At 43.4% G+C, this 72089-nt stretch overlaps 2 protein-coding genes across 2 annotated transcripts; both read right to left on the bottom strand.

The window, feature by feature from the left end:
* Nucleotides 1–19736: 19736 nt before the first annotated feature.
* LOC146691465 (hatching enzyme 1.2-like) lies at nt 19737–20697 on the bottom strand. The gene has a single exon (XM_085431251.1). It carries the CDS (start codon nt 20565–20567, stop codon nt 19776–19778), a length of 792 nt encoding a protein of 263 aa, XP_085287377.1. The 5' UTR covers nt 20568–20697; the 3' UTR covers nt 19737–19775.
* Nucleotides 20698–23900: 3203 nt separating this feature from the next.
* snap25a (synaptosome associated protein 25a) lies at nt 23901–60480 on the bottom strand. The gene is made up of 8 exons (XM_085431250.1): nt 60304–60480; nt 42101–42244; nt 39692–39733; nt 35972–36020; nt 32399–32516; nt 28683–28802; nt 26210–26354; nt 23901–25474 (listed from the first exon to the last, which is right to left on the bottom strand). The coding sequence occupies exons 2-8, from the start codon at nt 42170–42172 to the stop codon at nt 25406–25408; spliced, it is 615 nt and encodes a 204-aa protein (XP_085287376.1). The 5' UTR covers nt 42173–42244; nt 60304–60480; the 3' UTR covers nt 23901–25405.
* Between the last annotated feature and the right edge of the window lie 11609 nt (nt 60481–72089).

Genomic DNA, 72089 nt, shown 5'->3' with positions numbered 1-72089 from the left:
TTATAACTGAAATAATCCTAAAAAATAAAAGTTTAAAAAGTTTGCTAACTTTGCCACAAAACAAGTCTTTGTCCCTGGAATTTCTGGTACCATGTTTCCCGTTTGCCACAGATCATTCACAATTTAAATGAGATTAAAAACGAGAGTGGGTGGATGGAGCTGGCAGCTCTGAAGTGGAAAAGGAGAATGGTGGTCGGGACAGAGGATGTACCCGTGGAGGTACAGGTGAGAGGGGAGTGAGTTTAACACAGTTTTGAAGGGTGAGAGGATTCCTGATGAATCGACAGGAAGTGTTCTGGGACAGATTTTCAGGAAAAAAGCTGAATTGGCTGGCTGAACGGGTGCAGCCATAAAGGACTCAAATTTGATTCTCTGCACATACAAAAACCTGGGCTGGATGAGCTGCTCGATCACTGATGTTCTACTTTTAAAATAGAAAAATGATAAAGCTTAATTTGAATCCTGGTTCAGTTCTTAATTCCCAGTTGAACCCAAATTCCTAATTAATTTGTCCTAATTTAATTAAATGTTATCCTGAAGGTTTTTAGTCAGCTAGTTGACAGCTGAGTTCGTCCTCTCTGGGAGGAAACCCTGTACACGAAATATATACACAACCTATTGTACTGATCAACCCTCAGACTGTAAAAGCTCAGACGTGTTTTTAGAGGATTTCTTTCTGTAGACTGAGTGCACACACGCACTGTAGGATGATTTTTAGGAATCATCCACATCTCAAATGTATCTTTGAGGCCTCCTAACGACACGAAGGGCAGGTGGAAATGCTGATTTGATTTGTTTACTCCATTTGGTGGTTGGCTGCAGTAACACACACAGCAAAAATACATAAAAATAAGCATAACAGTGTAGAAGAGATAAAGATTTAAAAAGTGAACTTCAGTGCCAATTAAAACTAAAATATCCATCAAAATCATTGTCTCAACTCAGGCCATAAAACACGAGCTTTTGCAGCCTAAAATAACAGCGTTCAAGTCCTTTTTATGGCCTCAAATACAGCCAGTGAGAGCTGATCCTTCAGGTTTTATTGGAAGTGATGAAGGAGGAAGGAGCTGCAAATTTGAATGCCATTTCTCCAAATTCACTCCAAGTCTTTTTTGGCTTAGATACCCCCCCCCCCCCTCCCAAAAAAAAAAAAAAAACTGGCCATGGACTATTTTTAGCATCCTCAAGCCTGCATGTATGCTTCATAACGAGCTGGTCTGTGCATGCTCAGCATGTGCACACAAAAAGCTGAACTGTTAGCACAGAAGAGTCAACCAGGGCCTCACCCTACCATCATCAATACGACACTGAGCCTTCACCCAGCTGAACAAGGACGATTTATGGACGCTCACAAAGGCCAAGCGGCTAAAGCTACAGCTAGCCAGAGCTCAGAGCCTCGGTATGAGCGAAGGGTCAAAGCAGTTAAAGAAAAACTGAAAAGAGAAATGGGTGAAGTTATAAACAGCCTGGAAAACGATGTAATCAGTCTGTTGCACCTGCGTATGTTTGGTATGCCAGGTAAAGGTGAGTGTCCAACAACTGGCTGTCATTGAAGAAAATTACAATGCTACATTTCAGAAAAGCCCCCCCCCCCCCCACACACACACACACACTTGAGTTAAAGCTCAAAAAAATCTGTTTCAGCAGGTCACACTTAGAAAAATGACAGTTGGTGCAAAAGTACGATGTGACGGGCTTTTTCATCCGTAGTTTGCAAACTGGTGCAGGAGCCTGTTTGAGTACGCGGCATCTCTGCAGGCTGTAGCAGAAGCCCCCCCGTGCTGTACCTGCTGTAACTAGGTCAGCCTTTTCAGCAGCTGTCGCTGTTTCGATCACAGCCAGAGACACAGGCCTTAATGAAACTATCTCATTATGTTGTTTAGACCTCCATCTACTCTGAGTGGAATATGATGAGTCATCTGTAGGGCTTCATCACTTCCCACTGCTCATTACTCCCTTTGACACCTCATCTCTCCTTCTTCCTCCAGTTCTGTCTCTCTTCCTTCTTTTCCTCCCCTAATATGATTTTGTATTTCTTCAGAAATGCCTTCCTACTTTTCCTCTCTCCTCTCCCACCTGCCTCTCCTTCCTTAAATCGCCTTTCTTTCATGTCCTATCTCTCTTCATGTCTTGCTCAGTGTACCACTTTCCCTTCATATGTAACTTCCCTATCACTTGCACCAGTTATCTGCATCTGCTCATCTTTCCCCCCACAGCGACCCTTAAGTTTCCTTTCTTATCATCTACATACCTCTTTGCTTCCGTACTCCAACCCTGTTTCCTCCACAGATCTAGGACAGTGCTTATGGCGAGCTCAGCAGCTTCTTCTCAGTACTCAAGCTCCTCTGTAAGAGCTTACATTGTGGTTCATGGTCATCCTCATCCTGGGCAGGAAACTCTTCCTTGTGGAACCTAAACCAGCCTCCCAGTGTCTGCTGTGGCATTTGCTGTCCACAGCACGTAATCTCTGGTCCTTTGGTGGGAGATGATTTGATGCAGCTAATGCTTAGAGAGGTAAGATGGTAATGCTAAATTAAAAACATGGATGAATGTGACGGGTGTGTGTGTGTGTGTGTGTGTGTGTAGCTGAAGAGCGATGCTGTTTGTGTTATATACAGGGTGGGCCGTTTGTATGGATCCACCGTAATAACATGGGAATGGTTGGTGATATTAAAGTCCTGTTTGTGGCACATTAGTATATGTGAGGGGGCAAACTCCTCAAGATGGGTGGTGACCATAGTGGCCATGTAGAAGTCGGCAACTTTTGTTTTGTCATTAGGAAGAGGGCCATGTGACACATCAAACTTCTTGGTAATGTCACAAGAAAAACAATGGTGTGCTTGGTTTCAACGTAACTTTCTACACAGTGCTCCAAATTAATATGCAAATTGTGTTTAAGTGTCATAAAGATTAAATAAGTTGTTTTTCAATTACATCCATGGATGGAATTGTGTCTCAGGACTCTTTGTATCACTGAAATCAATCTCGGACACCTGTGATCATTTGTTTGCCAGGTGAGCCCTTAATTAAAGTTAAAACCACCATTTTCAAGCAATATAGGAATGAAAAATGATCTCTGCTGCTGAGAAGCGTGAAATAGTTGAATGTCTTGGACATGTAATGAAAACCTTAGATATTTCATGAAAACTTAAGTGTGATCACCATAATGTTAAGAGATTTGTAGCTGAGTCACAGCACACACGGGTTCGTGCAGATAAAGGCGCAAAGGAGCAGCTGCTAAAAGACCATAACAAAGCAGCAAACACATATTTGAAGCTGCTGGTGACTCTTGGTGGCGCTGTCACTTGGTGTTCACTTCCTGTTCCTGCTCAAACACAGTGGTGTTTCTGAGTAGCTTATCTGCTTAGCAATTTAATTAAAAACTGTAAGATAACTTCTTTTCTCATAGTATAATCTTCACGTGCTTCATCCGAAGCACACTCTCTGTGTACTCACTACCTAACTTATAGCCAGTTCGGGGATGACTTCAAACACATGGGTCCTCTGTCGGACTATAGGAAAACCTGGACATTTTCATCAATCTCGAAAGTCCCCCCGGACGCCCCCCGGACATGTCCACTTTTTAAAGTGGACATGTCCGGGGAAAAGAGGACGGTTGGTCACCCTAGTATTGTTAGGAGAGACGGCATCCATCCCACTTTGGATGGAGCAGCTCTCATTTCTAGAAATATGGACAAATTTATTAAACCCCCCAAAATATGACTATCCAGAGTTGGAACCAGCAACAGTCTTACACGCCTCTCTGCAGCTTCTCTCCTCCTGCTACCCCCCAAAACCCCATCTCCATAGAGATAGATTTCTCAGACTTTTTATCTGATTTATAAAATAATTATTGTGGGTGATTTTAACATCCATGTAGATGCTAAAAGTGACAGCCTCAACATGGCATTTAATCTGTTATTAGACTCAATTGGTTTCTCTCAAACTGTAAAAGAACCCACCCACCACTTTAATCACACTCTAGATCTTGTTTTAACATATGGCATAGAAACTGAACATTTAACAGTGTTTCCTGAAAACCCTCTCCTGTCTGATCATTTCCTGATAACATTTACATTTACAATAATTGATTACACAGCGGTGGAGAGTAGACGTTTATCAAAGTAGATGTCTTTCTGAAAGCGCTGTAACTAAGTTTAAGAATATAATCCACCCACTGTTATCATCTTCAATGCCCTGTACCAACACAGAGCAGAGCAGCTATCTGAACGCTGCTCCAACAGAGGTCGATTATCTTGTTAATAATTTCACCTCCTCACTATGTACGACTCTGGATACTGTAGCTCCTGTGAAAACTAAGGTCTCTAATCAGAAGTACCTGACTCCGTGGTATAATTCTCAAACACGTACCCTAAAGCAGATGACTCGTAATCTGGAGAGGAAATGGCGTGTCACAAATTTAGAGGATCATCATTTAGCCTGGAGAAATAGTTTGCTGCTTTATAAGAAAGCCCTCTGCAAAGCCAGAACATCTTACTATTCATCACTGATTGAAGAAAATAAGAACAACCCTAGGTTTCTCTTCAGCACTGTAGCCAGGCTGACAAAAAGTCAGAGCTCTGTTGAGCCAACCATCCCTTTAACGTTAACTAGTAATGACTTCATGAACTTCTTCACAAATAAAATTTTTATCATTAGAGAAAAAATTACCAGTAATCATCCCACAGATGTAATATTATCTACAGCTACTCTTAGTACCATTGATGTTAAGTTAGACTCTTTTTCTCTAATTGATCTTTCTGAGTTAGCTTCAATAATTACTTCCTCCAAACCATCAACGTGTCTTTTAGACCCCATTCCTACAAAACTGCTCAAAGAAGTCCTGCCATTAATTAATTCTTCGATCTTAAATATGATCAACCTATCTCTAATGATCGGCTATGTACCACAGGCCTTCAAGCTGGCTGTAGTTAAACCTTTACTCAAAAAGCATCTCTAGACCCAGCAGTCTTAGCTAATTGTAGGCCAATCTCCAACCTTCCTTTCAGATCAAAAATCCTTGAAAGAGTAGTTGTCAAACAGCTAACAGATCATCTGCAGAGGTTTATTTGAAGAGTTTCAGTCAGGTTTCAGAGCTCATCACAGCACAGAAACAGCTTTAGTGAAGGTTACAAATGATCTTCTTATGGCCTCTGACAGTGGACTCATCTCTGTGCTTGTCCTGCTAGACCTCAGTGCAGCGTTCGATACTGTCGACTATAATATCCTATTAGAGCGATTAGAACATGCTGTAGGTATTACAGGTACTGTGCTGCAGTGGTTTGTATCATATCTATCTAATAGACTCCAGTTTGTGCATGTAAATGGAGAGTCCTCTTCACACACTGAGGTTAATTATGGAGTTCCACAGGGTTCAGTGCTAGGACCAATTCTGTTTACATTATACATGCTTCCCTTAGGCAGCATCATTAGAAGACATAGCATACATTTACACTGCTATGCAGATGACACCCAGCTCTATCTGTGCATGAAGCCAGATAACACACACCAATGAGTTAAACTGCAGGAATGTCTTAAAGACATAAAGACCTGGATGGCCGCTAACTTTCTGCTTCTTAATTCAGATCAAACTGAGGTTATTGTACTCGGCCCTGAAAATCTTAGAAATATGGTATCTAACCAGATTCTTACTCTGGATGGCATTACCTTGGCCTCCAGTAACGCTGTGAGAAACCTTGGAGTCATTTTTGACCAGGACATGTCCTTCAACGCACATATTAAACAAATATGTAAGACTGCTTTCTTCCATTTGTGCAACATCTCTAAAGTTAGAAATATCCTGTCTCAGAGTGACGCTGAAAAACTAGTTCATGCATTTATTACTTCCAGGCTGGACGACTGTAATTCATTATTATCAGGAAGTCCTAAAAACTCACTGAAAAGCCTTCAGCTAATCCAAAATGCTGCAGCAAGAGTGCTGACAGGGACTAGAAAGAGAGAGCATATTTCTCCTGTTTTGGCTTCCCTTCATTGGCTTCCTGTTAAATCCAGAAATTTTCTAACAGTCCAGTTCACTGATGAGTGCAGTGCAACCCTGGATGGTCCAGATGGATGCAGTGGTGGATGGTTGGTGGACGGCCACCATGTCCCAACAAGGCTGCGTCGTCAGCAAGGAGGTGGTATAGTCATGTTTTGGGCCGGAATCACGGGGAGAGAGCTGGTCGGCCCCTTTAGGGTCCCTGAAGGTGTGAAAATGACCTCTGCAAAGTATGTGGAGTTTCTGACTGACCACTTTCTTCCATGGTAGAAAGAGAAGAACTGTGCCTTCCGCAACAAAACCATCTTCATGCAAGACAATGCACCATCTCATGCTACAATACCTCTGCATCATTGGCTGCTATCGGCATAAAAGGAGAGAAACTCATGGTGTGGTCCACATTTTTCCCTGACCTCAATCCTACTGAGAACCTTTGGAGGATCCTCAAGCAAAAAAATATGAGGGTGGGAGGCAGTTCACATCCAAACAGCAGCTCTGGGAGGCAGCTCTGACATCCTGCAAACACATGATAGGGCACATGGAGTGGGGGGGGGGGTGCTGTTGCAACTATAATAAATAAGCTTATATAATAAATACAGTTTAAAGAGTTAGGGATGTTGGTTGCATTAAAGTATACATAGAAAAACAGTTAAACTTTATACTTAAAATGTAATATCCATGGGTGTTGGCAGTGCAGTTATCCTCCAATCAGGGTGGAGGTAGGGCATGTTTGACAGCCTGCGGGTAAACACTTCTGTTGAGTCTGTTTGTCTTCGACGTGATGGCCCTGCAGCGTTTACCAGAGGGAGGTGAGTGTCCAGGGTGCGAGGGGCCCTTGATGATGATGCTGGCTTTCTGCTGAAGTGTGCCAGTATAAATGTCTCTGAGGGGGGTTAGTGAGGTGCCGATTGCCCGCTCTGCTGCCCTCACCACCTCTTGTCCTCCGCGGTGCAGCAGTTGAACCAGAGTGTGCGGCAGTAGGTCAGAAGGCTCTCGATGGTGGAGAGGTAGAAGTTTACTAGCAGTCTCTGGGGTATTTGGGCCTGACGTAGTTCCCTGAGGAAGTACAGCCTTTGTTGTGCTTTTCCTGCCTGGTGGGAAATGTTTGTGGACCAGGTAAGGCCGGCCGAGATGTGGACTCCGGGGAACTTAAAGCTTTCTACCATTTCTACCTCCTCCATCAATGTAGAGGGTAGAGTGCTCAGATCACTTTGTTCTAGGGCTGGGCGATATGACCCAAAAGTCATATCTCGATATTCTTTAGCTGGATGGCGATATACGATAAATATATCTCGACATTTTTTAAAGCCATAAAGTAAGAACAAAAAAAGAGTTCTTAGTCAAAGCTGTGTCCCAGATCTCACACAGGCACTTTTATTAACATACAGCGTAGATGTACATGAAACAATTTCTCAGAAATAAATTATCCGCATTCATTAAATAATAATGCTCCATAAATAAAATAAAACAATGTTGTTTTTGTGCATAACAAAAAGCTCACAATTGTGCAGTTAAAATGTAAACTAACAGACGCTGAGCATAATAACAAAGACTTCACAGCTGCTCTGTTCCCAACTTCTACTGCGTGACTGACAGCCTGGAGTTTGAAGTCCTCTTCGTAACCGTGTCTCTTACAGGTGCCATTTGTGGTCCTTATACGCACACAATACGGTAATATTGCAGCACTAAAATAGTAATCTCCAAATGCTTTCTTTTTACCGACCAGCTCCTCTTTGATAGCTGCCGTGTCCGTCCCGTCCTGAATATAAAAATATATCGATATATTTAAAAACTCGATATATCGCCCAGTCCTAGTTTGTTCTTCTGGAGTCGATTACCATCTCCTTGGTCTTGGCTGTGTTCAGATGCAGGTTGTTGTCGTCGCACCATCGCTTCAGATGCTGAACCTCCTCTCTGTAGCTGAATCATCGCTGTTGTCGATCAGTCCTATGACGGTGGGGTCGTCAGCAAATTATATAATGGTGTTACTGGTGTGGATTGGAGAACAGTCATGGGTGAAAAGTGAGTATAAGAGGGGACTGAGGACACACCCCTGTGGGACACCTAATTCAGAATGAGGGTGGAGGAGGTGTGCTCTCCCATTCTGATGTTCTGGGGTCTGTTGCTCAGGAAGTCCAGTATCCAGCTGCACTGTGAGCTGCTGAGTCATGGGTTGCTTAGTTTTTTAACCAGTCTGTGGGGTCTGTGGTCCACAAACAGCATTCTCACATAGGAGTTACTAATGTCCAGGTGTGTGAGGGTTGAGTGAAGAGCTGTTAATGTGGTGTCCTCTGTATGGCTTACTTTAATATTTAATATATTTAATATTTAATATAACTTACTTTAATATTTGATTTAATATTTGATTTGCACAGGCGACCGAAGAATTTTCTTGATGGTGGAGTGGATGTTTGTCAGAAACAGTTCTGTCATGATCCTGGGTCCTTTTGACCCAGCGTTTTGTGTTTTCTCTTCGCGATTTTGGTTCTGTTCTCTAATTGGTGTTTACCCTGTTCCCCCCCCGTGTGTTCCTGTTTTGTTGTGAAGGTCTGCGTCTTATGTGAGTGTTTTCAGTTTGCCTCCCTGGTCTCGTCATGTTAATCACTCCCAGCTGTGTCTCCCACCTGTGTGTAATCTCCCTGTGTTCTCTGAGTGTATTTAAGTTGTATTTTCTGTCTTGGTAATCGCTGGTTTGTCTGTGTTGTTTCCCCTCGCTCTCCCTGTATGTATTTCTCCGGACCTCCCTGCATCCTCATTCTGGTTTGTCTTATTAGTTTACCCAGTTTAGGTTTCCGGTTTCATGTTTTGTCGCCACCGCTGTTTGTACTCACACCCCTGTAAATAAACACTCATCTGCACCAGAGCTGCTGCATTTTGGGTCCTATTTCATATTCCACACGGCTTGCCCCGGCAAACCGTGACAAGTTCCTTTCTTCTCTTGGTGAAATGAACTCCGTTGGGTATAAAAATTCAGTTGTGGAAAAATCTCAAGCATGGATGTTAATCACAAAGCAGTCGACAGCCTTTCTAATGCTGGAGTTGACCATCTTCCCGTCCTTATTGATCGTCCCTGCGCTTCCATATCGCCACAATCGACTCTCGTTGACTGATAAATGTGCAGCTGTCATTGAGACTGTTATATGTCAACTCTGTGTGCTGTTGCATCAATTCCTTCTTAATGATTCCTTCTTTGAGGCGGATCATGTAGCAGTAGTTGCAGGTAGTTTGTAGTTGTTAGCTAACTACTAGCTGATTTTGCACTCCACCCCCTTGTCCAAGAATAGGTACTTCCTGGCTTCAAACAACTTTTGAGGTTAACAAAGAGTCCAAAATGAGTAGGTGAAATTATAGTCACTACATTCATGTTATCTCTACAGTCTATGGACATCTCCCAGTGGTTGGTGGAACTGTTGTGAAGCCTTAGGCTGAACTTTTTGGCCCTCACCATCTTGGTTTTTAGAAGAAAAAGTGATTTTATCCGGTTGTTCAGTGATGACGTGACGAATCTTACTTCCGGGCCTAAAGTAGTCTGCGTTTAATATGGCTTTTGTGTTGTTAACATGTTTAATGTTTTGTATTTTCTTCTATTTAATCTCAAAAAGCTCCTAAAACAGTCAGTGATCACTGTTGACATCCCTCGGCTTTTATTACCGCTAATCATTTATTTAAGCTCAGTTTTTAAAACCTTAGGATGTAACTACAGCCCAGCCCATGCAGCAGTATATGAATGACTAACCTCGTATTGTGGATGGATTATCTCAGTTGTTCTCCTGGCTGAAGTTTGGTCCTTTTACAGCATCCTGCCATGCGATTACATTTGTTCCTGACCACCGAGAACACTCACGTTAACTTTTATCGAGTGGAAAAAAAGTTAGCTTGTTTATATTATGCTAACATAGCTGTGTCGCTAGCGGTCACGTAGCACATCATTATATACCAGCTAGCCCAACTTCAGTAACCCTACAAACGTCACTGCTGTTTAGTTTTCTGTCTTCATTTATGCTGGAAGTGATAGCAGAGCTGTACGTTTTAATTTGTTTCCAAAACCCCGCAGTCAGGACATGCTATATTGTATTTAGATAGAAGCTAGCGAGCTAACTCCCTGCTAACTTCTAACTCCGTTAAATGTCATAAATTCCGTTTTCATGGATGCCTGGATGTTAAACTCAATTGTTACACCTGGTAGAGCAGAACACTGATCATTTTATTAAAGATGAAAGACTTTAGACAGTTTTTCAACTCTCAGTAATGCCATAGTGATCGTTTGATATATGGACCTGCAGCAGAGTTTAGGCCCAGACACGGCTAGTGACGTCAGACTGAACAACCGGATAAAATTAACATCATGTTGGACTGAAGAAGATATGAGATTTTGATTGAGACTTAAAATTTCTTTGGAAAATGAGGATATTAATCAATGAGGTGACTCATCAAGTCCCATTTGTGGTTTCTGTGCTTCCACTTGCTGCAACAGCTCCTTGTGTCAGGGAGCAGCTGCTAGAGAAAGGTAGTCTCTTTGTCATGACAGTTTTCAAGCTTAACCTGATTCCAACCACCATAAGTTACATTTTCTGCTCATTAGTGATTTAAAACATGTGTGAGGGACCAAGCAGCTAAAGCAGAGAAGACACAGGAAGAAATGTCTTCATAATGGGCTTTAAAAAAAAAAAAAAATTATTTTAACCCCCAAATAAAGTTCAAAAGGACAGAGTTCAACATGTAATCAAAATGTAATTAGCAGACCCATAAAAGATGTCAAATAAATATAATTACAAAAGGTGATTTCCAGAAAGTGGACACAAAAAAACAAACAAACACCAATACTAAGCACAAAATGACATAAGTAAACCTAAAACACCCCCGTTTCTGACATGCACATGGTTGAGTCCAGACAGGAAGCAGCCACGCCCCAAACCAGAGAAAGAGAAACATAATTCATATAACAAAAACCCCACACAATACTAATATGTGTGCTTCATAATATCAGTGTTATCAGTGAAAACATTAATGAATTCTATTAGTGAAATAACTGTAAACCAAACTAATGAAATGAGTGAATGCACTGGTTTTACCCATGTGTGGCTGATGCCATCATGTCAAGGCTAAAACGGTCTTAAATTTGGCAGTCAGTGCAACCAAGACTGCTTTACCGGAGAGCGGTATGACCTCCAGGTGTACATTACTGAAGCCCATTCCATAAAGCCTCGACACACAGTTTTATTTGTCATTTGTGATTTTAGAGGATGTTTGGGCACAGCAGATGTCAGCTGGCCTTTTATGCACCGTGGCCTGCTGCTGCTTTGTGGCTGAAATGCTTCCAGTTTGCAGTAGGTGCATGATTTTATACAACCTGCGGTAATGAGACTGAACACAGCTGGATTCAAAGGTTAGGAGGTGTGGTCCAGTCCTGCGGACAGTCTAAACTTGTTTCTTAGCACCGCCTCATCATTGCAGGAATGGTTTGAATCTGCTGGTAATCAGATAAAGTTGCCCAGCTGTCAGTCAGAGTGTGAGTGGTTTGTGTGAGTCTTTGTAACTCTCTGTGACCAATTCAGTATCCATATTGAAGGCTTTTCACCTTTGACGTTTTTCTGATGTCAGGGAACCTCTGACTTTTTGTTGGGTGGGCTAATGGACACTCCAGGAAACACGATCCACACAGGCCCCCACCCACTGAGCCCAGCTGTACCTTTACCAACAAGGACCTCTTGTGTCTGCATTGTAATGCTAGTGCATGAGCTTGATTTACAGCAGCGTTGCTTCATATGCTCTTCTGCTTTGTGAAGTAAAGCCTAAAGTGTCACCTTGATGAAGTTCCTGGTATAGCCTGTGCTGGCTCCTTTTTAAACTGTAAGAGCTTACTGTGACTCAAGCACACACAAAACAGGAACAAGCTTATCAGACTGATGTTATTACACTTTTCTTTTCATTATGAGCTGAGCCACCTGCTGCTTCCATTTACTAGTCTGTGTATTTGGTTGGGTGGTGTGGATGACTTGCACTAAGCCACTTAAACCAAACCCTTCTGCACCAGCAGGTGTCACTGTTTCCCTTGTCTCATCCGCGACAAATATTTACACTGACACAGCCCAACGTGACAGTAGAGGTCATTTCATGCCTTTGAGGATACAGAGACAGTGTTCGGCCTCCATTTAAAGACTGTGGGTGTGCTACTAAAATGAGTCACAGTCACAAGGAGGCTTATGTGAGGTAGAAGATATCTTTGATCTAAAATAAGATGTTGAGTCTAAAGTGTGCTCCTACCTTTTTTATTTTACTCCTTCAGCTAATTGCGAGTCCTCCCTCTGGCCTGTTCCTCCCTCCCCTCAGCTGTCAGCATCTCCCCATTAAATCAGCTCTAGCTGTGCTCGCACATGCAAACAGAAAGCTGCTTTTAAGCCTGTGTGTGCAGTGGAAACTGTCCACTGACAGAACACATCAGGCGGAGGTTTCCACGTTAAATAGCTCCAGCGTGCAGTGTGATGAGAAACAGGAGGGATGGATGGGGTGTTATAAGAAGGTGAGCAAGAGGGAGAGATTGCAGTGTTTTCCCTCTGCGTAGCAGCGAGCAGCCCCACCCCTTTGGACTGCCTCTGCACGTCTCTGCTCCGCCATTGTAGCTGCACGGATATTCGTGTCATGTCCCTCACTTCGCTCCCTATCTGCTTCAACTCCCAGATTCTGTTTTGCACAGTCATGGCTGTAATATTCATTTATTCTCCTTTACATGTATGGACTGGTAATAATGGTAATAAAAATAGAAGCAGCAAAGCGCATGAAAAACAATCTTTGTACTACTGCCACACAATAAAGAGCATTTTATTTTTATTTAAAAGGTCATCTGTGTCTTATTTTAAAAATAATGTTGAAGTGGAATGATAGAGAAATACAGATAACTTAATTAAAACAATGTTGGAAAAATGCAGAGAAACTCGTTGCCTCTTTGTTATGATTCCAACCTTTAAGGAATATTCAATCATTTACTAAAAGTAGTTGTACTACTTTGTTTAAAAAACCCTGACAATCAGAAGAACCCCTATGATTAACCACTTGGTGACCGTGGGAAAGAAAAACTGCTTTTTAATGGGAAGTAACCCTCAGAACAAGGTTCAGGGAGGGGCGGCCCTCTGCTGCAACCATTTGGGGTGATGGAAGGAAGACAGGACAAAAGACACACTGTGGAAGAGAGCCAGAGATTAATTATATCTCATGATTAAACACAGGGTAGCGTATAAACACATAGTGAGTGAAAAGAGGTGTGAGAAGGAGAAACACCCAGTGCATCATGGGAATCCCCCAGCAGCCTACACATATTGCAGCATGACTAAGAGAGGATTGAGGGTCACCTGGTCCAGCCCTAAATATATGCTTTAGCAAAGAGGAAAGTTTGAAGCCTAATCTTAAAAGTTTAGAGTCTAGGTCTCCAAACTCCATACTGGGAGCAGGTTCCACAGAAGAGTGGCTGAAGGCTCTGCCTCCCATTCTAGGTTTAAATATCCTCAGAACAACACGCCTGCAGCCTGAGATTGAAGTGCTTTATTGGGACAATGTGGTAATATGAGGTTTTTAAGATAAGAGTGATTCTGATCATTCAAGACCTCACAAGTAAGACGAAGGATTTGAAATTCAACTCTGGTTTCAACAGGGAGACAATGAAAAGAAGCGAGTATATGCTCGCTTTCTAGTCCCAGTCAATACAGAATCTTGGATAAATTGGGGAGTTTTGGGGACAAGTCTGCACTAGAAATAACAAATGCATGAACTAGTTTTCAGAATAATTTTGAGACAGGAATTGCACAAATGCAAGAAAGCAGTCCTACATATTTTTAATATGCACACTGAAGGTCACAGGACATCATATTTCTAAGCTTTTCAGAGCCGAGTACAATAACCTCAGTTTGATCTGAATTAAGAAGCAGAAAGTTAGCGGCCATCCAGGTCTTTATGTCTTTAAGACATTCCTGCAGTTTAACTAATTGGTGTGTGTTATCTGGCTTCATGGACAGATAGAGCTGGGTGTCATCTGCATAGCAGTGTAAATGTATGCTATGTCTTCTAATGATGCTGCCTAAGGGAAGCATGTATAGTGTACACAGAATTGGTCCTAGCACTCTGCACTTCTGTTTTAACTTAAAATATTGAAAAGTTCTCCAGAGTGGGGATTGGTTAAGTGGAAACTATAAACTGCCCATAGGTGTGGATGTGAGTGAGAATGGTCTCTGGCCATTTGCCTCTGCGTTTTGGCCTCCTGTCCACACTGAGACGCAGATTTTGGTCAAGGAAAACTGAGCTTTTTGAAAACGCTCTCCAAAGCGGATACATTTGAAAATGCAGTTTTCGTGTCACAGTGTGGACAGCGTAACCGCAGGCTTTCGGAAACAATGACACATTTGAGTCATATGATGCAGTCATGTGACCAATTAAACTAAGATAGCGGAGGGCATTATACAGCAGCTGTTTTGTTTGTTCTCAATTTTGTTAAAGATTAATATCAGTCTGTACGTGCTCCAAAAAGCTTTTCTTCAAATTCTTTAATTCTCACTCGCTTTTGCAACTTTGTACTTTTGTGTTACTCGCAGCAACAACCTCATTGTTAGTCCACTTAAAAAACTTTTCCTCGACATTTTGTCGCCACGTTTCAAAGAGCTGGAAAGTAAATAAACAGCAGACAGAAATAAGGGCAGATCGAATCGTCTTATGTTTCACGCATGCGCAGGACAGGAACGTTTCAGCGTGGATGAACAAGTGTTCGGAAATTATTGGAAACGATAGTATGGATGCGGAGCGTTTTTAGATGAAAACACTGTTTTCAAATTTGGTGTAGACGTAGCCTCTGTCTGTGTGTTAGCCCTGTGACAGAGTGGCGACCTGTCCAGGGCCAACCCTGCCTCTCGCCCTAAGACAGCTGGGATAGGCTCCAGCTGCCCCCTGCGACCCTCAAAGGGATGATTCAAGGAATGGCTGGATGGAAAAGTTCTTTCTTCCCACCTACCACCAACTGTTTGCTCTTTGGTAATCATCTGATTTTTAGGGCCTAATACTGTAGGGTCCTTAACTGACAGTACAAAGCACCCAGAGGTGACTGTTATTGTGATTTGGTGATATATAAATAAAATGAAATTGATATTTGATGCCAAATTTGATACCATGATGTTATGAAACAACGATTTTTCAGTATGCTATAATATACAGTCTCTAATCCTGGTATCTGTGTATGTGAATAAGTTAACTCTGAAGAGACAAAAACAGGAATTCTACACATGCCAGAGTTTTGTTTTTCGAAGACTTCAAAGGCTTTTAAATGGATAATCTTTTACATGTTTCTATGACATAGTGAAGAATGTATAATCCGATTGTTAAGTGATGACGTGATGAATCCTACTTCCAGGCCTAAAGTAGTCTGCGTTTAATATGGCTTTTGTGTTGTTAACATGTTTAATGTTTTGTATTTTCTTCTATTTAATCTCAAAAAGCTCCTAAAACAGTCAGTGATCACTGTTGACCTCCCTCGGCTTTTATTACCGCTAATCATTTATTTAAGCTCAGTTTTTAAAACCATAGGATGTAGCTACAGCCCAGCCCATGCAGCAGTATATGAATGACTAACCTCGTATTGTGGATGGATTATCTCAGTTGTTCTCCTGGCTGAAGTTTGGTCCTTTTACAGCATCCTGCCATGCGATTACATTTGTTCCTGACCACCGAGAACACTCACGTTAACTTTTATCGAGTGGAAAAAAAGTTAGCTTGTTTATATTATGCTAACATAGCTGTGTTAGCTAGCGGTCACGTAGCACATCATTATATACCAGCTAGCCCAACTTCAGTAACCCTACAAACGTCACTGCTGTTTAGTTTTCTGTCTTCATTTATGTTGGAAGTGATAACAGAGCTGTACGTTTTAATTTGTTTCCAAAACCCCGCAGTCAGGACATGCTACATTGTATTTAGATAGAAGCTAGCGAGCTAACTCCCTGCTAACTTCTAACTTCATTAAATGTCATAAATTCCGTTTTCATGGATGCCTGGATGTTAAACTCAATTGTTACACCTGGTAGAGCAGAACGCTGATCATTTTATTAAAGATGAAAGACTTTAGACAGTTTTTCAACTCTCAGTAATGCCACAGTGATCGTTTGATATATGGACCTGCAGCGGAGTTTAGACCCAGACACGGCTAGTGACGTCAGACTGAACAACCGGATTTGGGGAATGTAACCATGTGTGTGTGTGTGTGCTTGTCTGTGTGTGAGCGTGTGTGTGTGAGCGTGTGTGTGTGAGCGTGTGTGTGTGTGAGCGTGTCTGTGTGTTACAGGACACTGTTATTCCTGCAGGGTGTAGTTGCTGACTCTGACAAAACCAAATCCTAGTCTGTGTCAGTGACTGGCAGAGAGATGGGGCAGCTGTCTTCACACAGCTCGGCAGCAGGATAAGAGTAGTGATCAAAGAGAGGCTAGTGGAGAATATATTAAAATAAAGGGGGTGGGGGAGGGGGGTGTCTTAGGGCACGGAGGGGGTGGAGTTGAGTAGACTGGAGAGCGAGCGAGGTAGGGGTAGTGTGACAAATAAGGCTGTGAAGGAGTGGACGTGTGGAAAACGAGGCATGCTGCTTGTGCTCGGGGGATTGCCTGCAGCCAGATACAGTATGTGCACAAGTCTCAGTGCAGACACAAGTTTTAATGACCAAAACTCAACTTCAGGACAGAAAACATTCATAGACAACAATGTGTTCTTATCTATACATGAAGAGGATGCCGTTCATAGGTGCAGATTGCAGTACTTGCTTAGGACACTTTGTCAGTGTACAGGTTGAAATGTACAGGTTGAAGTGCCTGAACTCAAAAATTAACACCTCGACTCAAAACCAACTGATAATAATTTTGTGAAACAGTTTTTCTGACTGTAGTTCTTGTGAGAGTAGGGAACAGCTGGAAGACAGCGGCTGCTGTAGGACAAAGATGCTTTAGTTTGTCAAGAGAGAGCCATGAAAACCACTACAACGGGTGTATTTCTACTACTGCTTGGACTGGATCTGATCCTGAGTTTTTCTCCTGGGGCGGATCCAGTCGAAGGTAGGTCCATTTTTAACTCAAATGCTAATAATGAGTGAGAAGCGTCCACCTTGATTTACCTTGGAAGAGGCTGTAAAAGTTTGTGAAAGGGCTCCGATACAGGTCAGGGAGTCAGAGATGTTCACTCCTGTGTACAGTGACGTCTGTACTGAGATGATGTTGGTAAGTGCTGCTGTTAGCCGCTGTTTGCCGCTGTTAGTCGCTATTAGCCTCTGTTAGCCTCTGTTAGCCTCTGTTAGCTGCTGTTAGCCTCTGTTAGTGAAACTGCCTTTGAAATCGATGCAACTTTGTTGGACTGTTTAGTGAATAAACTCATATAATGTGTAATCAAACTGTCTATCAGAGGTAAAGCGAGATTTTTAGGACACTTGCACCTAACTAACATTAGCCTATAATCAGCTGTTGCTGTTGTTTAGCCAGCTTGTTGTCAGCTGTCTAGCGATGGATGGACTGTGTGTCTAATCTACTGACAGTTATCGTAGATTAGTCAAGCAGTATTGCAGGTTGTGGCAATACTGGTAATAAATGAGCATGTTTATGAGATGAGGATGACATTTTATTGTCAGTGGTGTTGTCTCTGTTCTTCACACATTCATTTCTTTCATGAGGGGGAGCCCTTGATAAAACATAGGTACAATCCTTCACATCTTAAGTCGGGAGGTGCAGGTATGAATTTTATGGCCCTCTGGAGCACATACATACCTACAGGTTCTCTTCTCCTCCACTGGTGTCTAGCCACATACATTAGATGCCAGGAGTGGGAAGGGAGGTCTCCCTCCTGGGCACTATATTAAAATATAGTGGGGGCACATGGCAGCTTCCACAAACCTGCTCCTGTTAATCAATAATAAGTTTATGAGAATGCATTAGTTTGTTGGAATATGTATTTACACACTATTTTATTTGTTTATTGTTTATTCATAAGTACAGTATCCTTCTCTCGATAGCCAAAAATCTACTGACTGACTGCTGCATACAATGCATTTTTTTAACGTTACATTTATCATCATGAATCAGAAAACGAATGAATCGAGAGCAAGTTTATATGATGAGGCAGAGTGTGTTGTTACAGTGGCTCCAAAACCCAAACAGTCCGCCGTGTTCCCGTAACATCCTCTGGTCTTTGTCAAGGATGTTTTTATCCTGCTCAATAATGGATGAACCTGAGCCACAGAGAGGGAGAGCGATCCTCCTCTGGAGCAACGCTGCAGCACTAATGCTTCGGAGTACTCTCAGGCCTGGCCCTCCTCTGTAAAAAGCTGTGTACTTTGATCTAAAACTAAAGGAATTTATTTTGATAATCTCTTTCAAAGTATCGTAATAAACACCATTTTTCATTCTTCATTTCTTGGTGTTTTCCCCTCATTTATTCATGTGGAGGGAAAGGATATAATTAGTTACATTTCAGTTCACAAATGCAAAGCACTTGTGAAAAAACCGAGGCTTTAAGTCCCGTCTTCTTTTAGAAGCCTACAGATTGACCCTACACTGATCAGGCTTAACATCATGACTGCTGACAGTTGGTGACATGATGCCTGTTAGTTGGTGGGATATATCAGGGGGGAAGTGAACATTTTGTCCTCAAAGTTGACAAGTTAGAAGCAGGAACACGTATATACTATATATATAATGTTCTTCCTCTACCCCCCCATTTTTGCACATGTCGAGGGGCGTGTCAGGTTACATTTCACTGTGTGTTATACTTGTATAACTATGCATGTGACAAATCAAGAACCTTGAACCTTGAACCTTGTAATAATTGGCAAGCTTCAGGATTTGAGGGAGTTTGACAAGAGCTGAATTGTGATAGCTAGATGACCTGGTCAGAGGATCTCCAAATCAGGCAGTGTGATGCTTTGGTCAATGTTCTGCTGGGAAGCCTGGGGTCCTGCCACTGATGTGGATGTTACTATGACACGTACCACCTACCTAAGCATTGCAGACCATGTACACCCTTTCATGGAAACAATATTGCCTTATGGATGTGGCCTCTTTCAGCAAAGCAAAAAGGGTTCAGGAAGGGTTTGAGGAGCACAACAATGAGCTTGAGGTGTTGAGTTGTCTTCCAAATTCTCCAGTGCTGGAAAAACAAGTCCAATCCATGGAGGCCCCACCTTGCAACTTACAGGACAAGACAATCTTTCACTAAACTCTTGGTACCAGACACCACAGCACACCTTCAGGGGTCTGAAGGAATCGTTTTTTGTTTGTTAAGCCACTTAGAAATAATCTATGAATTATTCAAGTAAAACTACATCAATTTCCTTAGAAAAAAAATAATAATATGGGAAAACTGGATATTAGAGTTAATTTCCCTAAGAAACAGGAACAAATTCTTACACCTGAATTAGAATTAGATTTTGCTTCAAATCATCAGTATATATGGAGGAAGTCAGGACTGAGGTACAGCAGTGAGTGCTACAGCCATCTGTGAAACATGGTGGAGGTTCTGTCACGGTGCTCGTTGAAATCAATGAAAGTTTGAACAAACACCGTGTAAAACCATCAGGAGCATCTGATCCAGACCAAAGGAACATAAATGTTGCTAACCAGATGAAGCCACACATGTTCAAAACACCATTTTAATGCACTTTATTTTTGTGTTTGACTTTTTTAAAGAGAATATTAACACACTGAAAAAGCATTGATGAAAGAACCTTTGGGAACAAATGAAAACTTCTAATCAGACAAGCTAACGTGTGTTTTCAGCAGCCGTACAGCAGGTTGATCCTCCTGATGTCCCAGTAGGACATGCCCTGCCTCTGGCCAATCTGGACGTTGCGGTTGGGGATGGGGGAGATGGTTTCCCTGCCATTGATGGAGAAGGCTGTTCTTTCATAGTGCATTATGGAGGAGTAGTCGTAGGGAGTGTTGAGGTTGTTGGTGTCCTGCTTGTCGAAGTTGTAGGCCATCTGTGGGTCGATGTTCTCCCAGTTGATCCTGACGTAGTAGTCGCGGTCGCTCCTGGTCTGCTCGTGCTGGAAGCCCAGAGCGTGGTTGACCTCGTGCTGGACGACGCCAAAGTAGACGCAGCCCTGCCTGTTGAGAGACAGAACCTGCTTCCCTCCCTGTCTGCCCAGAGGAGAGAAGCATCCGTTCTGGCTCTCGATGCTGATGTAGTCGTTCTGGTTCTTACGGTCGACAAAGCGGACACAGGTCTGGCTGTGGAAGGACTGCAAGGCATTTCTGATCAGCTGCCTTTCCCTGCTGCTGTACTCACTGCTGATGGTGAAGGGAACCGTCACCAGGCCGTTGTTGTCTTTCTGCCACAGGCACCTCTGGTAACTCTGGCATTTAATGGCATTTCTGCTTTTTGGAAGCAGGATGTCTCCTTCCAGCAGGATCTCGTTGCTGCCATTGTTTGCGGTCAGAATCCTGGTGGTGATATCGACGGTGTGGTCTTCCTCCACCTGGCCCTCTCCTCCTCCTCTTTCCTCCATGAGAGGATGAGCCTGAGAGAGGCCGAGCAGGAGCAGCAGGCTGACAGAGGGACTCATCTTCAGAGTGGGTCTGGTAGCTGTGGAGCTTCTTTGCAGAGCTGCTGTGGAGAGACTCCTCGGAGCTTCGTGTCTGACACAGTTGAGTCGCAGGTCTTTATACTCTCCTCTACAGGTGTGTCTGCAGGAGGATTATGGGCTGGGGTCCACATCGCTGGGCCTGAATAAACCTGAGAAGGGAGGACTGCACAGACAAACCTACTCTTTCAACATGCTGTGTTATGTCAGGGCTGTGGACGGATCAACACAGTTACTTTACTGGGTGGGACTTGTTTAACTACACATTCGAAACTTCTACAACTAAAAAGTCCTCAAATTCTCCATTTGCAACCACCTTTATTTTCACTTTTATTTTGGACAGTCAGAAAATGCATATCTAAAAGTAATCTTTTCTCTTTTCTTCATCTGGCTGCTGTGTTTTTCTTCTCATTGACACAGTTAAAATAGTTTGAATTTGCTGTTCATACCATAAATCATCCCTGTAAAGCCTGAACCTTGAAACAATTCCCAGAAAGAAATAGTTTTGAAAATAGTATTTAGTATTTTTAGTATTTATTTATTTATTGTCATTGTCAAGAACAATGAAATTGCGTTTGGGGCTTCCATACAACCCAAAAAAAAGAAGAAAATAATAAATACCCCTTAAAACCCAAGTGTACATATTTAACCCAGTGTGACGCCAATGCAATAAGACAATCCTTAGCAATAATGTTCGTAGAAATTCAGACAAAGACCTGAGAAACATGACAAAATACAACAATGCAACCCGTTCAATATTATTGTACTGTGAGATATGGTATCAGATATGATAGTTATCTATTTAAGAAAGAGGGGGGGGGGGGGGGGGCAGGAGGGGGAAGAGAATAAAGATATGATGCACCAATGCAGACCAGTTCATTGCTATTAAGAAGTTGGATATGGTTATTGTCCGTGAGAGGGGGGCAGAGAGTTCAGGAGCCTCACAGCCTGTGGATACAGGCTGTTGGCCAGTCTGGATGTTCTGGCCTGTATAGACCTGTACCTTCTCCCTGAGGGCAGCAGATGGAAAAGGTGGCGCGCAGGGTGATGTTGGTCCCGCAGGATACTGTGCACCCTCCTCAGACAGCGAGTGGGGAAGATATTACTGATCTCTGGCAGACTTGTTCCAATAATTCTGCCAGCTTCTTTCACCACCCGCTGGAGTGCTTGCTGATCGGCCTTGGTGCAGCTGGGGAACCACACTAGAAATCCATACGTCAGAACGCTGCTGATGGCACAGTTGTAGAAGTTCAACATCAGAGATCTGGGAATGTGTGCGCTCCGCAGTCTCCTCAGGTAGTAGAGGCGCTGTTGGGCCTTCCGTACAACTGAGGTGATATGGAGAGTTTATTGACATTGTCATATATATATGTATATGTAATATATGTTCTATAAAAATGACTTTATGGAACATGTACGCATTAGAATCACACTACAGACAAAGTGTGAAACTGAAATACAACAAAATGTTATGTTGGTCAGACCAACAATCAAATGGCTGAAAGTACAACTCACTAAAGAAACTTGATGATAACTTCACTCGAGGAAGATTAGTCCAGTTCTCATCTATTTATTTTAGTAAGTAATTGTGGATTTGGTTCATTACAAAGGTTTAGTTTTTTTCTGTTAAACTTGGCTGAAATGCATCATTATTGTAATAGAGAAGCTCAGGTTTACCTTTTTTTTCTTCAGTCGTTGAGTCTTTCTGTTCTTCCCTCCACGATTTGTCTTCATTAGGAATCAGGTGCTCACATTTATGTGTGTCCCAAAGAGAAAGCGTCTTCTGACGTTGCAGTCATTGATGTACATTACAAACTTTCCACGACACCACCATCAGGCCACATTTAGTCCAAATCATGACATTCTTCCGGTACACTATATGGACAAATATATGTCCTACTACAGTACCACAGTTTAATTCATTAACTCTTTCGTCCATATAGCACATCTGGCTCAAATGAGAAGCTTGATGCACATAATTTGACCAGTTATGTTCCCCTAGCATTCGGTTAGCATTTACTGAGAAGTTAGCTAATCCCATTAAAACCATCACCAGTAAACCAACATGGGTAATCTAAACTTGGCTAACAGCAAACTTGACAATGTATTTGTAATATTGGAAAAATTAATAAAGAAAAGAAAAGAAATGCTTTTCTGAGAAGAATTTTTTTTATAAACATACACTTTAGGCTGTATAAAGCATGGCTGAGGATTGCTTATCATCCTTGACTGGCTGCCACTTTGAAACCTCAGGATATCGCTGTCATAAATGTTTTTGTACCCATATTTGAGAAATGCTCCGTTTGAGCTATAATAAGACTTAAATGAGTGAGTTAGCAAAAAAAATCCCTCCTTATATTTTTGAATCAAGGTAGAAACACTTGGCTTAAATATGTTAATTTCTGAGGTAAAGATTGGCATTTTGAAATGGGGACAGTGGGGAACAGTTTGGACTCAGGTGGAAGACCTGCAGTTTGTGCCACTTTCATTTTTAGCCCCCAGAGTTTTCTGCTTGGTCTGTTCACTAAACATAAAGCTACAGCTAGTAGCTAGCTAGCCCATCATAGCAACTGTAAAACAGTACTTGATCCCATACAAAACAATTTTGTGATTGGTATTCTTTCTTTTTTCTGTAGATTCAACAAAAAACACAGCTAAGCTTGTTGTTTTTGCACTGAGGTAAGCTAACGCTGCACATGGAAGTTTAGCTAATATTTAGCATGTAACTTGCTTATATGGAAATTTTGGCGACATATCAGAAAATGACAAACACTGAAACAGTTGATGTGAAAAAAGTGTGAATCTTTCTTTTTTAATGTGACAATTGTGTTTTTCCTGAGGAGAAGTTTGTGAAAGGAAAAAAGGATAGCAGAAGGGATTTGTAATTTTTTTTTATTATGAAACAATAAAACCTTTTAAAGTTAAATTTAGGTCGTTAAAAAGGGAGAAACGCTTTAGCAGTTGTGGTTATTCGACTGAAACTTCTGTATTTACCGTGTTTTCCTCAGCTGACATTTCTGAATGTTTTGGCTCTTTAGGAATCACTTCTTGCCTTTCAGTCTGGTTCCTCTCATATATTAAACTTGCGCCAAAGCTAAACACCACAAAGATGAATATCAAATGCTTTATCTTGTTGACTGTCAGTGTATCCCTGGACTGCTGGCTTCTTGTTTAGAGAAAACAGGGCCATCGGGTGGACTGTCTGCCACATAAGGTGTAATCTAAAAAGTGAGTGGTAGTTTGGGTAAATGCCACCCTGGACGTTAGAGATTGAGATTGGAGTCTCTAAGCAATAAAGACAGACACGGATGCAACTAGGGTTTATTACTTTTAATCAATTCAGCTAGCTACAAAATGTCCACCACTTCACACACTGACAGGATACAGAGAGGGAGTCTTTAGTATTACATGCGTTGAGGACATCAATCTCACAGTTTAACCTATTGTGTCATTCAGGTTTAGGTAATTCATCACCTTACTCTAACTACTTGACATTTTGGCGATTTGGTGTGCATAGCTCTAAAGTACAGAAGCAACAAAAAAACCCATTTGTATGTATTTTTTTGTTTCAGAGTATAGTTGTAATTGTTATTTAATATTGTCATTATTCTTACCAATAACAAACCACACGGGGAGAATAAACTTACATATACGGTTTTCTTATAAAAGTAAGGTCTCTCAGAAATATGCGTCTTTGCTTTACATTGCAAACGTTTATTTTTTTCAGAGCATCCAAAACCTATGATACAGTACACAACCAGTCCTCAGCTTTCATCATATAATCAACATCTTCATCACTGAACTGCATAATCATTTAGAAAACAGGTCATTTTTTTGCAATACAACCCAAAGTCCTCAGTTGTTTCAACTTCATCTCACTTTTTTGATCCCTTTTGCATTATTGTACAACGAGATGGTCACAGTCGGTAAATATATCGAGACAGAAAGAGTGGCACTATTGCAAACTTGCAGGAGTATGGAACGATAAACTGTGTCCTAATACCGAGCATGCGTTTTGTCAATTTGCTACTGCCATGTTATCATTTTTTATATATATTTTTTCAGACAGGTTTTATTTATAAGACTAAAATCTACCATTTGTCATGCAGAGAACGCACAATTCACATCACTTGGAATGCAATGTCTAATACAGCTACAGAGAGTCTAGTTGCACATTGTCTAAACAGTAACTCAGTATGATTGCGATGAAGGAAAATGGACCAAGGACTGCCTTTTGATTGTAAGTGCTCTTTGCCGTCCCGCCCAACTGTACCGCCGCTTAGTGACTCGTGTTTGCCATCGATCTTCTCCTGCTGTTTTTGTGACAACACCAAAATAAGGAGCATGACAGTAGCCTATATGTAATGACACAGTTTTACTAAGACGATACTGAGATACCGAAAAGGAAGAAAAAACAAACAGCTTGTACAGCATTCCTATTATATACTTGTCATCCAGAGAAGTGTACTCGTGTGTGTATATATATGTATATATATATGATATGTGAGATATATATATATATATATATATATTTGACATAGAGAATAAAAACTTCACAGGTGAGCTAGAGATCCATCAAGTCAGCACTATATACAACCTTTGGAAAGAATGATATACGGAGTATAAGAAATCATCTTTTTACGAGGACAATCATTTTGAAAAAGCTCGACAGACGACACAGAACAACATTTACAATGGGCGGGGAGGTGATATGTGCATGTGTGCAAACCTAGAAGGTCAATACCATGATGAAAGCATGTCAGCGCCTATCGATGCGTGGCGCGGGACGCCGGGACGTTCACGCTCCGGACTCCGGGCGTTTAGCCACTGCCCAGCATCTTTGTGGCGCGCTGGTTGGCCTCATCGATCCTGGTCTTGTTGGAGTCGGCCTGTGAGAGAGGAAGAAGTAATGAGAGGGCTTTGTTGATTGATTCCACAGATCTGTATTTTGGTGTTTTATCTTTAGTACCCGGTTAGATAGATTTCATTGTACTTTTGGTGTGGTAGAGCTTTGAATTTAGAGATGGAGCTTTTTAAAAAGACTCTATTATACAAAGAGACCATTAAATATAGAAATGCTTAAGAAAATAAAAGGTAAGACAACTTTTCTTTGCTGTTTCTACATTTTATCTCTGACCTGATTTTAATGACTGTCATTCCTTTATGTCTTAGACTTAAGAGTTGCACAGTTCTGCGTCAAAGGCATTAAGTTATTTAAGTCTTAAGGTTGGACATTATTTTAAAACTTTCTAACCAATCACCAGCATTTCATCAACTGCAAATTTACGGGCATGTTCACAGCACTCTTGCACATCCTCACAACGTGGCCACTCGATGTTCTTACTGTTTCAGTTAAACCAAACCAGGAAACAGGGATGTAAGTGAATGTTGGAATATCCATGGAGAAAACCTTGCAGCCTATAAAAGACCCAACCTGGCTGAGCTTTGTGAACCTGAGCTGGTGTCGTATACAAACCAAGCTTTCCAAGCTTTTCCTTCGTGTCCACACTGGTTATATGTTATATTTGCAAGGAGGCAACTCACTAAATAAGCAAGATGACTCAACTCGGCGATTACATGAACCCGGTGCGCTTGAAGAAAAAGCTGAAAAGCTGTGCGTGTACCTTCTCCATGATCCTGTCGATCTGGCGGTTCTGGGTGTCGATCTCGTTGCCCATGTCCAGAGCCATGTGGCGCAGGTTGCCAATGATGCCACCCACCTGCTCCAGGTTCTCATCCATCTCGTTTTCCCGGGCATCGTCTGTTACCCTACCATACAAAAGGTCACATTTATCTCTGCAGTAACTAGTACAGCACACATTGCCACTGCTGTTGTCCATATTTCACCTCTGAACCTCCAAAGAGCAGAGACTGAACGCAGGATCCTGTTCACTGTGTTTCTTTATTAATATCACAATGTCACAGTGTTAAATATCCAGATATACAATTCCCAGTCTTTCAAATATATAGACACAGATTAAAAAAACTGAATGTGAAATATGATATAATCTAATATCCACATTAAAGTCTAAAGCCTGTGTTGTTCTCAAGAATATAGATTTGGATTATAGTTCTCCATCAGGTAATCTGATTACATATGAAGACAAGAAGACAAGAACCAGATAATGAATGTTTTTTTTCTGCTGCTCCTCGTCTTTATCTGACTTTCAGTCTATTTACAGCTGTTCATGTAGCTAATGTAGCTCGACCTTCAGTAGATGCTGAACTGTGGACTCGTGCTTTTTCTATTAGTCGATGGTATTCAAGTAGAAACGCCTTCATTTGCTCTTTCGTTGTTACATTAAGTATCACTAAAGTACTAAAAGTAGAGCTGATTTCAGTACCTGTTAGCAGTGATGGGAATAACGCGTTACTAACGGCGTTACTGTTTTCAGTAACGAGTAATCTAACTAATTACTGTTTCTATCGTTACAACGCCGTTACTGTTACTAACAAGAAAATGAGGTGCAGTCGCGTTACTATTTTTCAGCAAACAGACGGTTGAAGCTGTGTTCAGCTCACCGCACCTTCAGGTGCAGGAAGTAGCTGTAAGTAATCCGGGCGCTACAGCTTTAAGCAGCTGCGCGCTCCCGCTTCTGTAAATAGTTTGAAATGTGTGGTTGTTACAGTAAAAATATCACTTTTTCTACTCTGATTTTATGTTTTGTGTCTGATTTTAAATCAATTGTGTTAATGCAGTCTGTCAAAATGAAAACATGACTGTAAATTCAGACACGTGAGGTTGTGCTGAAAAGAATGAGACCAAACAAGGCAGATAAACAGTTAAAGGTAAAATGTGGAGGGAACATCAGAAGGAGTTAAAAATGGCCGATTGTACCCTGGACCCCAGAGGATTAAACGTTTTTTTAAAGCAACGCAATAGTTACTTTTCAAGTAATCAGTTACTTTTAGAATCTGGTAACTCAGTTACTAACTCAGTTACTTTTTTGAAGAAGTAACTAGTAACTTTTTCAAAGTAACTTGCCCAACACTGCCTGTGAGTACCTTTGTGGGTACATTTAAATACTGACTAAGGCCGACTCTACGTAAAAAGTGGAATAATTGATTATCCGTGTATGTGGTTACTGCCAGTGAGCTGAAGAAAGTTTAGGAAATTATGAAAAATACCAGGATATTTCAAACTTTCTGCTGTGACATCTGGATGGATCTGGCACAAACACCATGAAAGCATGGATTCATAGTTCAGGCTGGTGGTGATCTAGTGATGGGATTTTCTTTTGTACACTTGATTATTGACGAAATGTTGCAGCATTGTCGAGTATTATTGCTGATCATGTGTATCCCTTAGTATACCACGTCACAAAGCTCCAATCATTACAGTTCATTGTATTCAAATGATCTCCACAGGCACCACATCTCAATCTAACGAGCCTGTTCTCACTCCCGAGGCGCAACATCCCGACGTTTTGTCACGTCCCACGGCGTTCCTGAGGAACGCGAATGGTGACCTTCCGCGTTCTTATGGTACGCGCCGGGTTATGGATTAAATCCAGTGGAATTACGATCTCGCGGTAATTGACGTTCCTGCCCTGTATTGCAGCCCTAAACCTAACCTTAACCAGCACTGCAATGACGTGAAATAGTGTTTTCCCAAAGTGATTTAAGTTCTCATATGTCCTCAGTTTTCCGATGTCGTCATGTAGGAACGTGTTGGGTAGCCGAAAACGTAATATGTTGATGATTTGTCACCTAGCGTAAAATGTTACGCTTTGGGAGTGAGAACGTGTTGATCTAACAGAGCGCGGGAAATGCAGATCATGGGTCTGTAGCAGCAGTATGGATCCATATCAAAGTCACCCAGGAATGTTTCCAGCATGTTGTCAGTTCTATGCCATGAAGGATTAAAGCAGTTCTTTTAGGAAAAGTAAGAGAACAGCGCATCTAACAAAGTGGCTGGTGAGAGCGGACGGACATCTCAGTGCTACATAAAGGCTGGTCTGCTTTGCTAGACTAGTCGGGCTGCCGGTGAGGCCAAAAACGATGCCATGTGCACGTTTACCCTCATCTTGCCTCGAAATATTCCAGACAAGATGAATGTGCCCCGTAAAATCGCACACATCCAAGCGTTCCTCCTACCTGCGGATGAAGCCTCCGCTGATGGCCATCTGTTCGCGTTCGTCCACCACGCGGGCGGGCTGGCTGGCCACCACCCCGTCCTGGTTATTCCCCCAGGCCTTGCTGGCTCCGCTCTTCATCCTGGCCACCGGCAGTGACGAAGAGGAAGTTACTCAACAGTTTGAAAAAAGCGACTCGCCATTTACCTCAACCAGGCAGGCTTCCAATTAGTCAAACCTAACAAAGAGAGCCTTGGATTTGAGGTACTGCAGCAGCACATATGTAAATATATTAGCATGTAGCTGACACACAGTGTTAATCGGTTTCATGCAACCAGCACATAAATATATGGTGGGACTAGACTAAAGTCGAGCAAAGCATAGCAGGCATGGACTGGCTGGTAGACTGGGTTTGGTAGGTACAGGCTCATTCTGTTGTAACACAGTACTTATGTGTGCGATGTTATATTGCAGGTATATAACATACTGTTCAGAATCAGGCAAGCCCTGTACGCTGTGCCATTTCATGTCTTAACATAGCTGCAATTTGAACTGTGTTGTAGCCTGATTCCTTCTCTCTGTCCTAAACCGTCATACTTCTGTGTTATTGCAACAGTAAAGCACATCCCACTCCCACAGTGTGACAGAAAACAGAGAAGAGACAGAGCTTGTGGCAGACACACAACACAGAGTGTACAGGACTGTCACATTGTTGGGAGGGACGACGATCAATGCGGAGAACAAACTGCGAAACAAGAAGAAGGAGAACAAAACAAAACAAGAAACTGGAGGGAGTCAGCAGAGAAGAGCGCCTCGTTTACCTGTTCCTGAACCATCGGCATCACCCACCCCAACCCCCACACCTGTCTGTCTTTATATGTCACAGAATCCTGGTCATGTTGAGGTGGTGAGGCGGGGGAGTGGGGTAATGGTTGTGACTCAGCTTATCTCTCAACGAAAGTCACATCTGCTTGCGTCTGTACAGCTGTGCTAACACAATCGCAGCTCGGCTGCTCGGCCTATCAAAGCTCACTCTGTCACATTCAGCATCTGTTTTGGCTCCACACAGCAGCTAGATGGAGTGGAAGGTAACAGTTGTCTCTTTAGTTAGAGCTCTGTCGATGCTGTCTGTGTACACATGTCAACATTTTCCTGCCCATTCAGTAGCATCCTGACACTTCTTTGCTTGTATCACAGTTGCTGAGCTTTTATAACCTTGGAGTGCTGTGTGGATGTATTCTAGCTGTATCGGGATGGCAATGGCTCAGCCGCCTCCTACACTGCTCTTATTAATAGAAATGGACTGAGGCAAGGCTTCGCTGAGCGCCCTGTCCCTGCTGACACACACCAATATGATTAACACATACGCTACCCTTGTCTACGTCCTTTATATTTCCATCTGTTTTCTTCTTTCTTTCTGCTGCGTTTTTTTTAATCTCATCTCCTTCTGTAAAACTTTAATTTGCAATTTACTTTCCTGCTGTCTCAGAAAGGATATACTGCACATTTCTAATCAGATCTGCTCTGATTGAGCAGAGATGATCTGATTAGATGGTATGAGTATTGCAGGACCCGCGGTAAGACTAAAGTCATTCTGCCTCATTCATTCATTGAGCGACCTGCAAGTCGAGCAATCCACCACCAGCTCCTGAGTGGCATTCAGACGGCCACAATATGAAGCCTTTAAGAGGGAAATCTGGGGTCTGCTAATTCTGAGAGACACGCTGAAGGGATTAGGAGGTACAGTGAGCAGCAGTGCTGAAAAACGTATCTCTTTTAGCATCCTGCTATTTGTGCAGGCAGGTTGAGTCAATGTCCCAGCAGGCTGCCACTATCTGATATGGCTGACCTACATGTGAGCGAGTTCCCTGCAGGAAACGGAGCTTAGCAAACATCAGTGTTTAGCAGCCAGAGTGGAATAAAGGCTAAATTAGCACAGCGCTCTGCAGGAGAGGTGGCGCTGCAGACAAACTGCAGCAGAAACAAGGGTCCTGCACACAGTGCTGTGGCATGATGCACCCATTTTATACATCGACCCTGACTACGTTCCTAAAAATATCTCAGTGCGCATGTGTCCTAGCCCAGTTTCTAGCTGCAAGCTACACCACAGATCACTCCTGTTTTTCTCCTTTGCTCTGAATGTGTCATTCTGTCATTTCTTTCCTATTTTCAGCGTGTTCGCTGCCATACTTTGAGCATCTGACAGTTTTGTTGTGCAGCATTCCTCTTTTATCTTCTCTTTGTTCTTTTCCATCGTTTGCCAAGCAGGGACTTCAGTTAACTTTATTTTCTTTGTATGTCTTTAAATTTGGTCCAACCCGTAAAGTTACGAAACGACAGCTCTGCTCACAAATGAACTCTGAACACGCGCCGATGTGAGTTTGGCACAAAACGATTGCTGTTCATCAGGATCACCATCAGTATCATTTTCAGTGTAAACATCAACATCATGATCGTAGCATCATCATGTGTAGCATTGCTTTATGAGTTACATCATCACGCATGCATGAGCATTCACAGGGTCATGCTCGCCAGTCTTTCCATGTCATTGGTGCTCGGTGGCTCATAGAAGGCAGTGGGGGAGGGGGTGTTCAACGGGAAACAGAAAGGTCTCATTGCCTGCAAACAGGTGAGGATCTACTGGATGTCAGAGCAGTGTGGTGGTGGTAGAGATCATGCAGATGAGGAGAAGTGTCAACCAGTCCTGGACCAGGCTGGCCAAAGGCATTTTGGGACCAAGATCGCTACATTTCCATCTGGAGTCAATACATTAGGATGATCTAAGTGCCAAGATGCTTCTGGAGCCCCAGCCCTGCTCTTTAAATCTAAGTACGTTTTATAATTGGGAAGGTCAACAGCTTCCCACCACCATGCATCAAAAATGAGAAAAAACCCTCTTCAGGAGGAATCGATACGACTGCTACAGGTGGGACTTCTACAGCGGCTACACCTGCATGTAGACGACTCCCATCACAGAGCTGTTTGGAGAAGTGGAAGCTTAGAGAATATGGCACTTGGTAGAAGAGAGGCACTTATTGATGAAGCATGGCCTTGGCTGGGTGGGGGAGAGTTGACTGGACGTTTAAAGCTCGGCTTTATGGAATTTGGGTCTCACCGGTAGGTTTGTATCAGCCTCATTTGACCGTACAAGGTATGTAAAAATCTGGGTGGTGAATCAATTTTAACTTTGGAAGAACTTTAGCAGCTTTTTGAGGTCAATTGTTCAGTGATGGTTCAGACCGTTGGACTATGAGATGCTCCCAGTTGGGGAGCTATAAATTCTGGGACACTATGTTTGCTATGCCCAAAGAAGGTCGTTGGACGTTTTCATCACTCATCCAGGGGACTCCTTCAGTCTCAGCTGACTGTTAGCAAATCCCTTCAGTAAACCATGTGGTTTAAATAAAAGAAGATAAAAAGTACTAACTGACCAACATGACTGGGCCTAACGAGTGTCACGTACTGTTACGGGAAATCACGTTATTGTTTTAGATGTTTGGGTTTTTTTAAAAATTGTCATATTGTGACTGGAAATGTTTAACCTTAAGTGGGCCGACTGAACAGGGACGATTTTGAAGTTAATCATTCCACATTGTGGGCCAGGCTCAGTGTTTATTAGGAGCTGGAGTAGAGCAGACTATTGGCTGATGGCCATTGTGATGTCACTTCTACCTCGGTTTTATTTCTTAGATACTTAATTTTAAATGGCAGGCAGGCAGGCAGGCAAGCAGCACCTACTTGTTACATGGACAGGAGCAAAGACCACAGAATTTCCCTAGATCGTTCAAATTCTTTTCTGCATCCTTCATGTCCTTATTGATTTGGTCCATTCCCTCCTCGATGCGCTCCAGTTGCTCTGATTAAACACAAGTCATTTATCCCCCACAGAACGAAGCAGAAGGAGAAGAGGAGAGAAAGAAAGAGAGGACAAAGGAGAGAAGACAACAACTTCAGACACTATGACGAAAGAAAGTCAAACAAAAACTTAAAAAGAAGAAAAAGGAAAAACTGGACGCCACCACATATGTAAAGAACCTTTGGGGCACATTATCAGTACCTACTTGTTACATGGACATATGAAAAGCCCACAGCATTTCCCTAAATCTTTTAAATTTTTCTCGGCTTCCTTCATGTCTTGGTTGATATGGTTCATGCCATCTTCGACACGATCGAGTTGCTCTGGTCAGGACAAAGGGATGACAGTAGTGGAATGAATTTCATTGACTGATTGACAGAAATATGAGTCATGATGAGCAGCAAGTGAAGCGTTTGTACTCTGGTGTGTATCTGAGTGTACAGTGCATCGCTTTGGTGGCTAAAATACAATTATGTGCACTTACAGATTTTTGGGGGACCAGAAAATGGTCCATGAGAGTCCCCAACAATCCAATAATGAAAGTAAATCTTCTCTCTTTGTTTTCTTGGTTCATTTGATTGAAAGTGTAAATGTTTCAGCAAAGATGTTAAAGGGAAACAAAGATTTCTGGGGGAAATCGGCGTTTCCTTTTTTTCAAATCAATAGATCAATCTCAAATCCGATCGAGCAGACTGTCAGCTCAGGATAAAGAGCTGCTCCGGGTCCTCCCACACAAAACCAGGTTTTAGTACCAGTTTATACCCCGCAGCAGGAGAAACGGTTGTCAGTCAGCTTTAGAGGCGGCTGGCACATTTTCTTAGTTTCCAGCTGCTCCCATCACTTCCAGTACCAGTTGCAGACGGCCATGGAGGCTTAGTGGGAGACATCCTGGTAACGCTATAATACAGCCCACGACCAAGGACGTAACTAAACAGATTTTCAATGTTTATTATTTGAAATTAAATGTAATGATATTTATTTAAATATTTTTATGATATATTTATAAAAGTTGTAAATATTGTAAAGTGACTTTGTGCATCTCAGGGTAACTCTGTGGGAGCAATACTTTGGCTGTATTATGGAGTAGATTCATCTTTCTAGCCTTTTCTGTTGATGTGCATGATGTTTGTTCTGTTGTTCGTCTGTCTTTTTATTTTTCCATCAGACGTGTGCTCAGGACTGTTCACCGTTACCAAACTACAAAAAGGTAAATACAACCAAAATCTGGAGGCCTATGTGACCTGATAACGATGAAGCCAAGTCTAACTTTCTTTTTCAAAATCACAAACACAACTTAGAAAATTAGTGAAGAGAAAAAACATGTTTCCTTTGCTTTAACGTAGTAAGTTAAGGTGGAACCGCTCCATAAAAAATCCACATCCCAAACTGACTGACAACTACTTTACAAAGAAAATGTTTCCACCCAAATTATCAGGACATCACACAGAACCTAAAATGACTTATGCAGAATTTAACTTTACAGAATCGTTTTTGTCTCCTTTCCTATAAAAACCTTAAATTATGAGCAACGCAAAACGACTTTCTCCATACTTAAATTTACTTAGTGTTATTATTTCTTTGTTTTCTGCAGAAATCTGATGTATTGCCTCCTTATTCTTTGAGTATTATAGGTAATTGTAACTAAATTGTCATTTCAAATAAAATACATTGAAATCACATTTATTTGGTGACAGTCACAGGCTGTAAAATTCTACTGAAATATTTCCGTAGGAAAACGTGCGGATGGTCGTTACAGCTGAAGACCTTTTCAGTGCTGAATGGATTTTCTCTTCCTTTGGTTGTAAGCTGCCGGGAAGCTGCCCAGTTTTCCTTTCTCTGATTTAACGTGTAAAACTTGGGAGAATTTAAACATTTTTCAGCTACTGGATTATTTGCATGTTAGTGACAGCTGCAGCATGTGGCCCTTATGAGCTGTAGATGAAGCTGTGAGCATGAACAGCACACCTTTTGCTGCCGTTACGAGGGTCAACTGAAAACTGTGTGTGTGGCTTTAAAATGATTCAGTGTAACTGAAAGGACTCAGGTCTGTCTGGTCAGTGAGCATCGGGGCCGTCGTCGTGCTGGTGTGGTGGACGGCTGCTGGGTGAGTGAAGGGTGAGGCACGGTTAAATATGGAGTGGACTGAGAAACGACTTTACAGATTCTTTTCCCCAAATTTGTAAAATCCCTGGTTTACAGTCATTGATGGTCATAAAGGACGTCACATTGTGTTAGTGGTATTATAGAGAAGTGGGTCACTGAGTGTGTGGTGATCATTGAAGAATGATACAAAATAAAGATCAGCGATGGCTTCAAGTTCAAATTGAAATGATTTGCATCAGAGGTAAAGCACATCAGCCTATGAATGTTGACTTCAGCACCAAGTGCTGCAGAGGTGCAAATCTGGGGTCATAGGTCAGCTCGGGCTCCTGCGTCCAGTCAGCTGTTGCAAACGATCCTGCAGTTCTCGGGGCAGCAAGGCTAAATGGAGAGTTGGAGGAGGGAGAGCTTTCCTCTCCCCGAGTGATGCTGGTGCAGTCAGGCCTCTTACTGGGCTGCTCTGGTTTACGAGCTTTCCCAGAAACAGAAAACTGAGGGCGCTCAAGAGTCCAAATATCATTCACTTCACATTAGAAATGATATCTTTTAAGGTTACTGTGAGCCGACGTTCTCATTTATTGCATCTAATCAGGGATTGTACAAATCTGTAGGTGGGCTGATAGACAAGGGCTTGAATATTTTGTCATTACCAGCTAAATCGATCGTTTGGACTGTTAGTGGGCTGGAACGGCCAGGTTAGCTGTCCTCAGACCTGTTTGCCTTTATTGTGATATAAAGCAGTATAATAGGTCATATGGGTGTTTTTTAAATGTATTTATTTCTTGTAAACAGATCTGAGACCAGCCCGGAGGTTACACTGCCGGCAGCACCCACAGGGACGAGGCCGTCGGCCGGTTCCTGACAATGAGTTGTTGAGCTGTAAGGTTTCATTCCTGCGGTTGCTGCCGTTAAATCTTCCTGACAGGATCTGTTATGGTTTTGGCACTCGTGACAATTCCTTTAACCGTCGTCCTCAGCTCAGAAAAACCATAAAACGCTGCTGGCAAAGTGAAAGCAGTTAGGCAAAGTAAAAAGAAAAATGTTAGCCAAAGAAAACAAATGTTAAAAGAAGCTGAAAGAAAGAAGGAAACCATGTTGAACCTTCACCAAAGAAAACATGCAACAAATCAAACAACTCAAAACCGATTCCTTTAAGGACAAAACGAATTAGTTTGGAAATACTCAAGTAAAACCAAGCAACTGCAAATGAAACGCGTCGTTTAATTCTAAGTCTACGAGGTGAGGACTGGAGTGTAGCGCTGCTTGTATTTGAATGCAATCATATTATCACTGTGCCGATTCTGGTCGCATCTATATGTTGTGACCCTGCGCCATCGCCCCTCATGCACACTTACCTCCCTGCTCGTCCAGCATAACCAAAGTCCTGATGCCGGCATCTTTGCTCTATTCCCCGGAGACAGGAGGTGGAAAAGGAAGACAATCACAGGAAAACAGTGGTGAGCGGCTGCAGGAGCTCAGGAAGCAGTGAAGCTGAGAAACTCTGCGCTGCTCCTTTCTTTGCATCCTTTGAAGTTAAATTCTCCTAACATGGTTAAACACGCTGGCAGAGCACAATTACACCTGCAGCTAACACGAGCGCTCTGCTCGCCTTCGCCAAATTACGTTTTTATTACAGCAGGAGAGCGACACACACACACACTTTTAAAGGTACATTTTTGCAATTAATTCCCTGCAAATCTAAACTAAAACATCTACCACCTTCATCCAGCTGTGTTTTGTGCTTTTCTTTTATATTTTTTATGTGACTTTTTAGCCTTACAACCATTTTTTAAGAGACGTCACCTTTACCTGGTCACCACAAGAGTGAACTCCTCATTAAATAAAGGTTACAAATCTGTATTATATGAAAGTATGAACCATTCCTCATTTAACTTTACATGCATTAAGCACCATACATGCATGCTTTGGGACAGTTCCTTCACAGATAGTTTAAGGACCTTATTTATGACACCTGACACACCTGACACACCTGCCCAGTCTTCAGCTAGTCGGGGCAATAACAGCTTGAGCACAAATGAATGTGATTTAGAAGTCTAAGGGTATAATTTACTCATATCAGCAACTCAAAAAAAATCACAGACCTGCTGTTTTTTATATCGGTGCGATTAGCTTTAAATTGTGTGTTGGAAGTGTTAATCGCACACTTGATTTAAATATTCTCTGTATTTTTGCATCTTGAGAAAGGGTGAGTGGCTAAAATCTCTGAGTCATCACCTGTTACATGCAATTTTGTCACTGCGCTCTCTTTCTACCTTTTGTTTCAAAAAACCAGCTGGTGCTGGCACAGTGTATTAGTAACTGCTGGCCTAAGGCTTTAATTTAAACAGCAGAGAGAGAGAGAATAACACATCTGCTGCTGTGCTTTCTGTAAAGCAACAGAACAAATGCACATTGAGCTTGATCATCGGGATCATTGCTTCATCTTCTTGTTTTCCTGAACAAACAAATTGAATATTTTCCTTCCTATTACCTCTGTGCTGATGATATTGATCCGAAGATGCAAAGACATCTGTCTGTTAAACGTGGAATCAAGCTGAAGGAGATTAATGATGCTAGCATCGACAGCGGACGAGCGTTCTTCTTAAAATCGTGGCACAATGCGAGTTTTCTGCTCCTGACTGGAGCAGCTGAGCCTGCAATAGCATTCACAGTAATGCTTCTCGTCACTGATGGCGGGGCTGGCAAAGGAGTCTGAGAAGATGCAGCAGCGTTAGCTAACATACAACTGTGTGCTTCTTTAAAATGCAGCACTAAGATTTGGCAGCTGGCTCAGCCTGATCGGCATAAATACAATCACGGTGTGTCGCTGTGTACCACACGTGCTCGCCATGACAAACAGCCACCCCTCCTCCTCAGCAGTTTGGGAAGAGAGCCACACGGATGCTTGGGAGGCGAGAGGGGAGCAATAAGGAGCCTCTGCATGAGAAATCCCAAAGTATCTGAAATGTGTCCCTGGGGAAACCCAACAATAATCAACCATAATCCCAGACAGGCCTGAGGATGGTGCAGCTTTCTCCATCTAACCTGGCGGTGCAGGAGAGTATTATCCTACACCTCCACTGACGGACTGTTGATGACAGATCATTGTCCCAGGTTTACAGTTTATGTTTGCTTTTGTACCTGTGATGACATGAAATGTTCCCTATCTAATAATCCCGGCTTTTTCAAATGGCCTCACAGCAACGAGCACGCTACGCTAAGAGCACGCTACGCCAAGAGCACGCCGCTAAGAGCACGCCGCTAAGAGCACGCCGCTAAGAGCACGCCGCTAAAGCTCCGGAATCGAGTGAAAGTCAGCCTCATTGTTAGAAACAACTAATTTTGTATTTTTCAGACTGAACAGATCTTCTTACTGTCGTCCTGGACATTCAGTTTGTGGGGAAAACCGATAAACACAGAGTCGCGAGTGACATCACGAGAGCCGCTGAATGTTATCTATGTCAGCTGTTTGTGCTGCATCCTCCCCACCCTCCATCTCTCTGATCACGTGCATAAAGAAGCCGTCGCTCTGTTCAGCCCTCCTTCGGTCCCTCCCTGCCTGCAGTACATTTGTAGGGTGGAGCTGATGGTGAGAAATGTCGACTGATGATCAATATGACCTTGAGAGCTGCAGCGGGTAGCTTGTTAGCCACTCACCCCCCCAGATGCTCTCACTCCTTGTCTCTCCATGCCTCACCCGCCCTCCTTTCTTCCATCTGCGTCTGCTTGTTGCAGTCTCATTACATTGCAGTATTATCATCCCTGATGTCACTGATCTTCACGTTATGTGCTATTCACGCCATTACTCAGTTGCCTCATGGTCCGCCAAAGCTGGGCACACGCTCCACAACCGTTGGGCAAAGCATGAACGTGACAGGGACGTGCTGACATGTACGTGTGGCTTTGTGTTGGACAGTTTACTGGATTTATTAAAAACGTGCTGCATTTTTCTGTGCACAGCAATCGTGTCGTGTCTAAATGACTAAGAAGGAATTGTTTCCACTTCCTCTTCTTACAGCTTTAAAACAAACAAACAAACAAACATGTTCAGTATTTTCATATGACGACTGTTTCTGTGGATACAGCTAAAATTAACTACGTATACATCACGTAACGTTACAGAAAATGCCACCAAGCCTAACTGACAGTCTCGCTTTTATCCACAGTTTCCTGCCATTTGGAGGCCGTCTTGGTAACGCTTCTGCTGATCACCAGCACAATCTGACGAGAGAGCGCTGACCAGGTCAGAGCCTGTCCCACAGATGACTGAACAAACACCAATCCAAGGCACAAACAGTAGACTTACTTCTGTCTTTTGACTGGCTGTTTGGGGGCAAACCGACCACTAACGGTTCAGAATAGATCTGCTAGAGCGCCATGTTTCCCTCTCATGTAAAGTCTGATTGTGTCCTTCCTGGCAGCGCTGATGAACGTGAACACTTGCTGAGTGTATGACAGCTGAACGCTGAGTTTGGACTTTCAGGTATCTGAGTCTCGCTCCATAAATCTGAGCTATTCTAACAGCTTTAGAGATCCTCACACAACAATGAGCTTCCTACTGTCCTCGCTCTTCTACTACTGATTCATCTCTGCTCCTCTGAGAGTTTCAGTGTTGGTACAGTGACATGCTTGCATGTAATCCTGGTGCCGCTGGTGTCGTCAGGTTAAAACCTTTAAGTTTGTAAAATGTAAAGGATCTCTGACAGAGGCGCAGTTATTAGAAAAGGACGTTTATCCTATGAGCTTGTGTGTTTGCACTTTGCATACACTCCTCCCTTCCCAGATTACTGAAAATGAAGGTTTTAGTAACAGTAACAACATTGCAACACAGGAGCAAAACGACATCGTTGTAATATTCACACGACTAACCCTGAAGTCTCCTCTGCCCTGCTTATATCCGAGTGTCGGCACAGGAAATGATCTGTGCTGCAAAACAGCAGCTCGTCCTGCACACGTAACACCGCGAGACGCGATTCAGTATCATTTATTTTCGTTTGTTGTTGACACACATTTTTAAACATTATTGTTGGCTATAAATCAAACTCATACACCAACATTTAGAGGACTTTTCTTACCTCTTCGACCAGCTGCAGCATACGGCGAGTGCTCTCCAGTGACTGCGGACAAATAAAAGAAACAATTCAGATTCAAGAAGCTTGGAAAGTTTTGGTTTTCATGTTATGTGCAGTTTTTCATGTGATGGCCAATAACCTGAGCATCGCACCAGACCGGCCATGAAGCCAAGCTTACCTGCAGAACTGGCAGGTCAGCTGCTCTCACTGCCATCAGCCTTTGATTTTCCATTAATACAAAAGTCTAAAAAGTCTGCCCACAGCTGCTGCACATCTGCAAGCCTCTTTGCAACCCACCACCACCTTCCATGCTTTTCCAGGCTTTGTCATATCTGCTGTCGTGGTAACTGCTCTGCTCTGCACCCTCTCACAGCCATGCTGCAGGTGGACACAACAGGTTCTGTTGACTGTTGTGTTCCTGTTAAATCTTATTTACACAACAACTCAATGTGGTTGTGCGCATTCGTTCGACTGAACATAAGCGAGTGTGTGTGAAACTAAATGGAGCCGATCAGAACAATCAGCAGCCGCAAACAGGATCAATCCCTGAACGATTATCGACGTGAACTCAACATGAACTCGCAGAGATGGACTGTGTGCACGCAGGACTGCATAGCTCTGACTGTAACACATGGAAATGGTGACTTATTCTAAGTTTAGAGTACGGCACAAAAGTCTAGAGCCGCCCCTCTCGTTTCTTTATATTTGTCTGGGAAATTGGGACCCGGCTACAGTGAAGATGAGCCCACACTTGTTTTAATGTTTGCTTTCACTGCTTCGGCAGTGTGCTTTGGATTTCCAGGCTAAAAATTAAGTGAAAAACGAAGCTGATGTTAATCGGACACTTTACAGACCTGCAACACTACAGCCCCAAAAAGACACGGAGCCTCTACGTTTTAGTGTTGTACCTTTTCCTGACCTTATACACACTGACGATAATTTGAGCTAAAATGTCATCACTCCATCGTAGCTGCTGCCACAGATTTTCAGTCCAGTTCTTGTGTGATGTGGCAGAACAGCCGCCCCTCAGCTGAGACGATTTCTGTGGGAAACAGTGGATAAATCACCAGAAGACCCAAAAGCATCTCTCAGGTCCTCTGTCGCGTCTTTCCTGGATTATTTCCTGTTTCTAAGGTTCATCTGCTGCAGATAGTTTTTAAACTCCTTGGAAATAAAATATCAAGAAATGAGGGGCAGCGTCAGACAGCATTCTGTCTTTCATATAATCATTTCACTCGCTGGGCCCTCATTTTAAGTTAGCCAGTGTTTCTTAGTAGATAAATGGCTTAATCATGAATTGAGCTGTGGTTTAGGGAAGGCCTCGAAGGGCACTGGTGGCAGCTCTCGGGCCGACAGATCCCCAGGTGCTAAACAGAAGTGGGAGGGAGGGGGGGGGGGGCACGACAGCTTGCAGAGCTGTGGGAACATGTAAGATAAGACCTGGAAGGTCCTGAAATGCAGCACTTATAGCACGTGATGGGCATTTGTGTCTGTTTTACTAAGTTAGCATTGATTGATCAAAATAACTCAGCTTTGTTATTAGCAGCAGGCAGAATCCTCATCGCTGTGTGACGTCTGTTATTAGCTCCTGGCTGATGTGTAACAGGGGCTCCCATTCTCTAAGGAGCGTGAGGCTGCACAGGGGCAGCAGCTCCGCCTCGCTGCGCTCGCTGCAAGCGCATCGTCTGCGCTGGTAGGGGTTGAGGGGTGGGGGGTGTCGGTTAGACAAACAAATCTGACACCGAGCAGCCATTTTTCACGTGGCTCACGTTCTTTTTCCTTCTTCTGATTCTGCCTTTTTGTATTCTGTCTCTGATCCGTCTGCATCAGCTCGCTCGTTTGCTTCCATCTGTTGGAATCGCTGTGGAGGCTGAAGCTCACAGAAGCCACAAAACTGTTATTCCAGCGCCGCCATTTTGTGTTTGCCCTGTGTTCCTGCGTGTGTGTGTGTCTGTGTGTGTGTCTGTGTGTGTGTTTGTATTTAATATTCTGCTCAGCTGTGCCACAGTGAGTCATATGTGAAGCTGGAGGGCTGATCAGCTGTGGGCCATGATGGAGACTTTCTCACTCTCTTGCCCTCTCTAACTGCGAAACACACACACACGCACACACGCACACACACACACACACTCATACACACACACTCACACGCACACACACACACACACACACACACACACACACACACACACACACACACGCACACACACACACACACGCACACACACACTCTATAATGTGCTCATTAGTGCACCCTCTTACTGTGCTGCATAGTTTCAGTATGTTTGAAGTTGTGATAAAACAAAGGTGCTCGGCGTCTCCAACCACCACGCGACTCCTCAGCGAGTCAGTAAGCGTGCACCTGCCATCACGAGGCAAACGCCTGTGATGCAGCAAGTCCGGTGTTCTCACCTCATCAGCCAGCTGGTCAGCGCGTTGCTGCATGTCTGACAGCTCATTGCGCATGTCCGCATCATCTGCCATGTCTGCTGGATGTCGGGGGTGGAGAAGGTCTCCGACAGGGAAGAGAAGATCCTAGTGGGAGTCCGGGGAAGGCTGGAAGAGAGGCAAAACACAAAGCATTCAGCGTGCAGCACACGGCTCAGTCGACTGTCGCATCAACGGACTCGGGACGATGGAGAACGTGGATAATTTGGTGTGCGACCACTGCAGAGTCAACTAACGTACCCGTGAGCTTGTGCAGGATTCAAACTCACAGCATCACTGTGGCGTGATCCCTTTCCCCCTGACCTCAGACCTTTCTCTGCGTCCGTTTATGATGAAAACGTCTTTATTTATGTAAAGAAGAGCACAACAAGATGAAACCAGCTGACAGCTCCCCGCGAATATTTTCCCTTCTCGATCTTTCGACGTGCTTTAAAATCATTATTCTCAAATTTCTGAGCTTAACATCGTCCCTGCCGTGTTGGTGATGTTTTTGCCTCTATCTCAGCTGCACTACTGAGCCAAACTGAAAACGAGGACACGTGATGTTACCTTCAGATTCATGACAAACACACCTGCTGCTCGCTCGCAGCCTGCAAGAATGCCCCGTGTGCGTTTGTGTAGTGTGTAGTGTAGTCCACATACATGAACACACACATATAACAAAATATGCCCCATTGTACCTGGAAGTAGTGCTTGGATACGAAAGAAGAGTTACATCCTGGAGATTAAATACAAGTATTCTAAGCACGATGAAAGAACAAATTAGTCAAGATATAATAGATTATATAGCGGAAAATAATAATGAAGAAGTTTCCCCAAGTATTCTATGGGACGCCCTAAAAGCAGTGATAAGAGGAAAACTCATAGGTTACAGCGCTAATTTAAAAAAGAAGAGAAATGAGCATTTAAGAAAACTCCAGACACAACTACAATATCTTGAAGATGCCCATAAAATAAGCGCAGTTACAAACTTACAATTAGAAATACAAAAGAAGAAAAACGAAATCGATGAAATTTTTTCAAGTGAAATACAAAAAAATATGGTTTTTTTAAAACAAAGATACTATGAGGTAGGAGGCAAATCTGCTAAATTACTGGCTTATAAATTAAAAAAAACAACAATTAGAAAATACAATATATAAAATAAAGGACCCTCAAACAAATAACATTGTGTATAAACTTGAAGATATACAGTCAGCCTTCCTAAAATTCTACAAAGAACTATATACACAACCTAGAGTGGATATTAAAGGTATGATATCTTTTTTAGATTCATTCGACTTACCAAAGTTGAATGAAAAACAGAATATAACCCTAATCAAGGACATATCTGAATTTGAAATTAAAAAAGCTATTACAAAATTGAAACCGAATAAATGCCCAGGCCCAGATGGATTCCCATCAGACTGGTATAAAGAAATGAAAGAGGTACTGATTCCTTTGATGAGAATATCATTCAACTATATTTTAAAGACGGGAGTAATTCCCCCATCTTGGAATGAGGCTTCTATCTCTATAATAGCTAAAGAAGGAAAGGACAGGCTTGACTGTGGAAATTACCGCCCCATTAGTGTTCTTAACCAGGACTTTAAGATATTTACATACATTCTTGCCAAAAGAATTGAAAATATTCTTGTTCAGATAATTAGTTTGGATCAGACTGGTTTTATTAAGCAGAGACAAACGCAAGATAATGTTCGCCGAACACTACACGTTATTGATTATGTTAGGAAAAATAAAATTCAGATGGTCCTTATGAGCTTAGATGCAGAAAAGGCCTTCGATCGGGTTAATTGGGAATTTTTATACAAAGTCATGGATAAATTCGGATTCCATCGTTTATCAGGATTATACAAGCATTATATAAATCACCAAAGGCAAGAATCAAAGTTAACGGGGCGCTTTCAAATGTTTTTAACCTACAGAGAGGGACACGTCAGGGTTGTCCTCTAAGCCCCTCACTCTTTGCTCTCTTCATAGAGGCCCTGAGTCAAAGTGTAATACAAAGCAATACTATTACTGGAGTCAAGATCATGGGTCGAGAGCATAAGATTTCCTTGTTTGCTGACGATATTTTGATTTATTTGACAAATCCAAACACTACTTTCCCCAAGCTATTGTCACTTCTGGAGATCTTTAGTTCAATATCAGGTTATAAACTAAATATATCGAAGACTCAGATATTAACTTTTAACTATGAGCCCAATTATGAAATTAAGGCTAAAGCCAATTTGAAATGGGAAACGGAGCAGATGAAGTATCTTGGAGTAAATATTACTAAAGATCTGTCTAAGATATACAATGCAAACTTTAATCCTTTAAGTTATAAAATAAATGAGGATATTAAAAGATGGAATTTATTACCATTTTTAAATTTTGAATCACGTATAGATACAGTTAAAATGAATATCTTGCCCAGGATGCTCTACCTGTTCCAAACACTCCCTGTAGAAATAACTGACAAACAATTTCGGGAATGGGACAAAATAATCTCTAGGTTTATATGGCAGGGGAAAAAACCACGGATTAAGTACCAAAATATTCAGTTGGCTAAAGACAAAGGAGGGTTGGGGTTCCCATGTTTGAAAGACTATTATATTTCTGCTCAATTGAGGACATTAGTGTGTTGGTGTAATGTAGATTATCAAGCGAGATGGAAAGAACTAGAAACAGTGACCTTAAAAGATTCTCCAATTCAGGCAATTCTAGGGGATGTGACACTTATTAAAAAACAAATTCATCAAGGAAACCAATGGATTAACCTGCCTTTAAAACTCTGGTTACAATTTCTTAATAAGAATGATTGGATTGAAGAGGTTAGGATTTTAAGATGGTGCGCTTTTGACAGTGATTTTTTACCCAATGAATTAGACGTAAGATATAAAAAATGGGCTGGACAAGGTTTAACGGCATATTGTATGTTTTACGATAAGGGAATTCTTAGGGACTTCCAATCAATAAAAGATCAATACCAGTTAAGTAAAACGGACTTTTTTAGGTTCTTACAAATTAGGCATCATCTATATAATTTTATACCTAAGAGAACAGATCTTTTTTCTTTACCTGTTCTGAGTATATTTGTCAAGGCTTATCAGGCTGACACAGGCCTTAAGGTGATTTCAAGATTGTACAAGAGGTTAAGAAGTGGAATACTACCTACATCAAAAAAAATGGGAAAATGAAACAAATATAGCAATATCAGACAACATTTGGTATGAGCAGTGCGCTTTTCAGTGGAGAATTTCTAGTTCTAATACATGGAGATGTTACGGTTGGAAGAGTATCTGTAGGTTTTTTATTACCCCTGCACAAAGTAAACATTATTTCAATCACTCTAATTGCTGGAGAAATTGTGGGGCCCAAGGAGTAAAACATTTTCATCTGTTCTGGTCTTGCCCAAGGATCAACATTTTTTGGGTATTGATCCACTCTGAGTTGCAGATTATTTTTGGTATGCAGCTTCCCTTTAATTGGGACGAACTTTTGTTTGGATATTTATACTCAGTAAATGTAGATAAAATGTCTAAGCAGTTGTATGGTATCCTGAGTTTGGCTGCCCGTAAAATTATTACCAAGAAATGGCTTAGTGTGAAAATTCCATCACTGGGTGATTGGCATGAGACTGTACATGGGATGTTTAAAATGGAAAGAATTACCTTCATTAAAAGACTCCAGTTTGATATATTTAGTGAAATCTGGGGTAAATGGAAACACTACATCCGGTTAAGGAGACCCGATCTTGTTTGAATCTCTGTAACTATATATGCCACATTTCTGAATCGTTATGTGTTTATATGTATATGTTAGTATGTATGAGACTACAAGTGAACACATATGTAAGTAGGTATGTGTATGTATGCTTAAGAATATGGGTGTGTGAGTGAATATGTGTGTGCGAGTACATACACACTAGAGGGTACACCCGTCTGTTTTTCTTATTTTTATTTATTTATTTTTTTTATTTACGTCTGTTCTTGATTATATGTTTATTTTGGATTATTTGTGTTTATATAGGTTGTTTAATAAAAAGAGAATAACAAAAAAAAAAAAATATGAAAAGTAATTAATGAGCTGGAACGGGCTGACGTCAGAGAAACACGACTGCAGCATCAGATCGAGCTTCTAAGAACTGAATTCAATACTAGTTCATGCAAACGTCCTCTTTATTTTTCAATCTCAAGTATGTACATCGACGGGCATCACGATGGGCCTCAAAGGAGGCGACAAATACCTCCCACCTCACTGTTACGCCAGAAAACGGCAGTCACACAAATAAAAGTGAAGAGCGTTCCAGAGAGGCAACAAGAGGCGCATGGCACGCAGCAAATGGCCTGAGTGTAACGAGAGCACGTTCATGAAAGTCAGGTAAACAAGAGAAAAACCCGGAGGTGGGAGCTGCTGCCTCCACAGGCCTCTGTTTGCTGTTGCAGGCGGTGTAACTGAGGACTGTGAGGATGCAGCAGTATCGTCTGTTTGTTGGGGAGTGAACGGGCAGAGGAATCCCGGCTTCCTGGACTTTCAGAGGAGAAATAAACAGCGCGTGCCCCTGTAGCTGCAATCCTCTGCGGGTCACCACAGGCTAGTATCACTGGCTAAACAGCTGGACGCATCCAGATGCAAAATTACCAGAAGCTTGCATGAAAGATGAGCATGAGAGAGATTATCAGCGGACATGTCTACAGGACCAATCGAGGCAGTTACATGTAACTCTGGCTCAGCAGAAACTCGACTGTGGTGTCGGCCTTTATGACCCAAAGGCAAAGTCACGAAGAATGAATCCACGCACATCCTGAGGGACAGACAAGACCACGTGTGAAGAAAGCCTCAGTGCACTAACATCGGCTGAATGAAACCTGACAGAAGGGCCGGACCCGCTGAGGATGAGCGAGGAACCAGCTCATCGTGCTGGTTTTATGGACCTCGGGTTCACTGAGTTGTTTCCTCTGACTGTTTTCTGTTTCCTGCATCAGCAGGTAGTCATCTCAACAATAAACCCGAGTGTGTCCTCTGCCCAGGAAAACACAGTAAAGCATTCAGCAGTTAACCAGTCAGACACGTTATTTTGATTTGGCCAAACGACCTAAAAGAAGAGTAAATATTACACATTCGCCACTCACATGATGTCACTGATGGTTGTGCCATAGATGACGTTTCCATCCACCCACTCAGGCTCAGGGAGGCCGTGGGAGGCGAGTTTTCCCTTCCCGCTGTTTTATTATGGGGTCTTTGTCTTACATATAGAGCGTTGTTCAGGGCACTGTCCATATAAACAACAACATCTACCAGCTTAATGCAAGCATCATAACAGGATCAATTTAACTGATAAAATATTCAGCACGGCCGCAGAGCTCAGATCCAGACACGTTCAGGTGACGGCGAATGGAGTCAGCAGTGAAGGTCGGTGCCTCAGACTGACGCGTTCGCCCACCTGGACGTTTCATCCTGGTGACGGAGCGAACGGTCTGCTCGGAGGTCTCGCCGTACCCTCATCGTCTGCCTCTCCCACTCGTGCGTCCAGAGGCATTCACAACAACATCTGCTGGTCTTGCAGCGCGGATGTGAGATATGAAGACACTTTTTTTTCACTGCCAAGACAATATTACCCAGCATGCCACGCTCTGAATCATTAAAGCCTCGCTGGGCGGCAGATAGAGATCATATACGTGTCATAAGCACCACAGCTGAATGCCAACACACGTGTCCGATGTGCTTTTTCCTTTCTTCTCGCTCTCCTGCATGTCAGCGACGGCCGTGTTGGGTTACATAAAGCAGTCAGCGCAGGGCTTCGTGTCTGAATCGAGTCAGATTCAAAAGCACTTGTCGGGGGAAGAAAGGCCGCCATCGCCTGGCTGCCTCGCTACATAACTAAAGTCAGGCAATGAAGTTTGAGCAGGCCGCGCTGACCTTTTACTTTACGTCTCAATCACGCGCCTCACGTGCGGCGTCTTTGCTCCCATCTTCTCAGGGAGCGATGGAAAACACCGACGGAGCTCATGTTGCGCATTAACAATTGTTTATATGGAATCAGTTATTCTGTGGGCAGGTTCATCGCAGCTGAATTAAAGTCAGTAACTGAGTGAACGCAGGCTTGATGCAGAAACTTAATGGAGGACGACATGTTGATGTACTTATTCTATTATCCAGTAAATGCATCTACTGCCCAGGAAGCTCCTGCTACCTGTTCCTGACACCTATAAGCTCTTTTTTACACTGCACAGCTTCTCTGGTATTTACAGTCCGGTTATTTCCACCTGCGCAGCCTTTTTGCATTTATGCTGGTCAGTGAACGTGCACAGGAGCCGCAGCCGAGCATGTCTGCTCTCGCTGTGAGACCTCACCTCCACTCGTACCTGGACTCGACCTCTCGTCTTTGTGGTGTTTGTGGCTCTTGGAGAATTTTTAATGCTGAACAAACAATAAGGTCTGCAGTTACAGTTCAGACCACACAACAAGTGTGTGATGCAGTTGTTTCAGCCAGTGACATTGTGGTAATATTTTATTGATGTGTATTTGCACTGATTAACAGGGATCCTCCCCTCACGCCAAGCCAGCAGATGGCCCCGCCCCTCCCTGAGCCTGGTTCAACCACAGGTTTCTTCCTGTTAAAAAGGAGTTTTTCCTTCCCACTGTCGCCAAGTGCTGCTCATAGGGGGTCATGTGACTGATGGGGTTTTCTCTGTGTGTGTTATTGTAGGGTCGACATTACAATATAAAGCACCTTAAGGTCACCGTTGTTATGATTTTGTATATAAATAAGATTGAACTGAATTATTCTGCACATGAAGCATATTTATTTAGAGCTAACTTACAAACATCTGTTTGTCTGGCTGGATCTACTGGATGTGGTGCTATAATGTGTATTTGTACATTTACTGAATGGCTTCAGATGGGTCCCATAAACCGGTGACCCGTGATGACCTTTAACCAGGAGCCGTGAAATGTTTCCTCTCAGAGGACACACGTTTGTCTGGTGAGTCCCATCTGATTAAATGTTGGCCAGCCCATCTGAGAAATACTTAATTACTCGCACACTGCCTGTCAGGAGTTTAGTGAGGACGGTAAATTTCTGAGCTGATAAATCAGGGACGTGTCTACAGCAGGTCTTCTAGTGTGCATGGACCATGTGTCCCAGTTAGTGCATGAAATAATATTGTTTTGCAGTGAAGCATCCTTACGCAGCGTGCTGCAGGAGTAACAGAGGAATGCAGACCTGTCCTCTGATATAATACGATATGATCCTCCTGTTAGACTGTCCCAGGATTGTTACAGCACACACGGTCTTTGCAAACATATGCAGCACATATTGAAGACATGATGAATGTAATCAAAGCCCATACTTCCCCATGCACACCAACATCGCCATAAAAACCTTGTTTCATTCACAAACAAATGCAGGGACTGAGTCGACAACCATCAGCTGCCACATCTGTCTCCGTCTGCTGTGTCCCTGCATACAGCCACGTGACCTTTGGCCAAGAGTTTCTGTTGCCTTGTCATCACATATTACAAGGATGCTGACATTTATGGCACGAAATGGTAAGCAGTATGACCTTTGACCTGAAGAAGGTGATAAGAAACAGGAAATGGAGAGCTCAAAGGGGAAAACGTTCGCTTTGAGTTATTACAATCATACGAGCAGGCTGTAGCATGATAAACACAAACCCATACATACGTGCTTTATTACATGCATGTTGTCCCAGAGTGAGGTCTGCTGATGACGGGGTTGAGTTCTGGCGCTAGAAAAGCTGCTGTGATGGCGCGACTGACTGATGCGTGGCCGTCACTGGCAGTAGGCCGAGCGCACCACACTGATCAGTGGAACAGTAATACCTGGATTTATCCACTTCCTGCCACACGGCACAACTTCCATGAATGTTTAATGGAACATCCATATTTCCATGTGCACACGTGGAGCAACACTAGGATGGAGCCGCCATGGCAACAATAGGCAAAGGTACAAGGACGCCCTTATTTCCGTTCCCCGATGGAACGGCATATTTCATCGTCCAATCACACGATGATTACCAGCTGCCCCCCCTCCCCCAGCTCTGGCTGTGCTTTGACGTATTTATCCTCCACCGTCTTCTTTTACATCACGTCAGAAAAACATAAAACGCTTGAACATGTGGTCAACCCATCAAGTGTTTTATGAAAAGACGGCGTGTTGTCGGCGACCGAATCAGTAGACATGTGACGTAACGCTTCACGTCCACGGCCTGAGGAGACCGAGCTCTGTGCTCAGGACAAGAAAGACAACAGATCTGTGTGTGTGTGTGTGTGCGTGTGTCTGTGTGTGCGTGTGTCTGTGTGTGTGTGTGTGTGTGTGTGTGTGTGTGTGTCTGTGTGTGTGTGTGTGTGTGTGTGTGTGTCTGTGTGTGTGTGTGTGTCTGTGTGTCTGTGTGTGTGTGTGTGTGTGTGTCTGTGTGTGTGTGTGTGTGTGTGTGTGTGTGTGTGTGTGTGTGTGTGTGTGTGTCTGTGTGTGTGTGTGTGTGTGTGTCTGTGTGTGTGTGTGTGTGTCTGTGTGTGTGTCTGTCTGTGTGTGTGTGTGTGTGTGTGTGTGTGTGTCTGTGTGTGTGTGTCTGTGTGTGTGTGTGTGTGTGTGTGTGTGTCTGTGTGTGTCTGTGTGTGTGTGTGTGTGTGTGTGTGTGTGTCTGTGTGTGTGTGTCTGTGTGTGTGTGTGTGTGTGTCTGTGTGTGTGTGTGTGTGTGTGTGTGTCTGTGTGTGTCTGTGTGTCTGTGTGTGTGTGTGTGTGTCTGTGTGTGTGTGTGTGTGTGTGTCTGTGTGTGTGTGTGTGTGTGTGTCTGTGTGTCTGTGTGTGTGTCTGTGTGTGTGTGTGTGTGTCTGTGTGTGTGTGTCTGTGTGTGTGTGTGTGTCTGTGTGTGTGTGTGTGTCTGTGTCTGTGTGTGTGCGCGTGCAGCTGCCATTTTGTTTGCTTATCAGTTTCAAACGTGTCGTCTCTGTCCCTCTGTTGTTAAACTTCTTATCGTTACTGAACGAGGAATCTTTCGTGGGTTGGAAAACATGAACTGGCATTAAATAACCAGGCCTCACTCGATGTTACAGTTCAGCGTAACGTCTCGTTTTCTGCTTTCCTGTGCAAATGCAGATTAATCTGCAGATTCATGCGACGCTCATGCTTCAATTATTGGATTTAAACGTCATCCATGGTTGTTGGAAACGAGCCGTCGTGGCGCGGTTGGCAGAGGAGCAGCTGAGAGTTGATGTGGCCTTTTAGAAAGAAATCTGGTGATGTGAAACACGTTAGCTGTGAAAGTTACTGCAGCCCTTCACTCGGACCGATGTTTTCCCTCGTTTGAAAAGCTTGCACTGATATCAGCACAAAGATAAATCGCATCAAGCGGCCGTTTCTTTTAGAAACACAGCTTGGCTGCAGATGAAATGCTACATGCAAACGGATATCTAAATATTTCTGCAGCCATTTTGGAGCTCAAAAGGAAAACGCTCCACATTAGCATCTTGCTGACACGATAAGACGAGCGCAGGGATGGATAATAACTGAAGCAACATCACTCAAAGAGACCAAGTGTCAGCAGAGCTGGAGCTTTAAGTGGTGAAGCAACATCCCAGCGGCTCCAAAGATAATGCTTTGAATCATTGACCTGAGAGGTCCAAGATCCTGTCACTGATTCACCCACTCCCACTGCAACCGCGCAGCCCACATGTGCCAGTACAGGACAGCATCAGACAAGCTCCTGTGTTACTGTAAAAGTGACAAAGAGCACAAAGTGAGATTTAGGAAAGGAAACAGCAGCAAATGTCCACCTTTACCGCACTGACAGGACGCTGACAGTCTTTGTGTTTCCCTCTTCATATCAGGCCTTTTGAGACCAGGTCTGATGCTGGTGATTTAAAAATAGGATCAATTTTCTTTCCATCTCACAAAGGAAGCTCTTAAAACATGCGGTTATCCTAATGAGGCTTTTATAAAGTCAGCAAAGAGGCACAGAAAAGAAGATCAGACACCAGCGAGGGAGGATCAGGAAGACAGACGCATCATCCCCTATGTAGCCGGCGTATCAGAGAAACTCAGGAGTTTTCTCCAAGCATCCCGGTGCATTTCAGACCCAGCAACACGCTCAGACACAAGCTGGTTCATCACAAAGACAAAACGCCAAAACACAAACTTAACAATGTGGTGTTTGCTGTACAGTGCAGCGAGGAATGCTCAGACCTCTACATCGGAGAGACCAAACAGCCACTTCACAAGCGCATGGCACAACACAGAAGAGCCACCTCCACAGGACAAGACTCAGCAGTCCATCTGCATCTAAAGGTCAAAGGTCACTCTTTGAGGATGCCAATGTTCACATTTTGGACAGAGAGGACAGATGGTTTGAAAGAGGAGTGAAAGACGCATCTATGTCCACTGTGAGCGACCATCTTTGAACAGAGGCGGGGCTTACGACACCAACTCTCTGCCATCTATAATCCAGTTTTGAGATCCTTCCCAGACGCCTTAACGCCCACTCACATCCTGGGCCATCTGACCTCAGGAAATCACATGATAAGGTGGGGCCAGGTTTCACAATGAACTCACCCGAAACTCTGGCTGATTGGGACCCACACCCAGTTTCCCACCTTGGCTCAGGTGGTCGGGGGTGGGGGAGGGATAACAACAACCCTAAAATAAACAGAGCAAAGAGTTGCCGACAGCCATCAGCCAGACTGTAGCTTCAAGCACTGGAATCATCCCAGAATAGGTGAAGCTCCAAATACAACATGTTACACAAAGAGACCAAAGAGAGACGTGGTGACTGTGACAGCTTTAACCTCGGGTGACGACCCGGAGTGCTGCCTTCTCTATATGCAGAACTACAAGCAACCCAACATAATCACAGTGTTCTCCAGGGCAGATTATATAACAGTATATAACACGTCGTGTCCTTTTACTAAGCTGCGCACCGCTGTGATAAAACACGTTGATTCGTTACAGGTCCCGTTAAACGCAGCAGCGTTCCTGCTGAGCGGAGCTGCAGATTTCATAAACGGCTTCCTGGAAACGTCAGCGGCTAAAGTCCCACGCTTTCTACTCCAATCAAACAGCTGCTCGTAAAATCTCATGTAAAAAAAGCTGCGGATGCTCCTTTACCAGGAAGTGAACATGTGATCGTCCAGCTGACTGTGGCTTGAAGCTGATGTTGCAGCTTCATTTGCTATCAGAGAGACTGAAGGTAAAGACGAGCCGAGTGTCCAGATCTCTCTGCTTATTGGTGGACAGAGCAACATGTCAGCGCTGCAGACGCCGTTTACTCTAAGCTGCTGTGGAAGAGTGGACATAAAGAAGAGACGCGAATGAAAAGCACACCACACATATACAGTACTGTGAAAACGTCTGCAGCCACTCTTCACTTCTTTGTATTTTGTTATAAAAATGTGCAATTGATGCACTGACTCATGGAGACGTGCAAACATAAGTGCAGACTCAGAATATAAAACCAGTTTAATGAGCTTGAAAGTCGATATTTGGTGGGAACACGTTTATTCTTCATTCTTTCTCTTCAGGCTCAAACTGCTTCTGTAACCTTGAGCTCAGTCTGTGACTGACAGCTTTCCATTGTATGTTTCCTGTACACAAATGCTTTTACTGCATTTGCAGTGTGTTTGGGATTATTGCCTTGCTGTAAAGTCACATGATGATGATGCAGCTGTTGCCCATCAGCCTCTTTCCCCACGGTGCTGCACGGTGCCTCAATATCTGGTCCTTTTCTGGCTGTAGATGGTTGTTCCTGTTTCTTGAGGACATGACTTATGCAGAGAGTTTTTAGGGCCTTTTACCCTCCACTTGCTCAGATTCCCTCAGTTCTTTAAGGACACACTGTACAGCATCAGTGGGATCATCCAGCCTTGTTGGGTTAGGGCAGCAGACATGCTTCGTCCTGCCTGTCAAACTGTGCCGTCGTTGACATTTTTGATTGATTCAAGTAAAGAAACAGGAACAAATAATGTTTTTGCATTTTTGCTGAAAGAGATCATTTACAGTTGTCTGCTAAGTGCGGACACAACAACGGTGCATCCTTTGAGCTTTTTATAAAATGTATCAATGATTCATTGATTAGTTACTACATGTAAGTAACTCAAGTATCAAAACATGGACAAGACTGAAAATGAGTGAAAAGCAGCGAATGAACGCTCGGGAGTCTCTTTGTGCTCACAGCCAGCCTCTCAGGGTGGCTTTTTGGGTTCATTGTGCGCCGCCACACGGGGCACACGCCGCCACACGGGGCACACGCCGCCACACGGGGCACACGCCGCCACACGGGGCACACGCCGCCACATTAACTGCCATGTGGTTGCTGCAGATGAGGTTCTGGCTGCTTGGAGGGCTGTGGAGATTTGACATCTGACAAGCAAAACATGACAGGGATGGATGCTCGTGGGGTGATGTTGGCAGTAAAGCTGGAAGGAGGAAAACAAGGAAGCATCAGATTAGGTGGTTCCAGAGGAGGAGCAACAGTCCTGTTTTGAATTAGAAGCACAACCTCTCCTGTTTTACGACGCAATAAACATCAGGGCGGTGGGATGTGAAGGCTCTGGAAAAAACCACAGCAGAAGTTCTTTTTACACCATGTTTGAAGGAATCCCAGACAGCAGAGGGCGGCGGCAGGATGTCTGCTGTGTTAGCGACGCTGCAGCACGCACACCGTCAGACTGTTACACCATCATCAGTATGGAGGCCTTTCATTGCTGCTTCAGTCACAGTTGTTTGGCACTGGGAATGTTGCTGACACAGTCTCCATCCTGAAACTCTGAATTCCAGTCTGCGAAACCATCCGGCGTGACGTATTCAACTGGGAATAAGATCATAAACATAGCAAACAACAGCTCGCTTCCTTATCTGTCCAAAGCATGTGGACATAGAAAGAATTCCCTTTTTATGACAGATTTAAAAATAATGATATTTTGTTTCATGTAGATAAACTGGAGAAGCTGGACTTTTGTATTTCTTTGTGTCGGAGCGTCAGAAAGCTGCAGTCAGTCGCACACTGTCGTATTTGTTTGCCTGCAGTAGAAGCTGCATTTCTGACCTGCTGATAGGCCCAGAAAGATCAATAACACTGATACTGTGTTTGCTCACAATGCATTTATGAGCCTTTCATGCACTGCAGATGAGCGCTATCACAGCACATAATGGGGTTATTTTAATTAGCACAACAGAAAAATATCATTTACTGTAAAACACACAATGTTTTTGTTAGAACCAGGAAGTGACGCTGTTCAGACTAAGAAGCTCCTGTGTGTCCTGGTACAACATGCACAGCAGTCTGAACGTCTGTGTGGTGAAAGAAAAGCTAGTAAGAAGCTAAATCAGGACCAGATGCAGGGCAGCATAGATGGCCCCTCACCCAGTGACTGCATGCAGCGATGATGCAGTGGCAGTGCGTGTACAAATGCATTCAAATACGACTTTGATACAGACCAGGCTGCTTAATGTTTCTGTAAAAGCCCTGCAGATGCTAATCTGCACCAACAACCCTCATCAGCTGCACTGCAGCCTCATTTATTACACAACTAACCCCCCCACTCAATACCACCCCACCGATCCTCCCGTGAACACCGTCTCCACGCGCCACACCGGGTCATGTTTGCACACTTGTGCGCTCACCTGAGCACACACAATGCTGTGCAATGTGCAGCGTGTAGGGCGTGTTCACGCTGACCCGAGCAGATCCATCTACCGGCTTTATGCTTCACCGACGCAGAGGAAAGATCTCTACACGTGCTTTTATTCTGAAAGACATAAAAGCTTTAGGAGCTTATGGATGGTTTACAGCACAGCGACACTGAAAGGCCCGGCTAATGGTCGGGTGAAAATGATACGCTTGAAGATACAAAATACTAAAACCACTGGCACCATCTCCTTCATACCCACACACGGAAATGTTTCCACTCCAAAATATCTGCTCTCCACAGTGAAATCGGACACGTGTCTTCCCTGGTGAACATTGTGAAAGGCTGGTTCTGGTTTACAGCTAGAATTTGGAATTAGCCTCCAAACTGTGCAGACGTTGCTTCATTTTCAGCATCTTTCTGTATGTTTATGCTATTTTCTCACAGCGTGTGTGTGTTTGAAATGATTCGGCCTGACAATCGTTCCCCGTTTACGCACCCTCTCCCTCCACCTTCCCCCACTCCCTCTCTTTCTTATTACTTTCATTTTCTCTCTCTAAATTCCCTTCATTAATCAAAGGTTTCTAACCCTGCGAGAGCAGCCGAGAGGACAGATGGCGAGTGACGACGGGCGCGGTGGAAAGCCGAACGTGGCTTTTTGTGCCAGGAAAGCTTCAAAAACAAAAGCATCACTTGGGAGATAATATTAACTTTCTCTAGCTGTCATGTTTGCTGTGACGAGCTACAGCTGAGGTAAGATGAATAAAACTAAATTTAGAGAAGTCGCGCTGTGTGAGCGCTGAAAGGAGACTTGACGAGTGCGGTGCAGCCTATCTCTATAAATAACCATTTAGCTAAGCAACCTAATGTAATTGGACAAATCTACTGTACAAAATAAACCGATCAGTGCGACGTGAACATCAGAACATATGATCAAAAACTGCGTACGACACGCTTAGCTGAGAAGGATCAAGCCTTCTATGCAGCACAGTCTCGTCGCCGCCGGAGGGGCCATCTTGTTTCTGTGTTGTTGTTTACATACAGAGCAGGTGACAGGTTGTCACGTGGGGGCTGGCCGGACACCAGAAAGCTGCTGCCACTTTAATATCTCCACTCTGATCATTTGCAAACAAATGAGCGTTTGTTTCCTTCTAAAGCTGCTGTTTTTCTTCCCGTCTGAGTTTGACTCTGTAAGACTCTTTGATTTCTTCGTGATAGATGACAACATTGATTCTCTCTCACACGAAATTCAAAGCTGGGTCACAATTTAATCTTCAGTACAGCAAAAAACGAGAACGAAAAATATTATATGTGACCACGAGTCACAGTGAACGAGTGCAAACTCTCAATAAAAAGCCTCGGGGCTGTTTGCCAAAGTATAAATAACAGCACTTCCACTCTGTCTGCCTGGCCTCAGAGGCTGATCCTGGCAGCACGCTAGCTAAAGGAAGGAAAAATGGGTGGATTTCACATGTTGTAGTGACCTGAGAGGATTTCAGACAAAAGCAAAGGACACTTAATGACTGGTTAGGGACCATTACATGTCAAGCCTGTGAGTTTAACTTAAACGGTAAACAGCTGTAAACAGCTGTCTGTGTACAACAGCTAAAACAACTTTAGAAACATAACAGCGTTTTAGAAAACCAGATTCAATGAACAGGATACAAAATATCAAATATCAAGTGGATTTGCTGGCTGTTTAAAACTATTTGAAAGCTTTGAGGTTAGTTATGCTAAACTTGCTGAAAGCTGCTAAACTTAGCCAATAAGGCTCAATTTAATTTTAATGACATCTACTCATCTAACTCTTAACATTAGAGCAATAAACGTATTTATTACTTTTTACTTTCCAGATAGAAAAGGTTTCATCTTCTTCCCTCAGTCAGTACGATTTAATCATCTGGATATCTCTGTGTTTCTGTTCGTCCTTTGCTCCATTTAAATCTACCACTGTAACATGAGAAATGCACAACATGTAAAAAATAAAATATAAGGTCGTCTGATGACGCTGAAGCCATTTCACAGGCTAATAATGCCTCCTATGACACATCAGAGAAGCTAACAGCCTTTCACCTCAGAAGCCACATCTTGTCCTCCTCTGGACTATGAACCTAAAGCTGGTGTGACTAATCCCACAGTGAGAACGGCACATTGGACCACCAAAGCTGCTCATGCAACAGCTCTGCTGAATCGATAAAGATGATTTTGTTTATTCTGCAGCCAAAACTTGAACTGCTCTGTGACAGCGAGACACGACCGCTGAGCAGTTTAGAGGGATGCATGTACATCTCTGCCTCCATCATTCCCAGACTGATCTCTAGCTTCAGCTTGGATTCAGGAGCTCAGCTGTTTCTGTGATGCTGCACCTGGCTGAGTTTAATATTCAAGGTGTGAAGGAAACCCTGTGTCACAGACATGATAAGGCTTATAAATTCAATTTCAAAATTTCATTCTGTCTTTCCAGCAGATATAGAAATATCGCCCCAAATATGAGCATCTAGTTTCATTTTGGACTCGCATGAGAGGGTTTGTGTGACTGCATTTGATTATTTCAGCATCAGGCTGAAGGCCGAACTTAGAAACTCTGGAGAGGGGAGAAAAAAGCAAATAATAAGAGCTGTACCTGCACCAAAACACGCACTGCGCCGGCCGGCTCAGCATCAATCAGAGAGGCTTTAGCTTCATTTCACAGATGGCAGGCGTGAAAGTGCTCCTGTGAAATGAACAATGGCCGGGGTGTTTCTAAGAAACCATCAGTGCGTGCCGATGGTGCTGCAAGTCACCATTTATCCAGAAAGCAGCCCTTTCACAGTGTGTGCAGTATAGGCCTGGCACCCCCTCCCACCCCCTCCCCAAGTCTGCCTCGCTCCCTCTCTGCAGTCCAACCGCATAACGTGCTGTGGAAAAGCAGCAACCAGGGTATCCTGAGGGGCTTTACGAACTGTAGGCCGTCCTTTGATGCCATCGGCCTGCAGGCTCTGCTTTTAGACATGATTTTGGTTTTAAACAACGCCATCTGAGCACAACCTTTGCTTCATGGAAAACTCACACTGCAGATTTCCAGTGACGTGCCAAACATTCAACTGAGCATGTGTCAGTAACACAGCCAGGCACTTACGCACCGTGTGGGAGTGTAATGTAATTTCAGGTGCGCCAGAAATCCAAACCACTTCAGTGTCTAATCATCAAAGCTCAGGAGAAGCAACAAGCGCCTCTCTGCACCTCTACGAGCAGACGCGGTGCTGTGACTGATGGGCAGAAAAACTAGCTTAGCTACTGTTTGTTACCAAAGCCTTCAAACACGCAGACTCAAGTTAACATGGTGAGTGTGGTAAATCACAGCACGCACACACTGACAGATAACCTGGGCGGACTCTGCTGGGCTCGCCGCTCCTGCAGGTTTGGGAAAAGCAGTCAAAGGCTCCGACCTGGCAGCTGTGTCGTGGTTCATGTGTGTCTCCTACTGTCGTGGATCAGAAACACTTCAACTGTTACACGTTGTGTCGAGCTCAGGTATCGATTTAGCGCGCGAGCCAATGTGGCTTGCCTGATTGACAAGACAGCGCGTGCGGGGATCATTGACAGTTTCGTGCGTGGCCACAGACGCTGGATGGGACGCAGGAGGAGAGGGAGAGGAGGGTGTCATAGTGCGGGCTTCACCGCCGACATCCCCGGCACTGTCCTCCTTTTTCTCCCCGCACCCCTCAGCCACCTATCCACACACCTTTTCCCTCTCTGCCACGGTCACGTAGACGCGTGGCGTGGATTGGGCATGTTATGCGAAGGTACTGCGTAAAAGAAGGAAGAAGGGAGCGTCGCATTCACAGAACTCGACGCCCCCCCCGCACTACTGTTTATATGGGCTACCCTCCTTCCACCGACTTCACCATGGCGCAGTTCACTATTACATGACATCCCCACAAACCACGCCACGTCCCGCGACTCTGCCGTGTTTTGTTTGGTTTAATTTCCTTTCTAGGTGGCGTGAATGCGACACGTTGATTCACGCTTCAGTCTACACCTGTTTTGAGGCTTTGCAAGGAAAACAGGGTCCCCCCCCCCGGCCCTCTTTTTACAGAGCAATAAATGCTTGAACAAAAGAAAACGACGCTGAGACGCTGATTTCACCTCCTCGGTGCGTTCTGTCTCTGGCTCTGTCCGAGGTGCTGAAGCGCTGAAAACGCCCACACTGAATATGCGCATTATAGCGCGCCGCATCCCATCCTGTCAGCTTTCCACTGCGCGTTTGAGATTTATCACCCAGGAGGTCACGCATCACCCGCCCCCCCAACCAAACCACGTCCTTTGCTTTCCTCGCCCTAACAGTGCTGCAGATCGTCCACAACACTGCCCCAACACTCAAAAGCACACACACGCACACAAATCATCTGTATCCCAGCATCATTTATGCTGAAACACACCCGACATCCACGGTTTCACTCAACACTAAACATCTTCCGCCTCGATTCGCACAATCTAAGCCGTCCCGAGGTACACGAATGGCTTCAAATCTCGCGGAAAAGCGTCTCCAGTCTTACCTGCGCCTGTTGTCGGTGTCCCGCCGTCAGTATGGGAGGAAATGTCTGCGTGTATCAACAGCTAACCGATACCAGCCTCTCTCTGTATGTGACTGCAGCAAAGGCACTGCGCGTCGGCTGGTTCCTCCTCACTTGTTCTTCAATGGGGGGGAAAGCGGTGCAGCTCTCCTCAAAGATGGCGGACACTTTTGACGTCAGCAGCAGCTTTTAATAGATAACTGTCATCGAGAGAGAGAGAGAGACTTCAAAAAGTCTTTGTTATAACGGGCAGCTGCGCGGACAGCAGCTTATCATCTGTTTAGATGGTTTCATATGCTGCTGCTGTGTGATTCATAGAGCCCAGCACATGGAAGCCAAATAGATTCAACACATCAGCTGTTCATACATCCCTACAGGCCTTTCTCTTCATGCAAGATGATCCTGCATCGTCAGTGAACACCCGACAAGTTCCTTAGAGCATTTGTAGCCTCAGAGGTGTCGGTTTGTTACACTGACAGCGTTCACTCGGTGTCAGTGGGACGTGAGTGGGGCTCTACACTATCATTTTAAATCCCACGAGTATGAGTAATCACGATCTGTGGTCACCAGAGTGGACAAAGCGACCAGCTGCCAAAGCCAAAATGTTCGGTGTCAAAACAAACCTTATCATATTGCACCGACGTGGTGCACACGCTACTGCAATATCATAAGGTATTCATCAAATTACTACACACAAAACAGGCATGATGTCGAAGGTCCTACACCGAAGAACGTTCGCTAACACGGATGGAGAGTAACATGAGGCCTATGGATTGGATTTATAAAGCGCTTTACAATACCACTATTCATTCACTCTCACATTCACACACTGGTGGAGGCAGCTACAGGTGTAGCCACAGCTGCCCTGGGGCAGACTGACAGAAGCGAGGCTGCCATATCGCGCCATCGGCCCCTCTGGCCAACACCAGTAGGCAAGTAGGTGAAGTGTCTTGCCCAAGGACACAACGACCAGGACAGAGAGCCCGGGGATCGAACCGGCGACCTTCCGGTTACAGATACGCGTCCCAACCCCCTGAGCCACGGTCGCCCCAATAGTAACTTATTAATTGCACAATAATCCTCTGGTAGCTGTAACCATGGTAGCAGTTGGCGATTTCTTGGTTTGTCAAGTAAGCACAGAGTTAGATAGTGGGCAGACTGGAGGCAACTGTACGCCAGTCCTAAAGCTCACAGGAAACCAGCTGTGTGACTAGCATCGCAGAAAAGGAAAGCAGAGAAACACTCAAATATAAGCAACATAGTGTGAAGTAAAGAGTCTTCCATGAGCAGAAGCTTCACAACAAACTATAATTACGTGTCCTTGCATATGTGTCTGTTTCTGTTGAGTGAGCGGCACGTACACCTGTGGGTCATCCAACCCTCCAAGTTTAGCACCTTGTTTGTTTGCCTGATATCAGACAGAACCAGACGCGTCACTCTCTGATTCTCTTTCATGGAAACACGCAAACAAATAAAAAACAAAAAACGACGTCGTCTCTGTTTACATGTAGAGTCAACATAATGATACTAAAGGAGAACAGGTGCCAAAAATCCCACAGAATGCAGTGTTTCACTCTGTTATACGTCGTTATATGTTAAACTTTTTTGTCCCTTACAGTTTAAACATCCCCCTCAGAGTTCATACATGCAGGCCATTGCATTTTGACACTGACGTCATCTCCGCTCCAAATGAAAAAATACTGAACGACAATCACGTGACGAGAGGGAAACGTGCACAAAGACAGCGACTGATGTTTCCTCAGCTCGTCTGTGGACTCAGCGGCGTGGGAATGCCCCCCTCCCCTCCAGCCGCTGCCTCTGCTCTGCACTGTAACAAATGTGTCTTCAATTACTCTGAAGCGAACCTGTCTCCTAAATGAATGATAATGATAACTCTGTACGAAAAATCCATTTGGAGAGAAGAGCCAGAGGAGAGAGGACGGGAATCAGGAGTGTGTGTGTGTTGAGGGCTGTTACGTGGCTGCAGATGTGTGTTTGAGTGTGGAGGGTGAAGAGGATGAATCTACAGGTTTCACGTTCATTCATTTTGCTCTGAAGCAACATCACAGGAGCACGGCAAACAAAATTAGGCTCTGATGGAAATGAAGGATTTAGAGTTTGAACAGAAGCATCAGAGGCTGTGAGGCCGGCACTACAGAGCAGGGTTCAGGACCTAAAGAGGTAAGCTCGGGTTTGACTCGGTCACAAAGCTGGTTCACTTTTATTGCCTAACTTATGCTGCAACACAAAAACACCACTAGCTGTCCAATCAACTCTCTGGACAACAGCATCACCACTCCTGGAGGATCCTGTCGACCTGTGTGCTCAGATATTATAGCGAGACATCCCTCATGAGCAGACTGCCAGCAAAGCAAACTTTATTCCTTTTTCCTCTTTACTGCTGGTCTAAAACAATTTAAAGGCATCTGTTTTTCCATGTAGCTTTAATAGTGTTTCTATACTGTGGATTATTTTTCTATGAAAAATGAAATGCTACAATGCTGCAAGCAGTCATGTTTGTGATCGCCTTGTAATCGGAAGGTTGCCAGTTCGAGCCCCGGCTTGGACAGTCTCGGTCGTTGTGTCCTTGGGCGAGACACTTCACCCGTTGCCTACTGGTGGTGGTCAGAGGGCCCGGTGGCGCCAGTGTCCGGCAGCCTCGCCTCTGTCAGTGCGCCCCAGGGTGGCTGTGGCTACAACGTAGCTGCCATCACCAGTGTGTGAATGTGTGGATGACTGGATATGTGAAGCGCTTTGGGGTCCTTAGGGACTAGTAAGGCGCTATATAAATACAGGCCATTTACCATTTACCATTGGTCATATATGGCGAACGGCCTCTCATTGATGGGAACGCGCATAGTTAGACTGGGAAACCCTGGGTGGATCTATCAAGCTGATAACTACTTAGTGGAAACACTTTGTGAGACTGCTGATGGAGCTGAAGCTGCATGAGGGGAGAGACAGCCCGAGTATACTGAACTTGTTTGGCAGTACAGGACACACCTTCGAGCAAACTAAGGTCAACAATCTCACACACCACTTATTGTCAGCATTATTTCAATAATAGGAGTCCCAGTTAGGAAATGTTTTATGGACTGACTGTCTTTACTTTCTGAATATTCGTAGGAATAAATCTGAGTTTTGAGTTGCAATATGTTTACTGTTACGCAAGATGAGACAGAAAAGGAGGAACAATTCATTTATTTGACCGACGCATAGCAGAGATGCTGCATTGGACGACTCCAAGCAACTTTGCTCCAAACAGTTACCCTCTAATATTTGGCAGCCATAATATTTAAGGTTTGCCATCTTATTTTCACACTAGCATTAGCCATTGGCCCTAAACAGAAGTGCAGCCGAGGCTGGTATTTAGCTTGGCAGCTGAATGTTAAGTGTGCTAGATTAATAAGTGTTTTTAAATTGGCTGTAGGTCTGCAGGAGTGAGCATGCATGGTTGTTAATCTCTCTGTGTCAGCCCTGCGACAGACTGGTCACCAGTCCAGGGTGCACCTGGCCCAGTGTCATCTGAGAAAGGCTTCTTTTAAATGATAAATTAAAAAACACCTTATGAAACAATAATTCATAACTGTTTTTAAAACAGTTTTCACATGGTTGTTGACAACAGAAAAGAAAAACCAGGATAAACAATCCATCTATAGCGTGTCTATAAGCACATCTGGATCAATACAAAGCTGTTTAGCTCCTGCTTCTACAAGCTCCGGAGGTTTTTGCCCATTAGTCCAGTGGTAGTAATTAGATTGAATGACTAGACTGAGTAACGTGAACTCAGCAAGCACAAAAAACCCTGAATTTAAAAAGGTTCAGATTGTTACTGTTTCACAATGACAGACCCACAGCATTAGATAACAATGCAGGGCTTTCTCCACCAAATCTGCAGCTACAAGTACCAAAAAACATGCAGTGAACCTGAAACTCACAGGCCCCCGGGAGTCTGGTGTCCTGGGGGAATTACATGTGGGTAATCCAACCTCGGGCACATCTAACTTCTCATTTAAACCTGCAGATGGTTACATTCTCAAAATCGAAAGGTTTCAGTGAAGCTGCAACAAACGCTAAGTCTCATTCTGCTTCTGCTGGTTGTTTTCTTGTTTGTGTTTTTTTGCCTCCACGATTAAATAGACTCGATCCAAATGAAAACTTAAAGTGTGCCTTTAATGAGTATGTGTGCTGGGAAAATAAAGTCCAAAGAGGAAACTACATCCAAGAATCTGGGAAAAACACAAAAGCACAAAACCAAAGAAAACCAGAGAGCAGTGCGGGATCACAACGCACTGACAACCAACAAAAGACTTAAATACACACTGAGGGAAAATGGGATTGGACACAGCTGTGTGAAACACATGGGCGCAAACAATCTGGGAAAATGTGAGGAGGGGAAGTAAACTGAACACGAGGCACAAATCCTTAAAATAAAGCAGGAAGTGAAACGTGGTGAGTAAGTAAGACAACAGCTGAACTAAACTGTAAACAACCAAGAACTGAGAACATGACTAAACAGCAAAATACACAAAGAACAATACCATCAAAAATATGACCAGAAGGTAAGAAAAAGGAGTCAGGAATATAAACTTCAGACACTGGGTAGACTGGGACTATGATACTAACAATGTTTTTTACAGCAGTACGTCATTATTACAGCATGAATGTAGAAAACAGCTGAATTTGTCGTCCAGTGATTCAGAAAAATCATTGACGATTTTGTTGTCATAGAGATTTGGACGACAGTATTATTATCATCGGTAGATTCAGGTTAATCCAGTTTCACATGTTATGAGAATTACATTTTTATTTATTTGTTTTTTTATCTGACAGATTTATCAGTTGTCTGAAACATGCACTGCCAGCCTATTTCCAGAAACTTCCCCCTGGCACTGCTTCAGTTTCTTCACCACAGAGCAAACTGTGGCTGCAAGGTCTAAAGTCTTTCCTTGTGGATTTGAGGGCGAGCTGGTCTCTTCTGTTCAGCATCTGAATATAAAGACACGCCTTAAGTTCTGATGTTATCATGATAAAGACATGAATTAAAAGCTCTCAGTGAGAGAATGAAGTCTTTACTGATCCATCGTGTGCATGTACGTGTGCATGTGTGTGTGTGCACGTATGCATGTATATGTGTGTGTGTGTGTGCACGTATGCATGCATATGTGTGTGTACGTGTGCATGTATGTTTGTGTGTGTGTGTGTACGTGTGCATATGTGTGTATGTGTGTGTGTGCATGTACGTGTGCGTGCATGCACACGTACATGCACATATGCATGTACGTGTGCATGTGTGTGTGGGGAACTCGGGCGATGGAGCTTTTGCTGTAACTGTGCTTTGTCTCACAGTCAAAGAGCAAAACACAGCAAGTGGAGGGAAGATTAGCTGCAGCATTATCAGCCCTGTAGCAGACAAGCTCACACAAACTTCACAAGGAAGGTGGGAGGCTGGAGGAACTGAAGGCGGAGGAGAGAGGATGGGGGTGAGCTGTGAAAGAGTGACGAAGCAAAAAAACCAAACCCACAATAGTTACGGCCTAAAAACATAGAAAGAGATGCGAAAGAGCTGCAAGTGACAAAATCAACTGAGGCAGAAGAATGAGATTAGAGATGAGGCGAGGCAGCGATGGATGGAGAGGCTGCATCTCTGTATTATGTTATATACGTGTTTCTGTGTCCGTGTGTTTGTGAAGACAGAGAGGGCAGGATGAAGCATGAGAGATGAAGCTAGTCAGCCAGGCTGAGTAGTTCAGTGTGGGGGAGGGCGCTGCAGCGGCAGCAGCAGCCGTGCTGTGACTCAGCACTAAACTCTGCCCCCCCCCCCCCCCCCCCTTCATTTCCCTCAAATATCAGCCCTTAGTCATCGTACTTAGCCATCGCACACAATTAGACCGCTTTTCATCCGTCTGTTCAGAGCTCGTCACGACGATGCGTTTTTATTTTAATGTTGCATCTGATTACAGCTGCCTGTGTTCCTGAGCATTCAACCACATGAAGCATTTACATCTGCCCAGCTCTTATTTACAGTTTTTACAGTTCAAAGGATATTTTCTGTTTGCAATTCATAAAACATCCTCATTTACTCGTTACTTTATTTAACAGTCTTAGTACACAAAATGGTCTTTAAAATGTTTAAATGTGTTGCTACAGGATAACGCATTCACAACATCAACGGGACTCCAGTGTTTTTATATTGTCATGTTAATGCTTATTTCCTTCAGTGCATCTTGTGCTGCGTTTATATTCTGCACAGTAAAAACAACAAAAAAGCAAAAAGTTTATCTGGACAAATGTCGTAGGAGTAGCTGAAGAATCAGTTTATTAAGTCAAGGAATGAAAGACTCTATTAGTTAAACTTAACAGTGCAGTCGATGATCATTAGAAGAAAGTCTGCATTGTTTTGAAATTAGAAATGAAAACACCTACAAGGCTATTTCCAGACAAGGACACACACTTCATATAACAGTCAGTGAACACGTAACAATTTGATTCGACTATTGAACAGTGGGTGGCTACTGTCAGTACTTGTAAGGCCATCTTCAGCTTCAGGGTGTGAAAACTGACGAACAATATCAACAACCTATGTGAACAGCAAAACCAGCCAGTAGGCGTGAAGCATGTCAGGGCCGGGTGCTGGCCAACTCCTCGTGCTGGAGACCCTTTCTTGGACATGGATCTAAGAGCAGGTTGCTGTGGTCTGCTCTTTGATCCAGTAGACACTCAGCATTGCTGTTGTGGGGTGCGTCCTTCTCCCATTGGTGGTGCTGGTCTCGTATTGTTCCCCTGCCACCGAGAGTACACCTCGGATGGTTCAGTGGAGGACAGCTGGTTGATTCTCCTACTTATATCTCTCTGCTGCATCTCTTCAAGCGACTGGCCTTTTTCACCTTAATGCAAAACTGCCAAGATTTCCTTCAGTTGCTCCGTTCCTCAGACTCCTATGGTTATATTTATCATTTAACATTTTAATTCAATACGTAAGTGTAATATATATAGAATTACCAGACTAGGTGATTTTTGGTGCATCTGACTGCAAGTCGTCACAGATCCCTGTCTTTGAAGAGACCATTTCAAAGGTAACAAGTCTGCAATTCTATCACACACGGTTGTAATAATTTTGATTGTGCTGTGATCTCTGTTACCCTGGTTGGACTGTAGCATCACAGAGAAAATCCCAACAATCACATTATCCACTACGAGCAGCACTTGGTGACCCCGGGAAGGAAGAACTCCCTTTTAACAGGATGAGACCTCCAACAAAGGGAAGCCACCGGCCACGAGGGGAGGTGAGAAAAACACAGAGAGGCCAAGAAACAAACATGTACTGTAGAGGGTTGTTTAAGAGAAAGCCTCTGTTTTACTCATATCATGACTGTTGGTGCTGGATATAGCAGCATGTTAACCAAAGCAAGTAACAACACAGGATATTTTTTGATTTTTTAAAGGCTTTTAAAAATATTTTCTGTGATTTGATGGGAAACAAGAGCATTCAGAGACTGTAACTCTTACCAAAGGCTAATGGTTACACTAAAACCTTCATGTTTTATGATGTTTTTATCACAATCTGATGATGTCAGCCTGTTATTGGCATCGTTGTGTTTCTATGCTACTATATGATTTTTTTTTCCAGGTCAACTTTGACCACAGGTGCTAACTATGAAAGTCAAATGCTTAGTGAATCTGAGTACTTATGCTCCCTAAGGCCTAGTATATTGTTGTTAAGTTTGAAGACGATCTGTAAAAAATTGTAGGTAATATGAAATTTTTACTGATTTTCAAAGCTGACCTTGTAGTTGCACCTTGACCACACACCTCTGGTAGCCATCAGTAAGCTCCTGGCATAATTCAGGTTGGATGTTTGACTGCTCTTCTCAGCAGGATTTTTACATTTCATTTGAATAGGGACCTAGCCTAGCCTAGCCTAGCCTAGCCTAGCCACTTCTGCCCTTGAGACGAAGGTTTAGAAGTGTCCAGAACATCCAGACTCACTAACTCCTTTTCCCCACTGCCACCAGACTCTTGAACAGCTGACCCATTTTGCACGCCTGGTCGTCTTACATATTGAGCTATAGCTCTTTTGCACACATCTTTTTCAAATCTCCATATTTTGTCTCCTTTTCTGACTTCAGCTATTTATTTGTACTATTTGTATTTATATGCTCTATTTCTATTGTATATATTATTCGGCATCTGTGGGTGGACAGTAAAGAAAGAATTTCATTGCACAAAGAAATGCCTTTTCTCTTGTGACACATAAACACTTTGAATCTTGGATCTAGTGCACAGATTTCAGAGGGATTGAGGTGTGATGGCTGCACTTACAGCCACACAGTGGTAATATCACCATATTAGTGCAGATGCTTTTACATAACACTGCATTCTAAAATAAGTGCGCACATTTTAGTTTACACTGTTATGTATGATTTAATCTTTGTCTTCTGAGTTACCTTAGTTGCAGCTGCTCCAGTCGCTTGATTGAGGAGCCAGGAGGTGGAAAAGGGGCGGAGCAAGCCTTGATGGAAAGCTGCAAATTGGCTCATTCCATAACTCGGGACCATGGGGGGGATTTGGACTTCATTATGTTAGTTTCAGTTAGGTTTTGTGTGTTTTACCCCTTTTTGTGGGCTGATCAGCCACTATTTAAGTTTCCCTTTGTCTTGTTAAGTTAGGTCAGTTTGTTTGCGTTATCAGTGTTGTTGTCAACTTTGAGTAGAGTTCTGTTATTCTGACCTCTTTTATGGGCCCAAGATGTTGATTCTTTTTGCAGGATTTAACCAATTATGATTTTGGGGTTAAATAAAAAATCCTTTTTTTGGACTTTAACCTGTGCCTAAGTTTCCTTCGCTGCTCAGTCCATCACAAAGCTCAGGACTGCTAGCCTGCTGTATCCTTTCCATCTGGGATCACTATCCTGGTGCAACATCAAACTTTGTCTGAATGCAACCCTCTATCTGGTCATTTGAGGTGACATTTAAGAATATCAAGGTTGTCCTCCTCCTTCATTATTCCATCTATTTTTTACAACCTGCCAGTAGCTCTGGGAGCAAAGTGCCAGAGCAGGATGCAGCCTCCTCCGTGCTCCACAGCTGATACAGAGTTTGAAAGCCTCAGTTTTACTCCTCCAAACATACGTCTTGTCGCTGTGGACAAATAGCTCCATTCTTGTCTCATCTGACTATGAAACTTTTCTCCACAAGGCATCTGGCTTGTCCATGTGGGGAGCTCCAGATGTCACTTGAGCTTGAAGGTGCTGACTTTGGAGCGAGGGCTTCTTCTCTGTGGCACCTAGTTTCTGTTTTTAAATGTCATTAGAGAAAAATGCAATCATTGTACAACCATTCCACCCTGGAAACGGTAACGTTCAAAGAAAACATTAAAAGCCCCAAATTACCACGACATTCATGCCATGATGAGTGTATTTGAAACATCTGACCACAACTGTAGGCATTAGCACGTGTGCTGTTGTGTCACCATGAGGAGTGATTTAGATACCAAGTCATCGTGTAGTAAGTTTCAGCATTATTCTAAGAAGAACTCGTGTCTCAGTGGAGTGCTGCTAATATCGTATAAACATGACTGAGTCTCATCTTTTGTAGCAGCTCTGTGTGTTGACTCTGACGGTTTGCATGCAGGCCTGTTATGTTGCTTAGCCTTTAACGGCCTGAACTCTTCCACAGCAGCATTTTTAATTTCTCTTTGATATTTGGGCTGATTGGGACCTGATGAATGTAAAAACAAAGAATTACCAGATTTTTTTTTTTTTACCTAATTTTTGTTTCTAAGAAAAATGAGAGCCACTTATGAGGATATTAGTTTAAAATTTTGATAGAACAGTAGCAGGATAATGTCCTCGTGAGTGGATATCAGGCCCTTGTTAAGCAAAATTGAGTATTTTGGTCTAAATAACCCAAAATGTGACGTCCACATATGTGGACGCAGGTCCTAGGAGGTTAAACTGGAGCTAAAGCAAATATACATCAACGGGGACGTGCATGAAGAATAGCTCTCAGTCTCAGCCAGCCCACTGGGGAGAGTGATATTCAATCTGATAATTGAGGTATTGATGAATCAGGAATGAGTGGTGACATTGATGAGTGTGAGACTGGAGGTCTTGCATCCGATGGTGAGGAGGACCGTTAGAGGGAGAATGGTTGTGAATCGACCCGCACAGCTACGCCTCCCCGGCCTTATTCTTTTTCCTTTTCTATCCTTAGCTTTGGTATTTTCTCTCTTCTGTTTGCTCCAGCTCTCCCCACATTTTCCTGTTTTCATCTCCTCTTTGGATCTATTTGCAACCCCCACCTCCCCACTCCACCCCCTTCTTTTTTGTCTTCTGTTTTTTGCTAGTGTGGGATGAAGCATGTAGAACAGGCTTACATCCTGTGAGTGGTATGTGGTATTTGTGACTCAAACAAGGAAACGACATAGAAGCGTTGTCCTTAAACACTTCACTCCAACCGAGCAGAGACAGACCGACTGGACAGAGCAGGTTATGGAAGATATCGTCCCAAACTAACACAATAACAAATGCACAAGCGCTGTTACATAAAGCAACACAAGGTAAGGAAATGTAACGTAATACAACGCGATGTAACGTTACAACAGAACTGAGAGCAGAAAAGGAGCAGAAGTGATGAGGGTGCACTGGCCCAGAATCTAAAGTCCCTCCTGGCTAGCTCACAGGAAGTGGCACATTACTGTCGAATAAACTCAGAATTCTCTCCCATATGTGCATATGTGTATACATGAAACTGCATATAAATGTGTGGTAATGTTTGAACAGCTGACACTGCCCCGATGCATGACTAGGGCCAGTGAGCAGAGAAATGCAATCAGCTTCGTCAGGATATGGAGATCAAGACGTTTCTGTTTGCTTTTAAAGACAAATGCAGATAAATGCCCATCGCAGGAATTTCAAATAGACCAGAATGATTTTTTGTGATGCTTCAGTGTTCATTAATAAAACTAAAGCTGTGCTGAAAAGTGACAAGTGAAAAATGACAAGAATGGCAGAATAGGCTGCACGTACATATTGCGCAGGTTTTCTTTGGTAATGCTCTGTTTTATTTGATGCAACCTCCTGTTTGTCCACAGTAGCTGCTGAGCTTTCCAGATGGTCAGTCCATTTTAAATATCCCTGCAACTATTTGGTGCATTACTATGATATTCTCGCTGTTTTGCACAGAAACAATTTTAGTTTTTGGACAGTTCACACTGTTCGGGACATGCTAACACATGGACATGCTAACACATGGACATGCTAACACATGGACATACTAACACATGGACATACTAACACATGGACATGCTAACACATGGACATGCTAACACATGGACATACTAACACATGGACATACTAACACATGGACATGCTAACACATGGACATACTAACACATGGACATACTAACACATGGACATGCTAACACATGGACATGCTATATTGCTAACACAATTCTAATATTTAAGAAAATGTTTTCCTGAAAGTTAAATATGAATTGAACTTTTTCGTGTCAACTTCTACTTCGGCTAAATTGTTGATTGAGGGGCGTTGGTTGGCATAGAGCTCCACGGGGAGGGAGGGGGGGGGGGGGGTGATGATTAACAGTGATGAGTAAAATTTACATTAAACCAAAATTCACGATAAGTACTTACATTCAGAGTCCAACTAGAATCTCAAATATCTGGAGCAGTACCCTCCATGGAAAAGGAGACTAAAGGCCCTCATGTCGTTGCAGAGGGAAGTGGAAAGGTGTGATAAAGAAAGGGA

Source organism: Copadichromis virginalis, linkage group LG15, assembly GCF_057382275.1.
Source record: "Copadichromis virginalis isolate Kocher_CV1m ecotype Utaka linkage group LG15, C_Virginalis_male_GT1.1, whole genome shotgun sequence".
In the NCBI taxonomy this organism is placed as follows: Eukaryota; Metazoa; Chordata; class Actinopteri; order Cichliformes; family Cichlidae; genus Copadichromis; species Copadichromis virginalis.
Note: the sequence above shows the minus strand (reverse complement) of the source record. Positions and strands in the feature narration are given on the sequence as shown.

Excerpts from the sequence above, each read along its gene's own strand:
- snap25a (XM_085431250.1), bottom strand. The coding sequence starts at position 42,172 with ATGGCAGATGATGCGGACATGCGCAATGAGCTGTCAGACATGCAGCAA. Across the intron at positions 39,734-42,100 it reads CTGACCAGCTGGCTGATGAG|TCACTGGAGAGCACTCGCCG; the intron begins GTGAGAACACCG and ends ATTTGTCCGCAG. Across the intron at positions 25,475-26,209 it reads TCGACAGGATCATGGAGAAG|GCCGACTCCAACAAGACCAG; the intron begins GTACACGCACAG and ends CCTCTCTCACAG.
- LOC146691465 (XM_085431251.1), bottom strand. The coding sequence starts at position 20,567 with ATGAGTCCCTCTGTCAGCCTGCTGCTCCTGCTCGGCCTCTCTCAGGCT.